This window comes from Peromyscus californicus, unplaced genomic scaffold (genome assembly GCF_007827085.1).
Source record: "Peromyscus californicus insignis strain IS unplaced genomic scaffold, ASM782708v3 Scaffold_19__1_contigs__length_69161282, whole genome shotgun sequence".
Classification (NCBI taxonomy): domain Eukaryota; kingdom Metazoa; phylum Chordata; class Mammalia; order Rodentia; family Cricetidae; genus Peromyscus; species Peromyscus californicus.
In genome coordinates this window covers 63,348,816-63,409,763 of record NW_026294491.1, presented here as the reverse complement: position 1 = coordinate 63,409,763, position 60,948 = coordinate 63,348,816, and the positions used below count along the sequence as shown (strand labels likewise).

Here is a 60,948-nt window from a genome sequence, read left to right as displayed (position 1 = left end):
CTTGCTGTCAAGTAACCTAAAATCACTTACGAGAGCAGCAGCCAGGCCTCTGTCTTCCACCTTGCTCTACCAACCACCAACCAATGTGGCAAGTAGAAATTGAAAGAATTAGCCTCTGTGAGTGTGTGCACGTGCTTATGGGTGCTTGTGCGCATGTGTGTGCATGTTTGTGGAGGCTATCAGTCAATGCAGGTGTCTTCCTCTATCACTGTCCACTTCATTTCTTGAGACAGGCTATCTCACTGACCCTGGAGCTTATTGATTAGTCTAGACTGGCTGGCCACTGAGCTCCAGGCATCCGCCTGCTTCCCTCTGCCGGGGTTACAGGTGTATGCCTCCAGGCCTGGATTTTTACATGGATGCTGGGGATCCAAACTCAGGTCCCCATGATGTCACAGCAGGCACTTGACCCACTAAGCCATCACCCTAGTCTGAACTTTAAAAAAAAAAAAAATTGTTTCCTAATTGACAGGGATGGCTTAAAATGTTATATGGGGTTCCAAGCAGGAAGCTTGGGAGACATTTCTGGGTTTGAAAGACTATAGTGGCCCCGTGAGAGTAGAGTTTGATCTCTCATGGAGGAATGCCAACATCTCATTGGATGTTGGCAGAGTAGGGTGTGACCTCCCTGTGCTGCTCAGCAAGAGAAGCTGGGTACATTGACTCTGAGCACTGTTGCCTGGAGGCCTCAGCAACAGCCACAGATTTATCTGCATGGTTGCTCGGATGCAGAAGTCAGATGAGGGTGAGCAATCCCTGGGCTTTTCTCCGAACCATCAAATGCTAGGGAGAATGATGCCACACTCCTGTTTTGGCTTGGACTTCCAGTTAACTAGACTTAACTAGACACCATTTCTCGTTTGTCTAAGTAGGGTTTCTTGTTCACAGCTCACAAATGGGTTTCCAAGTGTGTGTGTGTGGGGGGGGGGTTTCAAAAGAGCATTTGGGGAAGGCCTTGGCTATACGTGGTGGAGAGCCTGTTAGAAGGAAGGGAATAATGGAAGATGTTCAGTATGACTATATGTATTGTAAATAACCAGGTCAAAAAAGCATAGTTGTCTGCACAGTAAAGGAAAATAATCACCAGAATGAGGAGAAAAATCTTGGTCCAGTGTACATTGGACAAGATTCATATCCAGGAGATAGGAAATAAGGGAGATGGTTCAGCAGGTAAGAGCCTTTGCTGTAAGATCAAAGAGGACCCTAGTTCAAATCCCCAGCACCCACATAAAAGCTGGGAAGGGATAGCTGCTTGTGAAAACAAATGTATCCAAGCTATGTATATCACAACAATTAAACACCAAAAATCTCGAAGCATCCAGTCAATACATGGGCTAATAAAAAGGAGCATTTGGTGAGGGTACTCATAGCTTTCACCAGACTCTCCTGGAGTCCGTGTTCTAAAGGGATTGGCGACACTGACTTAGGAAAAAGGGAAGGAAATAGATTGTTGTGGTGTTAGTGTTCACCATCACCCGCCTACTCGGTGCTTTAGAAAAGCATCCTGATGCCAGACACTGATCATGGCTCTGGGGAACCCAGGAGTGTGTTAGGACATAGGAAAGCACGTATGTGCTAGGTGGCAATGAACATGGAGGATAAAAGTGAAGCAGTAGTAAGGACGTGGGGTTCTGGTCAGTCAGTTTTCATCAAGTGCCTAGAGAACGTCTTGCAGAGGGTTGATGTTAGCACAAATACCGGAAGAAATTAAGACTCTCTGGGGCCGGAGAGGAAGGCACTGATGGAGGGTTGCATGGTCATGCCTTCTGTGTAGAAGGATCGGTGAGGGTAGGAGATGCTCAAAGGAACTGGGGAGGGGCTGGTTGGCAGACAGGGTGGGCCTTCTAAGCCCCTGTAGGGCTGGGCTTTTGCTCTAAAAGGAAATGGGAGCCATTGGTGGCATCTACAAAGAGAGCAGGTTTACTTCTATTTATTGTGTGTGAGAAGGATGCCATGTTGTGCCTGGGAGGTCGAAGAACAGCCCCAGAGTTGGTCCTTGCCGTCCCCTCGTTCGACACAGGGCCTCTTGGTTGTTTGCCCCTGCGTCCCCCAAGCCAGCTGGCCCAGGGACTTCCACAGTGCCCGTTCCAGATGCCCATTTCACTTCAGGAACACTAGAATTACAGGTGTGTGCTCGTTCCAGCCTCTGGCTTCCACGTGGATTCTGGGGCTTGAACTCCGGTTCTCACACTTGCTTACAGAGCAAAAGTCCTTTATTCCTGGAGCCATCACCTCAGTCTGGATTCTTTATTGAGGACAATCTGATCCAAGCAAAGAAGGAAGCAGAGAGAGCAGTCAGGAGGCCAGTCCAGCCAGCCAATGAGTGGCTTAGACCGTGATGCCAACAGAGTGGGAAGGGGACCCTGTTGTCCAGAGAAAGCTAGCAGGACTCTCTTGTGATCCTGTTCTGGAACGTGAGAAGGACAAGAGCCAATGACAATCCAGGATCTGCATCCTGAGTCTCAAGACAGATGGAAAGACTTCTAAGCTGGGCAAGTGTGCAGGAGAAACAGATTTTGTGGAAGACTGAGAGGTGTGTGCCCGGAGATGCCTGTGAGCCAGGCAGAGCTGTGGAGGAGGCAGCTGAGGGAGTGAGTCTGAGATCATAGGAAATGGCACGACTGGAAATACAAATGGAGGGGTCGCCCCTGAGTAAATGTTACTAAAACTCTGAAACCGGGTGGGGACCTGTCCTAGTTGGCTTTTCCTTCCTGTGGCAAACACCACGACAAAAGCAAGCTGAGGACAAGAGGGTCTGTGTGGCTCACTGGCCACAGTCTATCATGGAGGGAAGAAAGGCAGGAACCTGAAGACAGAAACTGAAACAGAGTCCATTGCTGTGGATATCGTTCTGTATAAATAAAACACTGATTGGCCAGTGGCCAGGCAGGAAGTATAGGCAGGACAAGGAGAGAGGAGAATTCTGGGAAGTGGAAGGCTGAGTGGGAGAGACACTGCCAGCCGCCGCCATGACAGCAGCATGTGAAGATGCCGGTATGCCATGAGCCACGTGGCAAGGTATAGATTAATGGAAATGGATTAATTTAAGATATAAGAACAGTTAGCAAGAAGCCTGCCACAGCCATACAGTTTGTAAGCAATATAAATCTCTGTGTTTACTTGGTTGGGTCTGAGTGGCTGTGGGACTGGCGGGTGAGAGAGATTTGTCCTGACTGTGGGCCAGGCAGGAAAACTCCAGCTACAGTCCATGGAGGAACGCTTACTGGTTTGCTTCCTCTCGGTTGCTTAGCTGCCCTTCTTTACAGCCCAGGTCCACTTTCCGAGGAACGGAACCCCCACAGTGGGCTGGGCCCTCCTGCATTAATTAGCAATGGGGGGGGTGTCTCACTGACATGGCCACAGGCCATCCTGATGGGGTCAGCCTCTCAGTTGTGCGTCCCTCTTCCCAGCCATGTCCAGGTCGTGTCACACTGACAGAAAGTGACCTGCGCGGACACTACTGGGATGAGTATAGAAGAATGTTAAAGGTTGGAGTGACAGCGTTGGTTTAGCAAAAGAAACCCAGAATAACTTGTCGGACAAGAGGAACCCGAGAACACGGGGATCCAGATACACGAGGGAGGCGGTGTCACAAAGGAGCGCTGTCAGAGGCTGGTGCTCTTCAGATCTGCATTTCTGAAGACACACTGTTTTCTATCATTGTTCCTGTTTCCTGCATGGGGAGAAGGGCATCCTAGCAGAGACGTCTGGAGTGGAGAGGGAGTTGCCATTCCATTTCCACAGCCAGGCCTGTCTTTCCCCTGACCTCTCTAGGAAGCAGTATCATTTGATTGGCTGGTTATTCATTCATTTATTCATTCATTCATTCAGTTGATCAATCATTCATTCATTTATTCAGTGCATGAGTGTGTGCATGTGTTTAGGCCAGAGGTGGATCCTGAGTGACTTCCGGCATCACGCTCTGCCTTATTTTTTGAGGCAGGGTCTCTCACTTAGACTAGGGCACACTATTTTGGCTAGATTAGCTGGCCAGAGAGGATCCACCTGTCTCTGCCCCCCTCTCTCAGCACGGGGTGGAAGGTGAGGTTACAGACTGAAGCCACCATAGCTCGCTTTCATGTGGGTGATGGGGTTCAAACTCAGGTCCCCATCCTTACCCACAGAGCCATCTCCCCAGACCATTATTTTATTTTTTTAATTAACACAAAGTATCCAGTTTCCTTATGAATTTTCTCACATGCTTAGTTTTGATTGATGCTACCCCACACCATTTTTGTCCCCATCTTCCCCCCAGTGGCGATTTGTATGCTTCTGCCTCAGTATACTCTCTCAGGAAGCAGCATCTTAAGGGCAGGGGATCTGGAGTGAAAACGGACTAGGGCTGATTTGGAGCTTGCTAATACGCTCTTCTGCACTGTCCCCACCCTAACCCACCCCACCCCCACCCACCCCCGCCATGCCGGCTGCTTGCAGGAAAGTAGAAAACAGCCCTGTTCAGATCCCTTGCACTGCCCCAGGCGTTTTCCCACCTTCTTTGCCTGGAGACAGTCCTGATCCTGGGCACAGATGTTCTCTGTATAAATAGAACTGTGAAGAGATCTTGAGGATGTTAGATTGCTTTGAAAGCCTAAGATCCCCCTCTTCTCCTGGACCAGCTTCCTGTCTCCTTGGCTGCTCTGCAGACTTGCTCTGTTCCACATGCAGGAAAGCCAGTGGACACACATCCTCCAAGGTCATGATGTCCTTGGCCTGGTCCACTTCTCCTCTGCTTGCTTAGTTTTGCTGCTTTATAAGGAAGGTAAATCTTAACAAACAAAACTTTTGGAATTTTTTTGTTTTGGGGGGGGATTCTTTTTTTGTGTGGTTGTTTTGTTTGTTTGTTTACTTTGTTTTTGGTTTGTTTGTTTCTTGGTTTGGGGGAGGTTAAGACAGGGTTTCTCTGTGTAGCCCTGGCTGTCCTAGAACTCATTTTGTAGACCAGGCTAGCCTCAAACTCACAGAGATCCTCCTGCCTCTGCTTCTTATGTGCCTCCACTGCCCAGTTTTTGTTTATTTTTTGCTTTTGTTTTTATGAACATGGAATTGTGTGGTGTGGTAGTTTGAATGCAATTGGCCCCTATAAGCTCATAGGGAGTAAAACTATGTGTGGCTTTGTTAGAGCAGATGTGACCTTGTTCAAGGAAGTGTGTCACTGTGGGGGTAGACTTTGATATTTCATATATGCTCAAGCCATGCCAGTGTCTTAGTTCACTTCCTGTTGCCTGTAGATCAAAGATGTAGAACTCTCAGCTCCTTCTCCAGCACCATGTCTGCCATGTGCCACTGAGTCCTTCCATAATGATAACAGACTAAATCTCTGAACTATAAGCCATCCAATTAAATGTTTTCCTTTATAAGAGTTGCAGTGGTCATGGTGTCTCTTCACAGCAATAGAAAACCCTAACTAAGACAGATGAGTAGAGATTCAGGGAGGATCTGGAGGAGTTAAGGGAGGGAAAAACATGATCAAATATATTGTGTGTGTCTTGGGTTTCTGTTGCTGTGAAGAGACACCATGACCTTAGCAGCTCATATAAAGGAAAACATTTAGTTGGTGCTGGCTTACAGTTTGGGTGGGTTAGTCCATTGTCATCATGGCAGGAAGCATGGCAGCATGCAGGCAGACATGGTGCTGGAGAAGGAGCTGAGAGTTCTACATCTTAATACACAGACAACAGGAAGTGAACTGACACACTGGGCATGGCTTGAGCATGTATGATCTCAAAGCCCGCCCCCATAGTGACACACTTCCCCAAATGAGGCCACACCTGCCCCACCAAGGTCACACCTCCTGTAGTGCCACTCCCTATAGGCCAAGCATTTGAACACATGAATCTATGGGGGCCATCAAACCACCACAGTGTGAAAATAATTTTGATAAAAAATAAAAAGGGTAAATCTTGCACAGGGCTCTGCTGTATTCCTGAGGAATCCAGAACTCAGATGGAGCCCGAGGTTTGGAACACAGGTAGTCATGAATGTGTCCCTCAGTTTTCAGGTGCCTTGGGTCTTCTTTGTCCCCCTTTTCCATGTGTACTGCACCCCAGTTCCTACCTTGACAACATATCCTTGCACAGTTGCCTTCTCTGCCCACAGGGTTACTGTACTGGGCCTTTGATGAGTGTCTGCATTCCATTCAACACTGAATGTAGCTGTGTCTTAATTGCTCAGAGGGATGACTAAAACATAGCTTTGTGTGTATAGGATTGAGAAAGTGCCTCCATAAGATCAGGCTGGAGATAAACCTGTAGGACATTTTCTTAATTAGTGATTGATGGGGGAGAGTCCAGCCCACTGTGGGTGGTGCCATTCCTAGGCAGGTGACTGTGGGTTCTGTACAATAACAGACTGAGCAAGCCCTGAGGAGCAAGTCTTTTCCATGGTCTCTGCATCATTCTTGCCTCCAGATTCCTGCCCTGTTTGAGCTCCTGTCCTGACTTCTTAGATGATGAACAGTGCTGTAGAAGTATAAGCCAAATAAATCCTTTCCTCCCTAAATTGCTTTTGGTCATGGTGTTTCATCACAGCAATAGTAACCCTAATTAGGACCCATAAGTGATAATTTTGTTAAAGAGCCAGGATTGGTGCAGTGGTTTGAATGAAAATGCCCTATATCAGCTCATAGGGAGTGACACTTGTGGGATATTTTGATCACACTATGACACTCCTGAGACTGCCAATAAAGTTTACTTTAAATCAGAAGTTGGGGCTAGCTACTAGCTGACCGAAACCAGCCATAAAGGTTTTGGAGGACTGAAGACATATAGAAAGACACAGGAAGTAGTAGGGAAGGGCTTAGAAAGATTCTCAGCTCTTTTGCATCGAGGAAGGAGAGAGGAGGTCACTCATCACTTTTCTGTCATTTCTCTGATCAATCAGGTGTTTGCCCCAATATCTGACTCCCAGGTTTTTATTGATAAAAGAATAATAAGATAAGTGCTTCATCTGGCATCCAACACAGGGCACACGATCACAAAGTAGCTGCTCTTAGCCTTGCAGAGTTGCCACCATAGCTGACTTTCCCCCAGTACCCCAAGGCCCACCACGTAAGTCTGAGATTTTTCCATTACAGTCTCTCTACAGCAGACTCTAGCTGCTGCCCATCCTTGGTCCCAACTGCCACACACAGCTAGGTCCCAAATGCCACCAGAGTTAGCCACCCATCAATGGCCGGCTCTGTCATTTAGGCAGCTCTATGCCCTCACTTTCTGCCACGCAGGCTCCTTCTGCAGCACATCCCCATGTCCACTTCTCAGGCAGCTGGCTCCCTCTCCCCGTGGACCCTCTCCTGGGGCCACTGCCATGTCATGTTGGCCTCCTGACACCGCTCAGGCTTTTATTGCTGCTGCCATCACCACATACTCTCAGCCTCCAGCTACACAGGAGCAGCTGCAGCTGCCCTCAGCCAGGTCGTGCACCACCCACATTCTCTGCCCAGCCATGTGGCACCGAGACAGACAGCCTCACACTTTGCTGTCATCATCAGCAGATCTGGTGAGACACCCACCTGGGAATTCTTCAAGGGGGGGATTTGTTTTTGTTTTTGTTTTTGTTTTAAAGTTTTTCTCCATGTTAAGAATGGAGAACAATATTATGATGCAGGCAGTTAGGTTTCTGTATGCTTTCACAATGAATGGTTTGAAATTGAAAAAATTATATGAAGGATTTATCAACTTAACTGGGAATGACATAATGTTGATTATAATCATTATCAGCTTGGCAATTCATGTTTTATCCTTAAAAAAGTGGTTTGATATTGGTGCCAAATACAAAATAAAAAATTGACTGATAAAATACAATTTTTAGAAAGACCTATTAATGAAACAAAAAAAAATATTCACACACAGACAGAGGATTTTAGAGCAGAACCTACCACACCATGGCATTGTGAAACTGAAGAGGAGTGGCCCAAGGTTATTAGGAAACAAACCTTAATTTATCCAGTTACCATTTAAGAACAACCTCCAGATGATAGGCACCCCCAAGGCTATTCAGAAGTTAACTGGGATCTTTTAGAAATGTAGATATCAGTGGAAAATTTTTTCACAAATGATGTTAAATAGCCTTACTTTGTATCAATATTTTGTAAAACAGCCACTGGGAATATTTCATAAACAGTTTCCTCAATCTATCATTTACCATTATATGGATGATATGTTTCTCACTAGCTGATTCAGACTCAGATACCTTAGGAAAAAATGTTTGAAGAAGTTTACAAGTTGCTCCTGAAAAAAATACAAAGAGGAAATTCTATTAATTACCTAGGATATAAGATAGGTTTACAAAAATTCAGCCACGGAAATTACAATTCAGGAGAGATTAATTGTGAACTCTTAATGATTTTCAAAAATTTCTGGGAGATAATAACTGGTTACAACTCACAATCGATTAACTACTCAAGAGCTAAGTAATTTATTTCAAACCTTACAAGGTGAGGAGGACTTAAATAGTCCAAGAAAATTATCAGCTGAGGCTAAGAGAGATTTGGCTTTGGCAGAAAAGAAATTACAGGATGCACAGGTAATTTGGATCCATAGCTTGCTTGTATTCTGGTTACTTTACCATCTATGCACTCCCCTAATGGAATTCTAAAACGCAGAGAGAAGGCAATATTTTAGAATGGATATTTTTATCACACCAATAGAGTAAAAAATTAAAGGCCTATGTATAAAAGTTTTCTGAATTGATTCTGAAAGGAAAATTAAGACTTTGTCAATTAGCAGGAATAGACCCAGCAGAAATAGTAATGCCTTTTTACTAATGCTGAAATTGCCTCATTATGGTAAGAAAATGAACACTGGCAAAGAGCTTGCAGTAATTTCTTAGGAAAGATTAATAACAAATATCCCCTAAGCAAGAGACATTGTAGCATGAATCTTATAGAGTCTTTATTAATAAAACAAACCCAGAACCAAGTATTGGGGTAAACACTGGAAGATTAGAGAGACAGAACAAGCCACAGCTAACCTCACCTGGCCAATTTCTCAGCTGATCTTGTTTCCTCAGACTGGATGCCTCTGAGTCCTCATCCAGAGTGAATCTCAGCTGAACTGTGCTGCTCGAAAGCCTGAAAGCTTAACCAGCCAAAATGCTCTAGTTTCTGGTCCTCATGCCTTATATACCTTTCTGCTTTCTACCACCATTCCCTGGGATTAAAGGCTCACTTTCTGGGATTAAAGGCATGAGATTTCTGCCTCTGGAATGCTAGGATTAAAGGTGTGTGCTACCACTGCCTATCCTAAGTATCTAGTGGCTTTTCTGTTCTCTGACCCCAGATAAGTTTATTAGGGTACACAATTTTTTGAGGAACACAATACCACCACAAGACTTGAGTTTATAAAATGAACTAATTGGATCCTTCCTCACACTGTATGAGGAACACCAATTTATGGAGCCCCTACATTTTATACTGATGCAAATAAATCAGAAAAGGCAAGTTATAAGTCAAGAAATTTAAGTAAAGTGGCTCAAAGCCCTTATGATTCTGTCCAAAAGTCAGAATTATATGCTATTCTCATGGTATTATTAGATTCCTCAGAACCTCTTAATATAGTTATTGACTCTCAATATGAAGAAAGAATTGTTTTACACATTGAAACTGCTGAACTTATTCTAGATGATGCAGAATTATTTTTGTTATTTATTCCATTACATGAAATAGTCAAAAATAGAAATCATCCCTTGTATATAACATATCTCAGATCCCATTTGGGTCTACCAGGCCCTCTAGCACAAGGTAATGATTAAATTGATCAGCTATTGGTAGGAAATGTGCTAGGAGCCTCAGAATTTCATAAGAAACACCATGTTAATAGCAAAGTTTGAAGAAAGGTTTTTTTATCACTTGGCAACAAATCAAGGAAATTATAAGGAAATGCTGTACTTGTTCTTTGTATAGCCAAACTCCATTACCTGAAGGAAAAAAATCCAAAAGGTACTCAAAGAAATGAAATTTGGCAAATGGATGTGTTTCATTTTACAGAGTTTGGAAAATTAAAATATGTCCATCATACCATAGATACATATTCAGAATTTCAATGGGCAACTGCTTTAAGTTCTGCAAAGGCTGATTCTATAATTATACATTCATTAGATGTTATGGCCATTATGAGAATATCTGTACAAATTAAGAATGACAATGTACCAGCATATGTCTCTAGTAAAATGAAACAATGTTTTACATATTACAACATAAAGCAAAAGCATATTACAGATATACAATACAATCCTATAGAACAAGCAGGTATAGAAGGATCTAATTAAGGTATGCTTAACAAACAGAAAAGGGTAACAAAGACCACCAGAGAGAGATTACATGATGGTTTATTAATTAAATGTTTTAAATGCTAATGAGAAAGGAATGACAGCTGCAGAGAGACATTGGATAGTAGGAAAAAAATGGCTGAATTGAATCATCCTGTGTACTTTAAAGATGTGTTGACCTCAGAATGGAAACCAAGCTATGTGTCATGTTGGGGAAGAGGTTTTGCTTTTGTTTCCACAGAAGAAAAGCTATGGATACCATCAAAATTGATAAAGATTCAACTAGAACAGGAGAGATCTCTGGATTCGGAGAGGCAATAGTTCATCAAACAGTGAGGTCATTCAATCTAAAATGATCAGATATAACCTGCCAAAAAGGGAAAGTCCCCAAAGTTAGAGTTGAGGCAGGCTTTTGTTTTTGTCTTTCCAAGAGAATAAATACATCCAGCTAAGAATCTGGAGACCACTGGACAGATGAGACATGTGAAGAAAAAGAACAAATCATCCAGAGAAAATGTCCCAAGAAAGAGTAAATTGGCCTATTGATATATCACATTTCCAACAGGATAAAATTTCATAAATCTTCCCAAATGTTTGTTTCTGCTGTTTTCTACAGACATATAGAAAAAAGGTCTATATAAAATTCAGTTAAAAATTAAAGCTGGATTTGAAGTTGGAGCATGGCTCTCTTTCTCTAAACCCAAGCATGTTTGTTAAAGGAAAATTCAAAATCTCTGTCTCATGTCAGAAGATCCACCTGGTATGGGACAGAAGAAAAACCAAAACCAAGGGACTATTTTATTGTCACCAATCTCATAATCCTTTGATTTTATTTTGACTCTTTAAAACTCTTCTTAAGGTATAACTATTGTCTCAAATTTTATAAGATTAATATATGTATGTTATTCAAATATATACACATTTAAACTTTTTGTCATGATACTAATGGTCATATAGAGCATGAACTAATTCTAGAAATAGGCTTCATCTAGCTTTCTGTATGAGATTTCAGGCTTGAGTCTAAAACAGGTACCTAGAATTAAGTTTGTATACCCCAGATGTACTTAGCAAATTGTGGTCCTTTAGCCTCTCTGAGATTTGTTGCATATGACATTTAAAATGTTTAAGTTTTCTGCAGTGACCTGTGATCATTCCTGGAAGTGACCTTTGAGGTCTCCAAGACAATGATGGGGCCCCACAATGATAAATCTACCTGGATTGTGGTAATGCCACTAAATTGACAAACACCACCCAAAGATCAGCTTTGGACTACAAACTGTTCAGGACAACTTCAAAGGAGTTAGCTGAGATGGTCCAGCCTCACAGACTATTCCAGCCAGGACTTCTGATAAGCCCTGAACTTTCCCATCACACCAAGATTGGACAACAGCTAGCTCTCTCTGGACTTGACCATTATCTCAGAGTCTCCTAAAGACACTGTTGCCCCCAGACAACGGGAAGTAATTTTAAGAGCATGATGCCCACATTCCCAAGAGGTGGGATGGGTGATTTTGGTGGCTTGTCATTGTTTAGGGGAGTTGGTTGCAAGTTGTTATTGGTCATAGTCAGGGAGGAAACTAAGCAAAGGAGATTAGATTCAAGGATCTCATTCTGAAAAGAAAAGGGATATATGAATGATAGGATAAAAGTGTTGATTATTGAATCTATTTTTAAGCTAAAAAAGCAACTACTAGTCTTAAATATTTTGCATTGGTATAGATTTTTGTATATTAATACAAATTTAAGGTTACTTTTGTTATACTGTATACATGTTTCTAGTCTTGTTTAAGATTTTTTTTTTTTTTTTTTTTTTTTTTTTTTTTTGTTTTTTTTTTGTTTTTCGAGACAGGGTTTCTCTGTGTAGCTTTGCGCCTTTCCTGGAACTCACTTGGTAGTCCAGGCTGGCCTCGAACTCACATAGATCTGCCTGGCTCTGCCTCCCGAGTGCTGGGATTAAAGGCATGCGCCACCACCGCCCGGCCAAGATATTTTTTATATAGATAGAAATTTAAGGTTATTTTTGTTTTAACACACTGTATATATGTTTTGACTCTTGTTTAAAGTATTGTACCTATGCAGTTCATTTTAAAATGTAATGTAAAGTTCTAGTCCTTAAAACATATTATTATCAACTATTGAAGATAATTAAGAAATGTAGGTTAGTTGTTAGTCATCTAAAACAATCACATTTGTGGCCATGTTAGATATGTTTTCACCAGGTAGTGGTGGCACATGCCTTTAATCCCAGCACTTGGGAGGCAGAGGCTGGTGGATCTCTATGAGTTCAAGGCCAGCCTGGTCTCAGAGCTAGTTCCAAGACAGGCTCCAAAGCTACACAACAAAACCCTGTCTTGAAAAACCAAAAAAAATGTTCTCAAGGTCAACTAGAGATATAGTTTAGATAGACAGGTGATCTTCATACGCTTCAGAGATCACAGAATATGACATTTAAGATGTTTTAATAATGTAAGGCTTTCATGACAGTGAGACACATCTGCTCCTGGAAGCACCAGTTTACTTCATAAAAGGATGATAGATACTGAAGAACCTCTATATGGAGTTTGCTTGCAATGTGTCAAATTAGCCACTGGACAAGAAACTGTCCTTGCCTTGACATCTGACAGTATGCTCTCCTAATTGGACAAACAGAACACAAAAGAATATGACTTTGCCAAGACAAGTTAGGACGGTCCTTCAAAATTCCTGCTTCACAGAAAAGTCTGTCAGATATTCTAGGACTGTAGGTTGAAGATGAATGCCCCAGAATTGCAAAGAAAACTTGGGTAACTGTCCAGGCAGCCAGCTGTTTCTGTAATTTCTATAATTTTGGAAGTTGTTTGCTTTGCACTTCCTGTTTATTCAGGTAATATTATATCCTTCTCAGTCTCTAATGGAGTTGAAGATGAGATAGTTATAGTTACAGTTTTCCTTGTTACCAAATTCAGAAAAGAATATCACAGAAGAGGTATTAAGTGTAAAAGGTTGAGAGTCATACGTTTAAATTGTTTATCTAAGGAAATGTTTTGAGGTCTAAAAAGATAGTTTTGGATTGGTAATATAAGTTAGGATAAAAACTAAATTAGGTACAGAACTTTGGAATCACCAAGATAGGATAGATAGTGGAGTATTTTCTCTGAATTTGCCAAATTTAAATGGACTGGACATTGCAAATGTAATTCTTACCTGATAATTGTTCTTATTGTATATAGTTTTAATGTGTTAGAGTTAAAACCTTCCCTTTTTATTTAGACAAAAAGGAGGGAATGTTGTGGGATATTTTGATCACAGTCTGACACTCCTAAGACTGACAATAAAGTTTACTTTGAATCAGAGGGCAGAGCTAGCTACTAGCAGACCAAAATTAGCCATAGAGGTTTTGGAGAACTGAGGATATATAGAGACACAGGAAGTAGTGGGGAGGGGCTTAGAAAGATTCTTAGCTCTTTTGGACCAAGGAAGGAAAGAGAGAGAGGTGGTCACTGGCCACTTCTCCACCATTTCTCTGATTAATCAGGTTTTTCCCCTAATAGCTGACTCCCAGGTTTTTATTAATAAAATAATAATTAAATAAGTGCTTCAGGCACTATTAGGAGATGTGGCCTTGTTGGAAGTGTGTCACTGGGGGTGGGCTTTGATGTTGCAGAAACTCAAGCCAGGCCCAGTGTCTCTCTCCTTCCTATGGCCTGTGGATCCAGATTTAGAACTCTCAGCTACTTCTCCCGCACCATGTCTGTCTGTGTACCACTGTGCTTCCCATCATGATGATAATGGACTAAACCTGTGAAACATAAGCCAGCACCAGTTAAATGGTTTCCTTTAAGAATTGCTATGGTCATGGTGTCTCTTTGCATCAATATAACACTAAGACAGAAACTGATATCAGGAGTAGGGTATTATTGTGATAGGCCTGATCATGTTTTTGTCTAGAAGAATATGGAACATATTGGGACTTTGGACTAGAAAAGCGACTGGACACTTTAAACTGGGGGGAGGGAGGGGAGGCTAAGGAACTAGCCGAGTAGGAACATGGAAACAGTGCTGAGGGTGATTTGAACTGTGGGGGCCAGCTCAAGAGGTTTCAGAGGAAAACAATATCAGTATGTGGCCTAGAGATCATTCTTGTTATATTTTGTTGAAGAACGTGACTGCTTTTTGCCCTTGTCCAAAAAATCTGCTTGAAGGTAAATTGAAGAGTTTTAGATTAACTATGTTGGCTGAGGAGATTTCAAAACCATTGAGTACTGACTGTATTATATGGTTATTAGTGGCCAGTCTTATGCAGATCTAAAATGAAAAGGAGCAAGCTGAGCAAGGAAAAACACAAAATATATAGTTTGAGAGAAAAGGAGGTACCAGGAAGTAAAATGGATATAAGGCCTGTACTCAAATAAATAAATAGATTAAAGAAAAGCCTGATGAGAAATGGAATAAAGGGAGTAATGACCTCAGGGCAAGACACCACCCAGCTCAGCTTCCAACTTGTGAAAAAGAATTAAAAAAAAAAAAAAAAGATTAAGGCCAGGCATGGTGGTGCACGCCTTTAATCCCAGCACTGGGAAGGCAGAAGCAGGCAGATCTCTGAGTTCAAGTCCGTCCTGGTCTACAGAGCAAGTTCCAGGACAGCCAAGCTTAGGCAGTGAAAGAAACCATCTAAAACAGAAAGCTGGTGAAAGTGTATTTGAATGAGGGGCCACGATCCAGCAAGCAGCAGAACTTGGCAGCTTCAGCCACCAAGAACTCACAGTTGGAATGCAGACAGTTCCTGACTGTGGTAGTTCCTCTTGTGATTTTCCAGGGTCACAGGGGTGCAAACATACTCCGCATCCAGTAGAAACTACTTGGTGGGACCAAAACTGTGGAAGCGTACAAAGAGTTTATGTGGCAAGCACAGCCACAGAGTGGTAAGGCCGGGATTCTACTGAGATTTAGTTCTAGGGTTTATGTTCTTGACCACTAGGTTCTATTGGCATTTATAGGACCTAGTGTAGCACAAATTCTAATTGATGTTAATAATAAGAATCTGGAGTCAGATATTGAGAGTGAAAGCTGAAAGATCAGAGAAGCAGAGCAGTCAGACACTAGAGAGACTTCTTTCCTCTAGGAATCCTCAGACTGAAAAGGATCGAGCTCCGGTCTCCACCCCACCTTATCACTTCCTCTCTTGGCCTAGCCATATCACTTCCTGTTTCCTTCTAAGTGCTGGGATTAAAGACATGTGCTTCCCAAGTACTGGGATCAAAGGCATGAGATCCCAAGTGCTGGGATTAAAGGTGTGTGCCACCACTGCCTGGCCTCTATTGAATAGCTCCACACTCTGATCTCTAGGCAAGCTTTATTTGTTAGGGCACAAACAAAATATCACCACAACCTAGCCTGTGGTAAGCTATCCTAGACCCAGCATTCGCCCTTCCTTCTAAATGACTGTGATGAGAACCTCAAGGAAGGGAGGGAGATGTTTGCCTATAACATAACATCTAATCTGCATATCTGCTCATATTGATCTCCCAGCCACTTCCATGTGCCTAGCCACCCTCATTCTTCTCTGTCTCCTCCCCTGCCTCCTCCCATCCCTGCTTTCCTGCCTTCTTCTCACCCACTGCGCCCCATCCTCCCATCCTCCTCCTTCACTCCTTTATGTTTTTAAGTACTGACCAGCAGTCAAGAGCAAGAGACCTGAAGCTAGACAGACCGGGTTCTGTTTGGAACTCTGCAAATCACTAGCCATGTTTGTTGGTGTTCGTGACCTGTCTACTGTGAATAAGGCTGGGATTTTCACAGACAGTTCCTGACTACTGCGGTTTGCCTTGTGGTTTTTCCAAAGTTCTCTGCATCTATTAGGAACTGTGCTGAGAATTCTGAATCCTGGTCCTTGCTCAGGCTAGCAGCACACACAAGGCTCTCGGGATGCTGGGCAGCCCCCAGTCTGCCCCACAGTCACAAAGGAAGCAGCAAGCATACAGTGTACTGTGTTGCCAACATTCTTCTCCCCTTTTCGTGTGTGTGGTGGGGGGCTGTGGTAGTTTGAGTTGTGGTAGTTTGAGCCCCCATAATCTCATAAGAAGTGGTACTATTAGGAGGTGTGGCTTTGTTGGAGTGGGTATGGCCTTGTTGGAGGAAGTGTGTCACTGTGGGGGCGGGCTTTGAGGTTTCCTATGATCAGGGTACTGCCCAGTGTGTTAGTTGACTTCCTGTTGCCTCTGAGTCAAGATGTAGGACTCTCAGCTCCAGCACCACATCTGCCTGCATGACACCATGCTCCCCATCCTGATGATAATGGCCTGAACCTCTGAAACTGTAAGCCACCCTCCTCTATTAAATGTTTTCCTTATAAGAGTTGCCATTATCGTGGTGTCTCTTCACAGCAAATAAAAACCTAACTAAGACAGAAGTACCCATTCATATGTATGTGCCTGCATGTGCATGCATGTAGAGACCTGGGATTAATGTCAGAAATTGCCTTCCATCACTCTTCCACCGTGTTCACTGAAAGTTCTCCCCATCAAACCTAGAGCTCAAGTTTCCATAGCCAGCTTGCTCTGAGGATCCTGTCTCCACCGTCTAAGTCTGGAATTACAAGGGGGTACCACGACCTCCAGCGTTTACATTGTTCTGGGATCCAAACGCTGGTCCTCATGCTTGCATGGCAAATGCTTAAGCACTGAGTCACCTCTCCTGAGATCACAGCTTGAGACATTTGTCAGGAGATGCTCAGGACATTTGCTAGAGCTCCCTCAGGGTAACATCACTGGGCTTACATAGCCTCATGACATTAGCTCTCTTCTGAGGTGCCTAAGTCAAACTTACGTCCCTTTTTATCTGCACCATGTCATTGTCACAGTACTGGGGCCCCAAGCCTTCATTCCTCCCGCCCTTGAATCTCTTGGACCAGTAACAGCAAATCTTTTCCCATCAGTTTCAGAAGAAATTCCTCAGGGACATTAGGCATCCTTCTACCTCTAGCCTGGGCTCCCCTTTCATTTACTCTTGACTGTAGCCACGCCCACTTCCCCCCTCTGCGCCAGCCACGCCCACTTCCTTCAGCGATACCTTCTCTTCACTGGGCTCTTCACTGGGCTCTTCCCAGGCCAAACATAGCTGCCACATGGCTACCTGACTGCAAAAACCAGCTTTGGTGAGACTAAAGTCTGAGAAGCTCTTTCATCCCCAGTGCTTGAAAATGCCGTGCCTCGCCCCCCGAGTGGGAATGTGGTGTGTTTCCATCCCTACCCTTCCTCCTGTTTCTTTGCGGTCTTATCTCCCACGCTGCACCTGTCCTGAGTCTCCTTTATCAGTAACTGCTCCCTACCCCCACCTCTCATACCCGACAGCCCCTCAAATGCCGTTGCTGATCGCAGGTCACTTGCTCACAAGGTACGGAGCAGAAGAGCTTCCTAGACTCAAGTCAATGAATCTGTACCCTCGGGCGTCATGATAGCGGCAGGAAGTAATTTGGAGCAAGTCCTTCTGATCTCACTGTCCTGCGGTGGTCTGACCAGAGGAGAAGCCACTTCCCACCGGCAATGCAAGCTCCGGGCCGGAGTCTTTCTAGTTCATAAACCAGGTGACTAGTGAAGCAGGCTTTGTCTTGTCCACCCAACCATTAGGAGTTCACACACTGGGCCAGTGGAGATGATGGATCCATAAACAAAGCACTTGCTGTGGAAACCTGAGGACCTGAGTTCAGTTCCCCAACATCCGATAAATAGCTGGGTGCCACAGCAGGTGCCAGAAATCCAAGCTCTGAGGAGATGGAAAAAGGAGCATCCTTGGGGCTCTGCAGTCATCTAGCCTATTTATTAGCCCAGGATCAGTGAAACACCTTGTTTCAAAGGTCTTGCCATTGACCTCTGAGTGCACACATACACACACATGCTCTCTCTCTCTCTCTCTTTCTCTCTCTCTCTCTCTCTCTCTCTCACACACACACACACACACACACACACACACACACACACACACAGGAAGAGTTTACACATCTTACACATCATCAGGGTTTATTAGCCTAATATGTAATGACAGCAGAACCAGCACCAATGGCAGGCAGAGTTCCTCCCCAAACACCCCAACCATATCTGAGAACCACTTCCTATGACCACCAAGCCAAGATACTAGACCAGATCCCTAAGTCACACCATTTGCTCACACACTCTGGGCATGTTGGACGGCTGCAGAGGACGCCCCAGGGCTGATCCCCAGAGTATGTTAAGGTGTATTATTTAGCTGGGTGGGGTTTGACTGTTTGGTGGATCTGGAGCAGGCTCACCAGAGGCTCCTTCACTTTTGTCCCCTCCTGGGAAGACAACTGTGGCATATGTCACAGGCTTGGATGACTTCAGAACCTTAGGAGGCAGAGGGGGCTGGAGGGGTGGGGCTGGGGGTTTCCTTGTTGGAGGATCAAGAGCAAAGCCCGTGTAGGTGGTGTCAAAGGAAGGCGGGGAGTCTAGCCTCACATATGGTACATCCGTGGGCAGTCCGGCGGCCAGTCCAGAGTCACTGCTGTGGTGGGCTGCTGAGGAGGGTTCCTGGAATAAAAACAACTAAGTCACGCAAAGGCAGTCTGCCAGAGTTCCCTTTGATGGGAAGCCAGGGGCCATAATGGACCTGCTGTAACAATCCCAGTGTGTCAAAGGGACAAGAGGGTATTCCGCTGGCTAGGGATGGTGGTGCTTACGCACGCACGCGCGCGAGCGCGCACACACACACACACACACACACACACACACACACACACACACACACACATTTAATCCCAGAACTCAAGAGTTCAAGTTCAGCCTGGTCTGTATAGTGAATTCCAGGCTGACCAACAGTACCTAGTAAGATCCTGTCTGAAAAACAAAACAACAAAAAATCTGGGAGTTGGAAATCCCAGCACTCAGGAAGCAGAGGCAGGTGGACCTCTGTGAATTTGAGGCCAGCCTGGCATACATAGTAAGTTATAGGCCAGCCAAGTATAAAGAGACCCTGTCTTATTAAAAGAAAAATAGAGTGGGGGTGCTTTGAAGATATCCTAAGCCCCAAGGTACTCTTCAGATACAGGAAGGCAAGGGTCTGGACCATGGCCGTCTTTCTCCACCTCAGTAGTGTGATGGGTGAGGGGGATCTGCAGGGATCTCTTACCATGCCTGAAACTCCACTGCTCTGGGTCCGGCCACAGACACCAAGCCTGTTCCCTGGTAACAGAGAACAGTAGTCTAGTCACTTGCAGAGCGTCTCCGAGCTCCCAAAGCCTCCAAAGCCCTTGTTAGTGCAGACTGTTTCCCCTCTCCCATCTCCCACCCCTCCACTCCCGCACCCTACAAGCCTGACTCGCTTCCCTGCCCATTTCTGCTTCTCCAGCGGCCTCAACACTAGACCTGCCCCCTGGAACTCTTTCCTTCCCTCCATTCTTTCACTTCCCACTCTTCCCTGTCCCTCAGGCCTGGCCAAGTTCCCTTTCCTGCTCTCCTCATCAGCCACTGGAGTTCCAGCTTATGGGAACTTGGCTAAAGAATGGCAAGATGGCCGGGTGGTGGTGGCGCACGCCTTTAATCCCAGCACTTGGGAGGCAGAGCCAGGCGGATCTCTGTGAGTTCGAGGCCAGCCTGGGCTACCAAGTGAGTCCCAGGAAAGGCGCAAAGCTACACAGAGAAACCCTGTCTCGAAAAACCAAAAAAAAAAAAAAAAAAAAAAAAAAAAAAAAAGAATGGCAAGATGTTTCATGCGGGAAACACACCCCGTCTCCTGCCTCTTCAAAACTGAGCTGCTACGGGTGGATAGCTACATACCTTTCCTTCTGGCTAGCACCGCAAACAGCACCACAGCCACCACCAGCAGGCCCAGCAGAATCACCGCACCCCAGATCAGGGGGATACTGAGAGACAGAAAGGGATAGGCTGGTTTAGCCCTGAGCCCTGAGGGGAGCTGCCGACCAAGAGCCCTGAAATAGTGGGAGAAACTGCTACCCTCATTGGGAACCATGAATGAGAGAAGATGGAATGGGAGGATGGGGAGAGGAGAGACACATTTTCATAGTGTCTTTGTTGGAGATCTACAAAAACGAAGGGACCATTGCTGACATGGATAGAGGTCGGTCTGTCTGCTGATAAGTCAGTTCCCCAGCAATGGAATAAGTATTTGATTTGAGATGATTTTTTAAAATTTATTTGTGTGCGTATGTGAGAGTATATATGCACATGCATGCCAAGGACCACACAGGCCTGAAGAGGGCTTCTGATCTGGAGCTGGAGTCACAGGCTGTTGAGAACTGCTGGGAATGGACTCTCCTCTGCAAGAACAGCGACTCCTCTTAACTGCTGAGCCACCTCTCCAGCCTCCATCTGATTCCACAGCTCCAAGCCAGTTTAGCGCCCGCCCGGTTCCCCTGGCCTCCCACACCGCTCTTTTCAGCACCTGTTCTCAGGCCTTATGAACTCGTGAGGACTAGCACTCCCCTCAGGGTCCAAGGAGGGATCCTTTGGCAGACTTCCAGTTTTATAGCGCTCTTCTTCTTCCTCTACTTCCTCCTCCTCTCCTGGGCCAGGAACTGAGAGAGAAGGAGACATTTCGTGAGCGCATAGCCATTGTGGAGCAGCTGCCATGGGCTGGTAAGATCTGAAGCTGAGGAAAGCGAGGTCCCTGGGGAAGGCAGACAGACTGGGAACACCCTCCCCTCATTCTGTGGGTTAGGGAATGCCTTCCACTCTGCATCTCCGCCTGGTTGTGAACCTAGCTGTTTCCCCTCTGACACCAGCTCCCACCCACAGCCCCCTGCATCTCTCCATCTCTGCCAGCTCCATCCACACCGTCGTCTCTCCAGGGCACTCAGACTAGGCCCCACCATCACTGGATGGATGGTCTGCTTGAGTCTCCTTACCATCCCAGAGTAGACCCTCTCATCAGTCCCAACACCAGCCTTGCTCTTGGCTCTCACGGGTCTCCAGTGAGGACCTCCTCCTACATACCTGTAACTGGCCTCATCTTCAGGCTGATTAGGATCCCATCCTGAGTTCTGCCCCTGGGATTTACAGGGATTCTGGCTCAGCACTAATGGGAGGCAACACTCAGTGACCTTTTGAGAGCCCAGTTAGTACCTGGACTCCAATGTGATAAGGCCTCTGTCATTTCTACAATGTACTTAACTTTGGCTGCAGGACTCAGGAGTGTGTCACTGGCAGTGGGTTTTGAGGTTTCAAAAGTCCATGCCATTCCCACTGTCCCTCTCTCTCTCTCTGCCTTGTGCTTGTGGATCAAGATGTGAGCTCTCAGCTACTGCTCCGGTGCCATGCCTGCCTGCGGCTGCCAAGCTCCCCACCGTGATGGCACGGACTCTAACTGTCTGGAATTGTAAGCCCCCGATAAACTCTCCCTTCTGTGAGTGTGTGCCTCATCACACCAATAGAAAACGAGCTAAGCTGCTCTCTGATACCGAACGCTCGCCTGAGGGACAGGCCATCCCCTCCCTGGACACCATGGCCCCCACCTGCATCCCTTCTGTGCAGCCCCTGCCCCACGGCAATGAGAGGCGTTCCAGGTACCTGCCCTCCTTCCCTCTCCCCACCCTTCCAGCCAGACTGGAGTTAGGTCCTGGAGCCCCCGGCATAGTGGAGCACACCTGGAGTCCCCAGCATAGTGGAGCACACCTGGAGTCCCCGGGCATAGTGGAGCACACCTGGAGCCCCCGGCATAGTGGAGCACACCTGGAGTCCCCAGCATAGTGGAGCACACCTGGAGTCCCCAGCATAGTGGAGCACACCTGGAGTCCCCAGGCATAGTGGAGCACACCTGGAGTCCCCAGGCATAGTGGAGCACACCTGGAGTCCCCAGCATAGTGGAGCACACCTGGAGTCCCCGGGCATAGTGGAGCACACCTGGAGTCCCCAGCATAGTGGAGCACACCTGGAGTCCCCGGGCATAGTGGAGCACACCTGGAGTCCCCGGGCATAGTGGAGCACACCTGGAGTCCCCGGGCATAGTGGAGCACACCTGGAGTCCCCGGGCATAGTGGAGCACACCTGGAGTCCCCGGGCATAGTGGAGCACACCTGGAGTCCCCGGGCATAGTGGAGCACACCTGGAGTCCCCGGGCATAGTGGAGCACACCTGGAGTCCCCGGGCATAGTGGAGCACACCTGGAGTCCCCAGCATAGTGGAGCACACCTGGAGTCCCCGGGCATAGTGGAGCACACCTGGAGTCCCCAGCATAGTGGAGCACACCTGGAGTCCCCAGGCATAGTGGAGCACACCTGGAGTCCCCGGCATAGTGGAGCACACCTGGAGTCCCCGGCATAGTGGAGCACACCTGTAATCCCAGCACTTGGGAGGCAGGGGACCCTCTCAAGTCTGAGACCCTTGTGGTCTGTGTCGTGAGTTTCAGGTTGGCCAGGGTTACACAGATGACATTTCCAAAAAGTGAAAGGGCTGGGGAGGCATCTCAGTGGGTAAAGGGCCTCGTGCGGCCACGGGAAGATCTGTGCTTGGCTCCCAGCACCGTGTGCAAGCCAGGCATAGAGGAGTGTGTAAGCCAGGCATAGTGTGCAAGCCAAACATAGAGTGTGCAAGCCAGGCATAGAGTGTGCAAGCCAGGCACAGAGTGTGCAAGCCGGGCACAGAGTACTCAAGCTGGGCACAGAGTGTGCAAGACAGGCACAGAGTGTGCAAGACAGGCACAGAGTGTGCAAGCCAGGCACAGAGTGTGCAAGCCGGGCACAGAGTACTCAAGCCGGGCATAGAGTGTGCAAGCCAGGCATAGAGTGTGCAAGCCGGGCACAGAGTACTCAAGGTGGGCACAGAGTGTGCAAGCCAGGCATAGAGTACACAAGCCAGGCATAGAGTGTGCAAGCCGGGCATAGTGTGTGCAAGCCGGGCATAGAGGAATGTGTAAGCCAGGCATAGAGTGTGCAAGCCAGGCACAGAGTGTGCAAGCCCAGCATAGAGCGTGCAAGCCAGGCACAGAGTGTGTAAGCCAGGCACAGAGTGCAGGCACGACCCCAGCGCTGGGGTGGGGTATGGACCCCTGTAACTCATGATCAGCCAGCCTAACAAAGTCCCGGGTTCCCCAAGAGACCCTGTCTCCAACAATAAGTGGAGAGTAAGACACCCACATTGACCTTTGTCCTCCACGTGCACACATGTCCACATCCACAAGAACATGTATGCAGACCACAGGTGCACAAAAGGAGGGGGAAAAAAAGTAAAACATGGCCAAACTTGGGGTTACTAGACCTCAGCGTGTCAAGGATGAGGAGTCCTGAGAAGAACTCATGTCAGCCAGCATCTGATCGCTGTGTGAAATGGTAGCCATGGGCCAGCAAGAGGGCTCAGCAAGTAAAGGGGCTTGCTGCCAAGACTGACGACCCAAGTTTGATCCCTAGAACCCACGTGGTGAAGGAGAGAACCAACTCTCACCAATTGTCCTCTTACCTATGTCAAGTAGGCACACACACACAATTAAGAAATAAGTAAGCAAAGTTTCAAATAATAGTTGTGGAGTGGAAATGAAGGGAACCCAGTAACAACCTGACCCACCCCTTACTATCCAGGAAAACCAAAGAAATGAAAGCGACTTTAGTTTCCTGCTCAGGGGATCAGACACAGTTACAGCTCACAAAGGGGGAAGGCATCAGCCAGCTCCGGCGTTCTCCCTGCAGAGCAGGTTTTTGTAGCATCACATGTTTAAATTAACTTTTTATTGTTTATTTTATGTGTGTACACTCTGTGTGGGCCTAGTGCCCACGGAGGCCAGAAAGAGGACATCAGAGCCCCTGGGACTGGAGTTTCAGGAGATTGTGAGCTGGCATGTGGGTGCTGGGAACTGAATCCAGGTCCTCTGCAAGAGCAGCCAGTGCTCTTAACCACCGAGCCAGCTCTTCAGACCTCTAGCACCCTATTTTTAAATTACATTTTTATTTTAATAAATGCCTAGAAAGATGTGAGATGTGAGAATAAAACCTGCAAAAGCAGTGTGCTTTCTTAATTACGATTTCTCAGGGAATTAAACATTAGTGTGTTTAATATTAATGGATAAGTGGCAGGATTAAATAGTTTTAATTTAATTTTTTAGAAATTTCCCCCAAATTTTAAAACTGAATGGAACCAGGCACAGCATTGCACACCTATAATCCCCTATAATTCAGAAAGCTGAGGTAGTAGGATCATGAGTTTGAGGTCAGCCTGGGCTACATAAATGGGTCCTAGACCAGTATGGGCTATAGAGTGAAATTTCTAAAAAAGAAAACAAACCCTGAATAAATTGAAATCCAATCCAGGAACTACAGGATCCTATCTGTAGGTCAGGCCCTTACTAAATGCTCAGGGAAGACTCATAAACTCTGTTAAGATAAACTTCAAATCATCAGAGGAACGTAGGGCTGAGGAAATGGCCCAGTGGGCAAGCATGAGGTCCTGAGTTCAAATCCCTAATACCCAGGTAAAAATGCCAGCTATGAACCCCCAGTGCTGGGGAGTAGAGATAAACAAATCCCTCTCTGGCCAGGCAGTCTATCCAAAATGGTGAGCTTCAGTTTCATAAGGTGGAGAGGGATAGAGTGGACATCCTGTATCATCCTTTGGGGCTAGACATGCGCAATACACCCACACACTCATGTATACATACATACACCCACACACTCATGTATACACCCACACACTCATGTATACACACATACACACACTCATGTACACACATATACCCCCCCCCCACACACACACACACTGGAAAGCACAAAAATTAATTGCCACTAATGTTCTTGCAAGTCACATAAAGTAAAACAAAGGTAGTATCAGGCTTGGGAGAGCTGGAGGAAGACACATGGGCCACGGAGATGCTGAGATGGAAAGCTACTGGGAGGGAGAGGAAGCGGGCTGCCCGCTCAACTACTTATCTCCAGCTTCCCAAGCAGTTCCGCTGCCACTCACTCCGGCAGAGCTGTCAAGAAGATACCTCACCCCAATGCCTTCCCAAAGGGCCCCACACCCCAAAGGCCCCAAGAGTCCCCACCACAGGCCATCCTGAGTACACTCACCGGGTGGAAGCACCAGCAGGGAGACCCTATGCAGGGTCTGGGGCCCGGCGGCTCCCTCCACCACACAGCCATACTCCCCTGTGTCCTCTTCCTGCAGGGTCACCATTTCCACCTGCAGGAGCCCCCCACCCAGGTCAGTGAGGAATGTGCGCCCACTTCCTGGGGCTCTTCGGTCCACAGCGGAGGTCACCAGTGGCTGACAGACTTCTTGCAAGAACCGGCACCACACCTTGTGAGCCCTCAAATCCTGGAGCCGGTAGCGGCAATGCACCTGAATGGACGACCCCACGGGTGCCTGGAGCACTTCGGGGCGGCTGTCAGCTGAGCCCTGACCTGGGGAAGGAAGAGAGGTGGGAGTGAGGACTGAACAGAAGCAGGCGTGGTTCCTAGCCCACCCTCTGGCACAGAGACGTGGGGATCCAGGGGCAGGTACTGCATCTGTGATGCTCCCGGCTGGGGAAGGAGGTGTGGCTCCATCTGCACCTTACCTGCCAGTCCCAGGAGCAGCAGCAGCAGCAGCGGCAGGTAGCAGCCCATGGCTGGGCAGAGTCGGTTCTGAGTTACCTCCCCACGGACACTGCAGGCCCCCAGGGGCAGGAAACATCTGTCATACAGTCACGTGGGCTCTCCAGTAACCATAGGGGCCGATAGAGTTAGGCTGGTGGGAATCTCCAAGGCTGGGGGCAGGGAGCTTCTCCAGGGCTTGCTTGGCTCAAGGCTCAGAAGACCTGAGAGACTTGTAGGGAAGCGTGAGAGAGGTTGGAAGAAGGGGGTCTGACTCCCCACCAAAGGGAATGGTGAGGGGACCCAGCTCCTGAAGGACGGCAGAAATAAGGATAATCTTACTGACAGGTAGAAACAGTTGTGAAGAAGGAAAATAAGGTCCCTCCATGTGGCCTGAGGCCATCTGATTCTCAAGTCTCTTATGAGTGACTCTCCCGTCCTGGCTACACACACACACACACACACACACACACACACACACACACACCACCAGCCCAGTTCCCAGGAGACCTTCACTCCATCACTACAACCTCTTCTCGGGAAACCCACTCAGCCGTTTTTGCCTGTGATCTGCCTAGACTCTAGAGCCTTTCTACCAAACCTACCCTCCCCAGTTCTAGAGAACATGCTTTCCTTCAGTGTGGACACATCACGTTCTTTCCTCCTCTGCTCTCAGTAACCCCGTCATTAGCTGCTTGAATCCTTGCTTTCTTAGGCATTCTTCCTGTTTTCACAATTTTTCTTTCTCGTTGTTTATCTCTTTCTCCATTGTGTTCTGGCTTCTAGGAATCTCTGCATATTCTTCTTCCATTCCCCTCTGTTATCTTTAGTCCCCATTTTCCTTTTGGAGACAAGGTCTCATGTAGCCCAGGCTGACCTCGAGTTTGATATGTAGCCAAGGGTGATCTTGAACTTGAATCCTCTCCACTCCACTTGCTGAAATTTCAGACTTCCTGTCACTACCCGGTGTCTGTGGCGCTGGGGGTGGAACCCAGGACTTCACATATGCTAAGCAAGCCGTCTGTCAGCAGAGCGACATCCCAGCCTTCTGTTTTATGTGTGTGACTGTTTTGCCTTTATGTAAGTGCGCTGAGTGTGTGTGCGCAGTACTCGAAGAAACCAGGAGAGGGTGCCTGATCCCCTGGGACAGACGGCTGTAAACTGCCCTGTGGGTTCTGGAAACTGAGTCTGGGTCCTCTGCAAGAGCAGCCAATGCTCTTAACCATTGTGCCATATCTCCAACCCCATTTTCTTGATATTTTTTTTTAATTTACAAGTTCTCTTTCTTATTTTTCAAGCATTACTATCATTCTTCAAGCCAACTAGTTTGGTTCTAGGAATGCTGTGTTCTCCATGAATATTTCCACTGTCTACATGGTCTGACAGTGTGTGCAAAGAACTCTTATGCTTGAATGTGACTGAGTAGTGAACATTCCTCAGGACTAGAGACTGGGAACAGCCAGAGAGACTTGCATCCTTCACTTTCCTTCCTAAAACATTTCTACTCTAGAATGATGGTGTCTGTTTCTGTCTGTCTCTTCCTCTCTCCAGAGAGGAAGATGAGTCAATGTGCTTATGTATTACTCTTCCTATTGCTCTGACAAAACCACCTCAGGGGAGAAAAGGTTTCCTGGGGTTCACCATTTCAGGGGGTGTTGGTCTGTTATGATAGCAAAGGCATAGCAGCAGAAGCATGAGGTAGCAGGCCACACCGTGGAGGAAGACGGAAAGAAAGATTAGAAGCAGGGCCCACCTGCTGTGACTCCTAAAGATCCATATCCCCAGCATCACCTGGTCTGAACTATGGATTCCATATCCCCAGCACCACCTGGTGTGAACTATGGATTCCATATCCCCAGCACCACCTGGTGTGAACTATGGATTCCATACCCCCAGCACCACCTGGTGTGAACTATGGATTCCATATCCCCAGCACCACCTGGTGTGAACTATGGATTCCATATCCCGCCCTCCCCCCCCAGCACCAATGGTGTGACTCTTAGAGAGTCCCTGCACCCCGCATCGCCTGCTGTGAACCACGTGTTCAAGCACAGGAGTCTGTGGGGGCATTGCAAAACCCTGGCACTCACATGTTTCTTGTACTGCGAGTCTATCTGGGGGTTTTGAGATTCAGGCTCAGTGCCTGCAGAGGAAGCATCTGGTCTCAAAAGTGCCCTGAGGAGTTGGGCTCTGAGGAACCAGACAGAACATGTGACAGAGTCTGTCAGAACTAGAGACACATGTAGGGATGGACATGTTGCCCTGGTGTGGAAGATGAGCTCAGAGAAGGGCAGGAAGACCTTCTTTTCTCCTCCCTCCCTCCTTCCCTCAGTCTCTCTTCTCCCTCCTTCCCCCTCCCCCTTCTCTCCTTCCCTCCCTCCTCTCCCTCCCTCCCTCCCTCCCTCCTCCCCTCAGACCCTCTTCTCCCTCCCTCCCTCCCTCCCTCCCTCCCTCCCTCCCTCCTTCCCTCAGTCTCTCTTCTCCCTCTCTCCTCCTCCCTCCCTCCTCTCCCTCTTCTCCCTCCCTCCTCCCCTCAGTCCCTCTTCTCCCTCCCTCCCTCCCTCCCTCCCTCCCTCCTCCCCTCAGACCCTCTTCTCCCTCCCTCCCTCCCTCCTTCCCTCCCTCCTCCCCTCAGACCCTCTTCTCCCTCCCTCCTCCCCTCAGACCCTCTTCTCCCTCCCTTCTTCCCTCCCTCCTCTCCCCTCCTCTGGTATCAGACTATTGAAACAATGGACTCCCAAAGAATCAGAATTGCCCCTGGAATCTCATGGTGGAGGAAGGAAAAGCCTGAAACCCTGGTGCCAGCTCTCAGAGGGGAATTTGCCTCCCAGAGAGCGACTTCATGCAGTTGTAACAATTGTCAGAATACCTTGCCAGACAGCGATGGTGGGCAGGACGGCCCCTGGCAGGGTACCTTACTCATGCCTCTACCCTCTATTCAAACCCAAGGCTCATGTTAAGACCCCAGGGATGGGTGCTGGGGTCATGGCTCGGCAGATAAAGCAGTTGCCGCCTAAGCATGAAGACAGGAGTTTGGAACCCCAAGAATCCATCTCAATGCCACTACAGGTGTGGCAGCCCCCCTGCAATTCCATCCAGAGATGGGATCCCCAGAGCAAGCTGGCTAGATACGAGCCATGTCATCAGGTTTGGTTAGAGACATTGCCTCAGTGAATAAAGCGGAAGCCCTCAAGGGTGATTTTTTCTTTCTTTTCTTTTTTTTTTTAATTAAGATTTTTTTAAGATTTATTTATTTATTATGTACACAGCATGCATGCCTGCAGGCCAGAAGAGGGCACAAGATCTCATTACAGATGGTTGTGAGCCATCATGTGGTTGCTGGGAATTGAACTCAGGACCTCTGGAAGAGCAGTCAGTGTTCTTAACCTCTGAGCCATCTCTCCAGCCCAATTTTTTTTTTCTTTAAGATAGTCTCATTTTGTAGCTCTGGCTGATTTGGAACTCTATGTAAACCAACTTGAACTCAGAGAACCTTGAATCTCCTGCCTCTGCCTCTCTAGTGCTGGCGCTAAAGGTATACACCACCATGCTCAGCAGTGATGATTACTGACATCAACCTTGGGCCTCCACATGTACACCCACATAAGCACACCCACACCCACACCCACCCACCCCCCCATTTCATGTGTGTCTACACAAGAAAAATGGGGAAAAAACAGATATTGAAGGTGGTCTTGAGAGGTCACCAGACTTATTCCTGTTCCCAGTGTGACCACATTGGGTACACTTCCTTTCTCTGCTTTGCCCCAGTATTTCTCTTTAATTGGCTTAATGTGGGAACCAGGCTCTGACCTCAGCAACTGAGTAAAGTGCCTGCCCTCGCTCCCTCTTCCTCTTCCCTTCTTTTCCCCCAGACACAGTTTGTTGATGCCTAGAAGGACCTGAGATGACCACCTGAGAGCCCCAACACCCTAAACTGAGCCTAGTAGAGGGGTGACAGGGTGACCCACTGTTCCTGTGTGCTGAGGACCAAAGAGCTTCCCAGGATACAAGACCCCGAGCAAACCCGGACTCTCTCCTGCCTCGACAATGCAGGCAGCCCTCGACTTCTTCCACACAGACGTCACAGAGGTGTTGTGTGTCACGTGACTGTGTCATACATCAGACTGAGATCTCATATGAATATGGTTCACTGCTGGACCAGTGGGGCCTGGAGAGACCCTGGCCTCCACGGAAGTATGACGTTATTGGGTTTTATAGTGAGGAAGTCAGCGTTTGTTGAGGACCTACAATGTTCTGGACACCTGGCAAGGATTTCCATAAATGTTATGTCTTTTCACTTCACAAAAACCCAGTGAGGGTTCAAGGTGACTCAGTGGGTGAAGTCGCAGCCAAACCTAACTGCTGTGGGATGGTCTGTATGTCAAGTGTGCTGCTGATTGGTCAATAAATAAATCACTGATTGGCCAGTGGCCAGGCAGGAAGCATAGGTGGGACAAGGAGGAGAATAAAGCTGGGAAGTGGAAGGCTGAGTCAGAGAGACACTGCCAGCCGCCACGATGATAAACAGCATGTGAAGATGCCAGTAAGCCATGAGCCACGTGGCAAGGTATAGATTTATAGAAATGGATTGATTTAAGCTGTAAGAACAGTTAGCAAGAAGCCTGCCACGGCCATAGTTTGTAACCAATATAAGTCTCTGTGTTTACTTGGTCGGGTCTGAGTGGCTGTGGGACTGGCAGGTGAGAGAGATTTGTCCTGTGGGCCAGGCAGGAAAACTCTAGCTACAAATGGCGTCCAACGTGGTGGCAAGAGTTTCCACCAAAAAACTGAGAAAAAAGATTCTAAAACGGAGCTAAAAACAACTTCCTAATTGTCTCACTCAAATGAGCGGCAGCTGCTGGTTTGAGCTACTGGCGCGTTCCTAGCATGCGCGCTCGACCTGCCATATGGCGGGAATGAGGCCTCTGCAAGTAGCACATTAAGCTGCATGGTTGATTTAGCCTTTGCTAGTGCAAAACAAAAAAAAAAAAAGAGGTTTCTGGGCTACACGCTGCTTGGATAAAAGCATAGACCCACGATAGTTCCCAGAGCTGGTGGTAAACTACCACCACCATGTTGGGAAGCTGAGGTGGGCAGAGCCAGCAGCCACAGCTGCTGCAGTTTAAAGCAACAGATTCACAATAAAACAGATTCAGATGTAATAGTTTACAATGTGTGTAAAATATATGTAGGCTTGAAAGAGACAAAAAAGGTGATATATACAGTTATATAAACAAATACATAGTTTTAAAAAACAAAGTCTTTAAAGAGACAGTAAAGTTAATATAAAAAATAAGCCATGTAAAGATGAATATTACACAGAGAATCTGGATTGTGTTGTCTTTGGGATTTTTAGCTGCAGAAAAACATTTGATCATAAAAGATGTTGAGTTAAACCAATATGTATATTTTAAAGATACCTTGACTTCAAAATTTGGATGTAAGGATGTGTTGCTTTGGAAAGGAGACTCTGCTTTTGTTCCCACAGAAAGCCAGAGGCTATGGATTTGTTCCAGATTAAGATACATCAGGTTTGACCAGCCAAGACCCCCTGAAAGGTCTCCGATGACACCATGACCCAGATGATCCAACATCCAGAATGGTTTGAAGGCAACTGGCTCAGACAATACAGCCTTGTGGACTATTTCACAATCCTAAAATTTTCTTTGTGTCCCCATAAGATACAGCGCCCCCCTCCAGCAGGAAGTAGTAAGAGAAGCTACGCCCAAATTCCCAAATTATATGTAATTTTACTTTGTTAAGGTTAAAACCTTCCTTTTTGGAAAAAAAAAAGAAAAGGGGAAGTGCTGTGGGATGTTCTGTATGTCAAATGTGTTGCTGATTGGTCAATAAATAAATCACTGATTGGCCAGTGACCAGGCAGGAAGTATAGGCAGGACAAGGAGGAGAATAAAGCTGGGAAGTGGAAGGCTGAGTCAGAGAGACACTGCCAGCTGCCACCAGGACAAGCAGCATGTGAAGATGCCGATAAGCTACGAGCCACGTGGCAAGGTATAGATTTATAGAAATGGATTAATTTAAGATATAAGAACAGTTAGCAAGAAGCCTGCCACGGCCATACAGTCTGTAAGCAATATAAGTCTCTGTGTGTTTACTTGGTTGGGTCTGAGCTGCTGCGGGACTGGCAGGTTAGAGAGATTTGTCCTGACTGTGGGCCAGGCAGGAAAACTCTAGCTACACCTAACAATCCGAGTTTGATTCCCGGGACCTACCTACATGGTGGAAGAAACTAAGCTGTCTTCAGACCTCATATATGCACAAAGGAGTGTGTGTGTGTGTGTGTGTGTGTGTGTGTGTGTGTGTGTGTGTGTGTGCAGATGTTCACAGGGAGGTCACTGAGAAGGTCAGAAGAGGATGTCAGATGTTCTGGAGCTGGAGTTACAAGCAACTGTAAGCAGCCTAATCTGGGTACTGGGAACTGAACTTGGGTCCTCTATAAGAACACCAAGTGCTCTTAACCACTTCTGTAGTGGTTTGAATGAGAATGACCCCCATAGGCTCTGTGGTAGTTTGAATGTAATTGGCCTCTATAAGCTCATAGGGAGTGGCACTAATAGAAGGAATGGCTTTGTTGGAGTGGGTATGGCCTTGTTAGAGGAAATGTGTCACTATGGAGGCAGGCTTTGAGATTTCCTATGCTCAGGATACTATCTAATGTCTCAGTTGACTTCCTGTTGCCTGCAAGATGTAGGACTCTCAGCTAATTCTCCAGCACCATGTCGACCTACATGCCACCATGCTCCCCACCATGATGACAATGAACTGAACCTCTGAAACTGTAAGCTGCCACCTCAATTAAATGTTTTCTTTATAAGAGTTGCTGTGGTCATGCTGTCTCTTGCCAGCAACAGAAACCCTAATTAAGACAGGCTTGTACATTTGAATGTTTGGTTCCCAGTTGGTGGACTGTTTAGGAAGTTGTCTTAGTCTCTGTTCTGCTGCTGTGAAGAGACACCATGACCAAGACAGCTCTTATAAAAGAAAGCATGCATACAGTTTAGAGGGTTATACAGTCCACGATAATCACTGTGGGAGTCAGACAGGCATGGGGATGAAGAGTAGCTGAGAACTTTATATCCTGATCAGCAAGCAGCATGGAGAGAGGGAGAGAGAGAGACAGAGAGAGAGAGAGAGAGAGAGAGAGAGAGAGAGAGAGAGAGAGAGAGAGAGGGAGAGAGAGAGGAAGAGGGAGAGAGAGACAGAGACAGAAATAGAAAGAGAGACAGAGAGAGAGGAAGAGGGAGAGAGAGAGGAAGAGGGGGAGAGAGAGGAAAGAGGGGGAGAGAGAGGAAGAGGGAGAGGGAGAGAAAGGAAGAGGGAGAGAGAGACAGAGAGGAAGAGGGAGAGAGAGAGAGTCTGGTGTGGGCTTTTGAAACCTCCAAGCCCATCCTCAGTAACACACCACCTTCAGTAAGGCCACAGGTACTCTAATAAAGCCACACCTCTTCCAAAGGCCACATTTTCTAACCCTCCCGAACAGTTCACTCCCTGATGACTACGCATTCAAATCGCTGAGCCTATGTGGGCCATTCTCATTCACAGAAGGTAAGGAGCTGTGGCCTTGTTGGAGAATGTGTATCACTGGGGGTGAGTTTGAAATTTCAAAAGCCCATGCCAGGCCTAGTCTCTCTTTCTCTCTCTCTCTCTCTCTCTCTCTCTTTCTCTCTCTCTCTCTCTCTCTCTCTCTCTCTCTCCTTCCCTCCCTCCCTCGCTCCTCCCCCTCTCTGCCATTTGCTTGTGGATCAGATCTCAGACTAAGTTCTCAGCTCCTGCTCCAGCACCATGCTCCCCACCATGGTGCTCATGGACTCACCCTCTGAAACTGTAGCAAGCCCTAATTAAATCTTCCTTTTTTAAGTTGCCTTGGTCATGGTATCTCTTCACAGCAACAGAACAACAGTAACTAAGACACCATCTCTCCAACCCTCTCAAAACCATTTAAACTCCTGTGAAATAGACCAGGGGAGTGTTGGCTGACTAATTGCTTGCTTGACTGATCTATTTTTATAATCAGCCAACCTGTCGTGGGTTGATGAACCTGCTCACTACAGGTTGTCAGGAGGGAGAGGTGAGACTGAAGCCTAGGATCTATCTACTGTTCAGTCCATGGTGATCCTTAGCCCAAGGCAGGGCATCTCAATGGTCACTGGAACCCAGAGGTAGGCATCGCAGACACGGAAGAGCAGATAAGGAGTGAAGAGCAGACCCCAAGAGGAGAGTAGCCACCATGCTGCCATGCCAGGCATGACTCAGGGAGCCTCTCAGGCCAGCTTCACAGCCTGGTGCTCAGGGTGCAGGCAGCTGAAAAGGGTTTGGCTAGACTGTGGACTCGATCTGTGGGAGTGAGTCAATGTCCTTAAGACACAATGAGGCAGTTGGAGAAGCCCAAAAGCAAACTGACCCGGGATCTCAGAGCTCCAGACCAGGGTCAGTGGAATAGTCTAAGTGGGAATGCACAAGGCAGGGCTGGAACCCAGGGAGGGCCGTGTGGAGTGAGGTTGGAGAGGGCATGCCATGATGGACATTTCCCATAATTCCATGCTCATATTAGATGTTAAAGCATGCTCATGTCACCATGGCCACAGGGATTCCTGGGTGTCTACTTCTCAGGCCTAATAGAAAGCTTGGGTCTGTGGCTAGGTTGATCCTCCTCATCTGAGTCCATCAGAGAGTTTCTACCCCACTCTGCCTTACCCTTGCCCAGGGTGCTAGGTGTGTATTTGTCAAATCGACACAACCTAGAATCATCTGGAAAGGGAGTCCAAAAGGATTATCTAGATGAAGTGGACTGTGGGTGTCTGGAGCATGTCTGGGGCAGTCTGTCTGTGGACATGTCTGGGGGCATTCTGTGGGCATGTCTGTCTGTGGCATGTCTGTGGGTATGTCTGTGGGCATGTCTGTCTGTGGGCATGTCTGTCTGTGGGCATGTCTGGGGCATTCTGTGGGCATGTCTGTCTGTGGGCATGTCTGGGGGCATTCTGTGGGCATGTCTGTCTATGGCATGTCTGTCTGTGGCATGTCTGTGGGTATGTCTGTGGGCATGTCTGTCTGTGGGCATGTCTGTCTGTGGGCATATCTGGGGCATTCTGTGGGCATGTCTGTCTATGGCATGTCTGGGGGGACTGTCATGACTCTTAACAGAGGTGGGAAGGTTCAGCCTGAATTCAGACAGCATTGTTCCTGGACTGGGCCGGGAACTGTACAAGGGAGGAAAGCTAACTGGGCAAGCAGGCAGAAGGGATGCACTTGTTTCTGTCTGCTTTTAACTGAAGATGGAATGTGACTAGTTGCTTGAATTTGCCTCAACTTCCCCAAATCGACGGACTGTGACTTGAAACAATAAGCTAAACAAGCCCTTTCCCCCCTGTGCTGCTTTTGGTCAAGATGTTTTATCACCGCAACAGAAACGAAACAGTGCTAAAGAGATGGACACGGTCCTGACAGATGCGGTCCTGACGGACGCGGTCCTGATGATGGACGCGGTCCTGACGGACGCGGTCCTGATGACGGACGCGGTCCTGACGGACGCGGCCCTGATGGACACGGTCCTGACTGTTCCCTTCGCCTCAAAGTCTTCCTGCTCACGGTGTTCTCACGCATTTCCTAACTTCCTTCAGGCGTCCCCTTTGACCGTCCCGCTCAAAATGACACATTCCATCTCCTCTACACTGGCTTTATTTACAAATTTTCATCCACACTTTGGACAAAAACCCTTTTACTGTGTTTGCCGGCCCCCCGCCAGCTCCTGTCCCTAGAACAAGAACTCTAGTGCAGAATCTGTGTGTGTCTCTGAGGCTTGAATCAGACTCAGAACATGTTGGGATGCACCTGTTCACAAATGCACTGGCAGGGTGGGGCTAGAGGAAAGGTTCCGGGAATGTGGAGGGAAACTTGGATTTCCAGGCTCTGCTAGAGACAGTGAGTGAGCCCCTCCTTCTCGGGGCCTCTATTTCCTCTCAGTATATCCCGGGGTGTGGACTATCCTTTCCCAGCTCAGATGCTGTGGCTCAGTCTTTGCCGTTTCTTCAGAGGGGAAGTTGCAGACGGAAGCACAGCTCTCGGAGATGAGAGGATGAGTCAGGGGGTTGGACAGGCCTGAGTGGCAGAGCGGGGGTGGAGAGGAAGGAGCCTGGGTCTGGGAAGCGGGCAACTGTAGGAGCTGATGGAGAGAATGCCACAAGGGGAGGGCTAGGAAGATGGCCAGCTATCCACAGAAGGACTTGGTGATCAAACTTAGGGAAGGGAAATCAGGATGAAAAGATGGACCTGATTGGAGCCTATGAGACAGAAGACATGGTACCCACGAGAGTTAGTTTTAATTGTCATCTTGACATAATCTAGACCCTCCCAATACTGTCTCAAAGAGGTTTGTCTAGATAAAGTTGGCACACAGGCATGTCTGAGGGGTTGTCTGGATTACATGTTGATCGCCGTGGACTAGACCCAGCCCCCTGAGGGGCTCCTGGACTGCGTAAGTGGTACAGAACAGGGAGGGAGCGGAGCACGAGCTCAGCCAGCTCCATTCCCTCCCTGTTCTTGACCGCACATGTGCTATGACGAGCCGTTTTAAGTTCCTGCTGCCTCGACTTCCCTTCTGGAGTTATGAGCTAAAACCAACCCTTTCTCCCCTACGTTGTTTTTGGTCAGTGTTTCACCACAGCAACAGAAGTGAAATTCAGACAGTGTCTTTGGGCACCAGGCCTCACGTAATGTCGGGGGCCGTGAGAGTATACAGCAGGTGATAACTGGTGTTCATTGTAGATGTAACCAACCGTCTCATTAAATAAGAAACACAGAACCAATGCAAAGAAGAAAGCCAAGAGATCAGAGCTAAGAGCCTTACCTGCCTGCTGCAGCTAGCCTCTTCAGCCAAGAGACCTCTCCGAAAGAGACCTACTTCCTGTCTGTCTTTATATAGACTTTCTGTTCTGCCTTCTCATTGGTTGTAAACCCAACCACATGACTGCCTCGTCACTGCCTGTCTGTACAGACCTCCAGGTCTTCTATGGTTGGTATTGAGATTAAAGGTGTGTGTCTCCAATGCTGGCTGTATCCTTGACCACACAGAGATCTACCTAGCTCTGCCTACCAAGTGTTGAGATTAAAGGCGTGTACCACCACCGCCCAGCTTTCGCTGTGGCTTTAACAGCTCTGGCCCTTGGGCAACTTTATTCATTAACATTCAATTAAAATCACATTTCAGTACAAATAAAATATCACCATAGTTCATATGTCAACCCACCAAATGAATGACTCTTTGATGGGAAGCCCCACCTGGCAAGGCCGTGAGGTTACTGACTATGAATGACCAGTTGCTCCTTGTCTGTGTTTCTCTCATGTGCCACTTCATTTCTTCCCTAAGAACTGCATTTCTTCCCTAAGAACAGCTATGCTGTCTCCCCATTTACCATGCATTTCCACGTAATGTGTACATGTAATCTCTTGATTACATCTTATCTTATGGGCACACATAATTGTGGATGGTCAAGAAAATGGTTTCTTATTTAACTGTACAATTTTTATTAACAGAAACATACTAAAGTATGCTTCATAACTAGGTCTATTGTTCTGTGTGGACTGTAGACACTTAGAGGTCTTACTCTCCATCCTTAGCCACTGAGAAGGCAAACTGGCCAGACAAAGTGACCTCGTGGAACTTTCACAGAGCAGAATTGCAGGTGCCTGGCCTTATTGGATCAAAACCCTTCAGAAGAATTATAGTGAACCAGAAATGATAGTGCAGGTGTCTGGCCTTGGTATATCTTAGTCCTTCAAGAGAGCAATAGCACCTATGTTGCCCTAAGCTTCCTCCACCGGCACCTCCCAACTCTGATTCAAATAACAGTTAACACTTGGTATTTATTTCTACACCAGTTTTTAATGCAAGAATTTAGGCTCAGTAGACTAACTATGTATAGGCCCTGAGATTCAGATAATTAACAGAAAAAGGCTGTTAACTGACTAACCACGTCCAGATATTATTTTTTTAAGATTTATTTATTTATTATTTATACAGTGTTCTGCCTGCATGTATCCCGACAGGCTAGAAGAGGGAACTGGATCTCATTAAAGATGGTTGTGAGTCACCATGTGGTTGCTGGGAATTGAACTCAGGACCTCTGGAAGAATAGCCAGTGCTCTTAACCCCTGAACCATCTCTCCAGTCCCCCGGATATTATTAATCACATAAAATAACACACACATTATTTGCCTCTTCCTTAGATCTCTCATTGGTTCAGTTCCTTCCCTTGTAACCCTTGTAGCTATCCCTTTAAGAGATAGCCAGAACTTTCACAACCTACAGGTGTCAGTCACGAATTAAGCTGACCAAGTCTCTGCCAAGTGTGACTCTTATCAGAATGCTCATCCCTGAAAGTTTGCCTTGTAGTTTTTATGCTTGGGGATTTGTAATGGGTCTCAGAACAGAGATGTAGTAGAGTAGAGATGTAGAATAAAGATGTAGAAAAAAGATGTAGAATACAAATGTAGAGGAGAATAAAGATGGATGACACAAAGAACACAACAATAAAGAGTACACAGAATGAAGAGCATTGGCCCGTGTGTGTGAAGTTATTATAGAGAACTTTCACTTTCCCTTACTCCTGGGAAGCATTTCTCAGAGGACCCTGGGTAGGGGCTAAGGGCAGGTATCTCTTCCCTACAAAGCAAGGTACCCCTTTTCCCTTTTTCTCATCCAGATGCATAATCCTACCCTGGGAATTATCTCAGTGGTAAGCTCATGCCTAGCATGAACAAGGCCATGAATTTAATCCCAGCACTGAGAAACAGAAGACCATTATAGGCACAGAACCATCTAGAAAGAGTGGATAGTCCTGGGTTTGTGTGTGAGAGTGTTTAATGGCCAAAGCCCAGAAGCTGACAGGTGACCTTCCAGCTCTCTTCTGCACTCAACGCACACAAACACAGGAGTATTCCTGCTTCCAGAAGAGACGACGGGCTTTAGCATGAGTATTCCTGCATCCTGAAGAGGTGGGCTTTAGGCAGAAGTGACCTCTGAAGCCAAACCAGAAGAAGCAGAAGTCTTGGTGGCAGAGGGGAGAGTATGCAAGCTGGATGACTCATGGGTGGACTTGAGCTGGGCTTCTCCTCCATCTTGGAGTTCTCTCATGCATCTCTGGGTCCTACAACAGATATGACTCAGTCCCTTCCAACCCTGTCCTGTTCACACCTAATGTCCACCAGCTTGCCCCACTCACCAGTCAGGATCTGAAGCTGGTGCCCGCCATCGTGTCCGCAGTCCAGCCCACTGGCTACAGGTGACCCCAGCTTCTGCTTGCCCCTGGCCACAGCCCAGAGGATGCTGGCTGTAAGAAGCTTGCTGAAGAGGACACAGGCCAGGAGGAGAAGAATGGATGTGGGTGGGAAGGAGGTCTCTTGTGATTGGCTCCTTGGAAAGAGAAGGAAGATAGTAGACTAGAGGTGATCTACTGGATGAAGCCTGCCCTTGGAGAGGGGATAGAGAAGAACAAGGAATTCCTAGGCGGTTGGGTGACACTAACTCTGGGAAGGGGCTTTATGGGGCTCAGAGGAATCTGCAGTCAGTTTTAGGATCTGCTGAGTGTACAAAAACACGTCCCATTTCCCTGCTGAGCTGTTTCCTGTAGTATGGTATGGTGCACGGGTATGCAGCTGCACATGTGCTCAGGACTGTAGAACACACCTGCACACGTGCTCAGGGGTTGTATCATTTCTGTATTAGTACATAGGGATGGACGCACCTGCACACATGCTCAGGGGTTGTATCATTTCTATATTAGTACATGAAGCATCCAGAATGGATTCTGGTTCTTCTGAAGATACAGAGACCCAGGGCTCTTGGCTTTAAGCTAAAATACTAAGACCTCTTGCTGAAGTACAGGGGCCTATGGGTGCTGCCCTTTCAGAATCTTGGAGTGGTGCTTTTGGAAATTGTCACAAAGTGCTCTAGTTTCTTAATATCTAAGCTCAGTAACATCGATGCACTAGTGGGTGGGAGGGAACTTACACAAGACTACACCTGGGCCTTTGCCTGATCTATTGGTCCTGGGACCTTCATCCCCAGTCACAGCCAGAAGTCTGAGGGGGGACCATTACTGTACCTGGAGGTGCTGTGTTCCACTTGGGCACCCTCAAAACTCTCTGATTCCTCAGGGACCCAGAGATCTCCAGCATCTTGGTCGTCAAGAGGGTCTGTGAGAGACAAGCCATGAGATCACTGTTCTTTTAGGCCACTGCCTGTCAGGGAGGGCCCTATAACTCAGGAAGTAAAGAAAACTGCAAGGCTCAAGAATGTCATGAAACTTAACAAGATTTATACACACACCCCAAGCCATTACAGTTGTTGGGGAGAGGAAATTCAAGCGAGGACCAGATGCCTACAAGTTGTTCAAGGAGCACCATGGATGCAGGGAGCTCCATGGATGCAGGGAGCACCAGGGATGCAGGGAGATCCAAGGATGCAGGGAGCTCCAGAGATGCAGGGAGTATCAGGGATGCAGGGAGCACCAGGGATGCAGGGAGCTCCAGAGATGCAGGGAGCTCCAGGGATGCAGGGAGCACCAGGGATGCAGGGAGCACCAGGGATGCAGGGAGCTCCAGGGATGCAGGGAGCACCAGGGATGCAGGGAGCTCCAGGGATGCAGGGAGCTCCAGGGATGCTGGGATGGCCTTTTCGCTGATGCAGCTACTTTGGAGTTGCCCGTTAGCAAACCCTTACCCATGCACCTACAAGCAGCCCTGGTAAACTCATTAGTTCACTGAACTGGACTTGGGTAGAACCTTTTCTTGGATCTGTGGCTAGTGGCTAATCTGGGACAGACATTTGCTTATGCCTCCCAGTGAAAGTCATACAACAATGAGACCCAGTCCAAGGACCAGCAAAGGTGCAACGAGCGCCACTGTACTCACCTGCCAGCACCTCCACCAGGACCTTCTGGAGGACATCAGCCTCTCGGCCTCGGAGGCTCTGACACTGGTAGAGACCCGCGTCATCGGCTTGGAGGTTTCGCAGAGTGACAGTGACAGTTCCAGCCAGGGTGTCATCCGTGATGACTGTACTCCCATTCCGTTTCCTCAGGAAGGCCAGCAGCCACACACTGTGTGTGCTCACCACACGTTGGCACGGGCCCTCCTCAGCCAGCTGGCGACACCAGGCCTTGCGTCTCCCCCAGTGCTTCAAGGAGTCGTAAGTACACGATACCTGCAGGGACTGGCCAGCCACACCCTGCAGCACCGTTGTGTTGAGGGCTTGGGATAACTCTGCAGAGGAGACTGCCACTTGTCACTTCATCCCCACACCAAATTTTCACTGAGCATCTGTCCCCCAGGAGCAGCAGACTATGCCAACAGGATCCTGCCCTTAAAGAGCTTAGGATCTCCAGGGAGAGTGGCACAGCTGGGATCTGGGATCTGGTTTTCTTACGATGCTTCCCAGACACCTTTGGAGTCACCTCCAGGGATGCAGGGAGCACAGTGTGCACGTGGTCGTTAGAATAAGCTCTGGTCCTCAGGCACCTTCCACTTTTGTTTGAAACAGGGTGTCCTACCAGTGTGCAAGATAGTTAACATTCATGGTCAACTTGTCAGGCTCTAGAATCATCGGGAGGGCAAACTTCTGAGTTTGCCTGCAAGGGGCTTTTTAGATCAAGTTAGCCCATGGGAATATTGATGTACCTGGATTCAGTTCACTGGTGTGAGAAGACCCACCCTGAATATGAGCAGCCAAAGTCCCCGACTACCTCAAAAGGAGAGAGAGAGCCCAGCAGCTGCACTCGCCTCCCAGCTTCCTGACAAAGCATGCAATGTGCCAGCTGCCCCCTGCTCCTGCCGCCATGCCCTCCCCTCCAGGATGGGTTGTCTACCCCGGCACTGCGAGCCCAACAAGCCCTCCTTCCACTGAGATGCTTTTGTAAGATAGTTTGCCACAGCCACAAAACAATAACCCGAAATACAGCGCGGAACTTCACAACATAGACCAAGCCTTCCTGAGTGCTTCTAGGGATCTGACTGTGTCTGCCTCCCATGCCTCCATTCCTAGGAGACAGGCACACGCCACCACACCTGCCTTTTCTCATGGTTCTGTGGGTCCAAATGCAGGTCCTCACGCTTGCAAGGCAAGCGCTGTACTGACTAAGCCATGTCTTGTTCTTAAAGCCCCTCTGGTTCTGGTTTAGACACCTTCTCTCCTGTCATATGGGACCAGGTTGTCTCTTTTCCCTTCTTCATCTCAGGAGAGCAGGTTGGCGGATTCTTGGAGCTCAGGCTGGCTCTCTGAGGGTCTGGGATGGCCGCCTCCCCGCCCCTGACTCTCCGTCCTCCCTTCAGTCATCCACACTGGATGGCTCGCCTTTCCTAACCTTTAACTCCCAGCTTCCCTATTTCTGTGGCTCTGTTCCTCTTTTAGGAAGGACTTGTCTCAAAGCTATTTTGGGGGGAGACATGAGGCTGCTATTTTGGGGATCCTCTTGGGGTAAGGTTGGTGGCATTGGAGCACCCGCCAAGTTGTGGCCGGGGCAGGAGGACAAGGGTTCCCCCAAACTTTCTGCCTCTTGTGTCTTGTCTTCAGCTGTTACTGAGATGGAAACGTGAAAGGCGGGATAAAGAAGATGGTGGCCTGCTCCTTTTGGAACTAGAGACCTCCTGTGTGTGTTCTCTCCACATGTCAGCCCCTCCATCCCTCTGCCTCCAGGCAGGCTAAGGTACCTTACAGCTCTCTCCATTTCCAGACGCTGCAGGGACAAGGCACAGGGCAGCCTCCTCTCTCACCTGGGCTTGCCCATTACTCTTCAGCAACAGGAGGCACCCAGCCCACAGTGGGAGGAGCAGTCTGTCACATGTGAGTACTCAGCGGTAGTCTTCAGCATCCCCACCTCCCACTGAGGGCTGAGGTCAAATATGGGCTGGGCTTTAGGAGGCTGCAAGCCCCAAGTCTCCCCTCTTTTTTCCTTCTTTCCCATTCCGCCACCCCACTTATGCTTAAGTGCGTCCACGGGTCCCCCACCTGACGGCCAGTGCCACCCTCACGACTCCTTCAGTGACCAAGTCCAGCAGCCCCTTAACCCTCCCCACACGTGGGGGTTAATCCTAGGGAGGATGGTGTGAAGAACATGGGCCAGTGGGGAGAAAAGCAGCGCTAAGCAGGACACTGAGCATGCCGGGACTCCAGCCTCCTCCGCAGTCCCCTCCATAACATCCGCACCCCCGCCCAGCCATTTGCTCAAGGAAGGTGAGGAAAAGAAAGCATTGTAGAGGGTGGGTCCCACCTGTGATCAGCAGCAGGAGAGACAGGTGGAGAGGCCCCATGGCACCCTTCTCAGCCAGCCGGAGGGGACAGATGTGGGAGTCCCTTGTCCAAGATCTCGTCTTCCCCTTGAAGTGCAGAAAAGAGAGGACCAAGCCAGTCAGGCGCAGCCCACAGGAACTGCGCTCCTGGATTGAGCAACACTCGGGACTAGGGTAGGCGCTATGATTCAAGGAGGGCATGCGGAAGGAAGGAAAGGAAGCCTCCACAGTGCTGGCTGAAGGTCAGCTGCCCTCCTGCCAGGGGGCCCTGCAAGGCTGTCACCAGTCAGGTTTTTAGATGGTTTCATCTCCTTGCAGAACCTCCTCAGGGGTTATTATTCTCACACTGTAGCCAGGGTGTCTGCCATCTCCACGGGTCCCAGCCTCTCCCTGAATGGAGGACAGCTGCTTCTTAGGTTAGCAGGCCGCCAGTTCCTGATCACAACCCTATCGGGTGAGGCAGCAGCTAAGGACGTAGACCAGAGCCAGACTTCCTGTTTGCTGTGCGTATGATCAGGCCTGTAACCTCTCCGTGCCTCATTTCATGCATCTGTAGGATGGGACATTTGGTGATAAGCAAATTTATCAGGGGCTAAAAGTGGCTTCCTGCAATCAAGGGTCCAGATGTCTTTTACCCTAATCAGCCGGGGATGGGGAAATGGGTAATCTCTGAGTGTGTTTCAAGAATCCCTTCCCTAGAGAAACGTAAACAGCATCTATCCCCTCCTCATAAGGTCTCAAGGACAAACCAAAATAGGATTCCATCAAGATTTACCCTGGGGAACTGTGGTGGTGTGCATGAGACTAGCCCCCTGTTTTAGTCAGTGCTCCATTGCTATAAAGAGACACCATGACCAGGCAACTCTTATAAGACAAAACATTTAAATGGGGGCTTGCTTACAGTTTCAGAAGTTTAACCCATTATCATCATGGCAGCATGCAGCCTGCAGGTAGGTGTGGGAGCAACAGCTGAGAGCCTAGAATCCTTCTAATCCTTTCAAATAATGCTTTTCAAATACGCATCTAAACATATGAGCCCATGGAGCCATTCTTATTCCAACTACCATATCCTAATAAGCTCATAATAATCAACATTTGATTACTTAGTCTCCAGCTGGTGGAACTGTTTGGGAAGGATTAGGAGGTGTGGCCTCGTTGGCAGAGGTGTCACTTTGAGGTTCCAAAAACCCATACCGTCCGCAGCGTGGGAGCCCACACTGACTCCAGCTTGTGACTTGATTCCAGCCTGACTCAAGGTCAGAGAGTTCAAGCTTGTCTTTGCTCCTCAAGGCTGAATTACAGGATGATTGGCCAAAGGCATGGTTACCAGATGTTTGGAGAATTAAGCAGGTGTTTATGCTTGTTTGTTCCTTGAACCGTGGTAAGGAAGTCTTTTGAGTCCCTTGCTTTGGGTATAAAAAGACTTTGAGAAATAAATTAGGGGCTGCTGCAGTATTCACTGAGAGCCTTCTCGATTCTATCATCTGTCTCTTATCTCTTCCTTCTTAATCCTCACTCTCCTATTCAGGTACTGGTCGACAGTGAATTCTTTCTGCCTCATGGTGGTGTCTCAAGATGTGAGCTCTCAGTTACTGTTCAAGCTCCATGCCTACCTGCTTCCATGCTCCTCAACATGACAGTCATGGACTCTAGCCCTCTGAAACTGTAAGCCCCAAGTAAACTTTTTTTTCTTTAAGTTGTCTTGCTCATGGTGTCTTATCATAGCAATAGAAAAGTAACTAAGACCAAAGTCAATGAGTTTATTTACTCTTGATTTATTTTTATTTATGTATATGGATGTTTTGTCTTTCTGTATGTGCCCCGTGTGCATGTAGGTGCCCTCCAAGGTCATGGAAGGAGCTGGTGTTCTGAGAGCTTGTGAGCCTCTTATATGGGTGGTGGGAACTGAACCTGGGTCCTCTAGAAGAATAGCAAGTGCTCTTAACCACTGAACCATCTCTTCAGCCCCCAGCTAGTGAGTCTTTAGGCTTACTTACAGAGCATGAGTGACGGGGAGGGTTATAGGTGGGAGCGTGAGTGGCCTTGAATCAGCTGCACTAGGAAGTCTTCATATAGTATGAGGGATGTCTTCCCTGTGGTCATATGGGTGGAACCCCTCCCCAGTTAACTTTCCTCGAGCTGTACACCATACTCCCTCCCCAAGACTCCAAGGCCTCATGCACTCAGGGCAGAATTGCATACAGGTGGCTTGGAGGAGTGGCTGGATGCTCAAGCGGCCTCCAGTGACCCTCTCCACCCCCTCCTTCTATGAAGATATGTCAACAATCCACAAGCCCAGTCGTGATGGACTCCACAAGCAGGCAAAGCTTACTTATCTGATGAAGATGGCAGCTGTTTTGCTCAGAGAATAATTCTCTACAACAGAGGGGAGCCACTTTGGTTGCCCCTGAACTTCCTCCTCTGCAGAGCTGAGTGTCTCCAGTGCACACGTGTCTACACAGCCCAGTCTTGAACTTTGACCACCTAGTGGGACAGATGTGGCATTTCCTGGAGTTCTAGAGAATAGGGATTCCACAGGTAGAGTGTCCATGAAGGATGGTCCAGGCACAGAGTCCTGTGTGAGCCAAGGCACAAAAGTGTCTAGTGAGTCAGGGATGGAGATCTGAAGGCATTCCAGTCTGGAAACAGAGCCATGCCAGAGGTCCTGAGGAAAGAAGCTGGGAGCCTGCAGCTGTGTTACCTGGCTTCAGTTCTGGCATAGTTCTCTGTCTGTTCTCATGGTTGTGGCTGCTCATTCCTCCCGTGATGGGCCATGTGATGGGAAGTGCATCTGGAGATGGGAACTCCTGGGGAGTAGAAGACGGTATCTAAAAGACGGTATTCCACAACAGGACAAACAGTCCAGAGTGGGTCTAATTTATGGAGTGGCCCTGAATCACGGATAGGAGCCCTTCATGGGTCGTGTGTGTGTGTGTGTGTGTGTGTGTGTGTGTGTGTGTGTGTGTGTGTGTAGACCAAAGGTGTCTTTCCTTGAAGAAGAGACTCTCTCCAGCATGAAATTCACCAATTGGGCTACACTGTCTGGTCAGTGAGCCCCAGCGATTCACCCACCCATCCCCCCCCCCCCTGCCCAGAGCTGGGATTATAAATGTACACTGCCGAACCTTGGTCTTTTCCCCCAATGACTGTGTCTAACTTTAATAACTAAAGAGTTACATTACATAATTTTATCTACAATGGATGACAACATGTGTAATGATGTATCCATTCTGACCTAAGAGTATGAGGTCAGAAAATATTTTTAGCCTGTTAGCCCTTTAAAAGCCAGTTATTTTATGAATTTCACAATCAAGACCTATCCACCCCTTACCAAGTATCTTCTTATGAAACAAAAGAAAAACGCGCATGTTCACACCTGGCAGTCTGTGTCGGCTCTGGAGACCGTGTTCAGGGCCTCATTCGCGGCGACAGAGACATCCCCCCCCCCCACAATGCCATATGCATTTTATAGGTTTAGGAAAATAGGGTTACACACTGGTCAGCGCAGTATCTCTGCGCCTGTTTCCGTTTCTAGTTCCCTCTACTCCCCCCCCCCCCTTGCGCTTTATCTGCTAAGGAAACCAGATGGCTTATCCTGCAGGGTTCCCTACAGTGTGGCCTGCTGACTCGCACCCCCAGTGTTGCTCCCCCCCCCCCCCACGCCCACCCCAACACTTCCTTGTGTTGCCGGAACTGTGAAGGCCCTGCAGAGCTGGTTTGGGGAATTCTCCACAGGCGTTCTCTTCTATTGGAGCTCTAGCTGCCGTTGATATCTTTTAATTTTTCCCATGGGTATAAATGAACAATTTAAATAGATTTGATACATTTGGGTTCATTGTTATAGACCAGGCTGGCCTCACACTCACGGAGATCCGCCTGCCTGTCTCTGAAGTGCTGGGATTAAAGGCGTGCACCACCACTCCTGACATTGTAGCAACATGTAGCTGTTGCTTTTGTTGCCATGGGAATCCCTCCGCCTTGGCCCTGGTTAGTTCCTGCGTCCTTCCCTTCCAGCTGATGTAAGCCCACCAACTTCCTTACCATCTAGCGTGACAATGTGTCTCAGGCTTGGCTTGTTCACTTGTTGCTAGACTTGGGCCAGTCCATTTTGGGGAATGTTGTTTCTATTTTTAGTGAAAATTGATATTTTAATGCCAGGGCGGTGTCTTAGTGTCTTTTCCCCGTGGCTGTGATAAAATACTCAGACAAAAATAGCTAAAAGGAGAGAAGATTTACTTGGTTCACAGTTCCAGACAGTGGTGCATCATGGTGGGAAGCCCTGGCAGTTGGGCCTTGAGAGTTGTTACATCACACCGGAGTCAAGGAGCAGAGACAGACAAATCCATGCCTTCCAGTGCTCAGCTCCCTTTCCCTGATTTTGTCTGTTTGTTTTGTTGTTTTTTGTTTTTTTCAGTCCAGGACCCCAAGCCCCAGGAATGGTCCTGCCCACAGTTAAATGTAATTAGGATGATCCCCCACAACGAGACTCCAAGGCCCGCCCCCAGACAGTTCTAAAGTCTATCAAGTTGACAATTAACACTATCACATGTCATAGCAGAGGCCTGTAATCCCAACAGTTGGAAAGCCAAGGCAGGAAGATTGCCAAGTTCAAGGCCAGCCTGAGATACCCAGGGAGGACCTGACCCCAAAGAAAAAAAGGATCAGTATTTCAAGACCTCTGAGGTATATTTAATCATCAACTCGATACAGCCAAGGATCACCCGAGAACACAGTCTCATGGGGGTTGGGAGTTGTCTAGATCAGGCTGGTTTGTGGGCATGCCTGTGGAGGAGGAATGATTGTCTTCACTGTGTTAACTGATGTAGTAAGACCCAGCCCACCGTGGGTGGCACCATTCCCTAGGTAGGGGATCCAGGATTACATGAGTAAAGAGAGGTAGCTGAACACAAGAAGCCTGTACTTATTTATCTTCTCTCTACATTTGACCCTGGATGTGACTGGCTGTTCTAAGTCCTTACCTTGACTTCCCTGCAACAGTGAACTGTAGCCTGGAATTGTAAGCTGAATAAACCCTTTCTACCCTAAAGCTGCTCTTGTCAGGGTATTTTATCACGGCAACAGAAATGGAGCTGTGACCACCACACCCTGGGTGCTAGGGGGCCTCGTTACCGGGTTAGTCACTGACTCCAGGCTTTTTTAGTGGGTGGAAGTAAAAACTCTTATCAATTCTTTTTTTTTCAAGATGGAGGTCTTATATAGCCTCGAACTTGCTTTATAGCGTAGAATAACTGTGATCTCCTGATCCTCCTGCCTCCACATCCCTAGTGCTGGGATTGCAGGACTGCATCCAGCCATTGACTAATGGTTTGTTTGTACAGATATTTTCAATAGCGAACCAGGACGAGGGCCATCGAGGCGGCTCAGCAGCTGAAGGCTCTTGTTGCCCAAGCCTGAGAGCTTGGGTTCAATCCCTGGAATCCCCGGAAGGTGGACAGAGAGAATCGATGCCGCAAAGTTGTTATCTGATCTCTCTTCGAGCATACTGGGTCAAGTGTGGCCCCCTGGATAATAATTAATTCATAAAAAAGAAAATCTGAACCACACACGCAGTTGCTTAACACCCTTCTTCCTCTCACCGAGAACCCCACCCCCAATCAGCAGCGTCAGAGTCTCAACAGCTGATTCGCTGTATCTCCCATCATGACACGAAAGTCACAGAAGAGCGACACCAATGCTCTTGCCCACAGTGTGCTTTTGAAGCTGGTATCACTCTGGGCATTCTTTCATTCTTCGGACTTGCTTATTACACTTTGAGAAGACAGACAAATTACTACGCAAAGTTGGAACTCAGCCAGGTTCACGTGTTTCTTTGCCCCGTCTGCCTGCTTCTTCTCTCTCTCTCTCTCTCTCTCTCTCTCTCTCTCTCTCTCTCTCTCCTTTTTCCTTCCTTCCTCTGCTCCTCACTTTTGCCCCTGAATTCATTCTCCCCCCCCGTGTGTGTGTGGGTGTGTGTGTGTGTGCACACGCGCGTGCGTGCGCGCATGCATGTGCATGCATGTACATGTGCATGTGTCTGTCTGTCTCTACCTTTCTTATGAGGTGCTTTTGTGACTCTATGATATCAGGTCTCTATATCAGTTCTTGAGTCAGAACCCCCAACTGCATAGGGGTTCCCAGGATAGTACTTTGTGCAGCATTTGGGATTTTTCACTCTGGATTCCTGCCTCTGCTCTCCTACAATATTTGTAGTTTTTTGACTGGGGAACAGCTGACAGGAACTCTTAAACTTCTAAGTGGTAGGAGCCCCTTGGCAGGCTCTGAGGTAGCATCAAGATGGGGGCTGGTCACCAGGGGAACCAGCCTCGGGCTAAGAGGGCTGGTAATTTCAGCTCTTCTTCCAAGTTCCAGGAAGGAGACAAAGACTGAAGAACTAGTAGTCCACTCACGGCTAACGGTGTCCTTGATCATGGTGATGATGAAGTCTCTGTGAGGAGACAGAGTTCAGAGACATGTGGAGACACTGCCGGACATGTGGAGGTGGCTGGTGGTGGCATACCCAGAAGGCACAGATGCTCTGCGCACAGAGGTCTGCCGCCTAAAGGCTCTTTCTGTCCTGATGGAGGAATAATGCCTTCATGAGAGAGTTAGCAAAGAATGCCAGCTTTACTGAAGGTAAAGCAGATAGATGTCTTCAAGGGCCAGTTCTCACCGGCAGTCCCAGAGAACCACCACACGGTGGCGCTGTTTCCCCACGACGCCCTGTCACTGTCAGCCCGAGTGGACCGCCCGCACGATGGCGCTGATTCCCAAGGACGCCCAGTCGGTGCCAGCCCGAGTGGACCGCCCGCACGGTGGCGCTGATTCCCCAGGACGCCCAGTCGGTGCTGGGTCACAACCCTCATAGTGGCAAGAGATACTCCTGAGCCAAGGCCATCCTGACCTAGTTTAATCCACAAACCTTCCTAAAGTATTTTTAAAGTTTTTGGACCGTCCACCCTGAAATTATCATTTGATTCTGAATTCAAATAGCAAGCAAAAAGCATCCTTAAATTGGATGCTGAAAAATGAGACTAGAAGACCTTTAAGGGAAGATTTTGAAACAGCAACTTAGAAAAATTAAAATTTAAAAACCCATGTGTATAAATTATAACTCAAGTTATAACCGCACTTGTGAAGTAGCCAACACACAGGACACACATGGGTGTTATCAATAGTTATGGCAAACACTTCTCTTTGGTTTAGTTTTGTGTTTGTTAAGACAGTCTCTTAACATAGCCCAGGCTGTCCTAAAACTCACACAGATGCCCCCTCTTCTGCCTCCGGAGTGCTGGCATTACCAGCATGGGCCACCATACTCAGCTTGGTAAATACTTCTGAGGTAGTCAGAATACCAGATCTGCAACCACAGTCGGTGATCCAGGTCGCCTGCCATGCTTAAGTGGGACACAGTTTTAAGAGGGAATAGATAGATGATATACATAAATTTATATATCTGTGTACATAGAACATATTATATATTTTATAAAGCCTATAAAGATCATACTTAATAACTGTGTAAAAGTACTTTAAAAATCACTCTAAAAAGCAAAACATGGTCCTGAATTCTACCACTTAAAACAGTGGCACTGGTTAAGCACATGTGTTGTGTAGCATTGTGTGTAAGACCTTGTCCCAAACACATGTGCAGGGCCACCAGAAAAGAAGACAGACTCACTGTCTGGACCCTGAGGAGGCTTCCTTAAGAGCTACTATTTTAAAACAAGTCCCAAAAGAGAGGATAGATTTGTTTAGTTTCCTCCTAAGAAATCAGCTAGCCTGCATCTCCTTCTTGTGTAGCCAGAGCTGGCCACACACTGTGTTCTACAAGAAATGAAGTTTGCCAGCTCCAGGCCTGGCCCATAGAACTTCTGGTACAACCCTGCATGTTCCTCTCTCTTCTCATTTGCTGTCCAGATGGAGAGGGTCTCACAGAGACTCCGGAGTTCTGAAGGTGACAGGCACACTTGTGGGAAGGAACTTGGATGCTGTGTGGAGCAGAGTTTGAATGTAATTGACCCCCATAATCTCATAGGGAGTGGCACTATTAGGAGGTGTGGCTTTGTTGAAGTGGGTGTGGCCTTGTTGGAGGAAGTGTGTCACTGTGGGGGCGGGCTTTGAGGTTTCCTATGATCAGGATACCACCCAGTGTGTCAGACCACTTCCTGTTGCCTCAAGATGTAGGACTCTCAGCTCCAGCACTATATGTGCCTGCATGCTGCCATGCTCAACACCATGATGACAATGGACTGAACCTCTGAACTGTGGGCCACCACCTTAATCAAATGTCCTTTAGAAGAGTTGCCGTGGCCATCGTGTTCTTTGCAGCAATAAACCCTGACTAAGACAGAGCCTCCTCAATGACTGACACTGTGACTGGAGTGAGATGCCAACTTGTGTCAGAGTCTTCTGTTACCACAGTAGCTCATCTGCGGCACACCGCTGCTTCTCCTCTGTCCACAGAAGCTTCTGCCTTCTTTGAATTCTCCCCTTTCATTAACTCAACAAAAGCTTCAGAACTTTTCAGATCTGGGGGCACCAAGCTATCCCCATGCTCTCTCTTTGGAGTTCTGCTAGTCCCCAACTCCTTTAGACCTAGTTTCCCCCAGACTGGCCACCAGACTTCTCCTCATCAGAGGCTACATACCTGTGTTGGTTCTTTGTCAGCTTGGCATGAGCTAGGGTCATCTGGGAAGAGGAAGCTTAGCTGAGAAGATGTCTCCTTAAGATTGGCCTGTAGACAGTTCTGTGGGGCATCATCTTGGTTAATGGTTGGTGTGGGAAGGACACAGCTCACTGAGGGTGGTACCACCCCTGGGTAGGTGGTCTCCTAGGATATACAAGAAATCCAGGGGAACAAGTCAGTAAGCAGCCCTCCTCCATGGCCTCTGCTTCAGTTCCTGCCCCTAGGTTCCTGCCTTGAGCTCCTTCCCTGACTTCCCTCAGGGATGGATTGTAACAGGAAAATGTAAGCCAAATACATTTCTTCTTCCCCAGATCGCTTTTGGTCAGGTGTTTATCACAGTAACAGAAAGCAAACTAGAGCAATACTGCAGTGTGGTCTCAAGTCCTCCTTCTCAGCCTCCCTATCACAAAGAGACTGCCATCAGGGCTCGAGAGATGGCTCAGCAGCTAAGAGCACTTCCTGATCTTACAGAGGTCCTGAGTTCAATTCCTGGCAACCACATGGTGGCTCACAACCATCGATAATGAGATCTGATGTCTTCTTCTGTCATGCAGGCATATATGCAAATAAAGTACTCATATACATATATATGTATATACATACATATATACATATATATGTATATGTATATGTATATGTATATGTATATGTATGTATGTATATATATATGAGAGACTGCCATCACTCCTCTTCTGACTCTTCCCAAGCCTTTGTTATCCCTGGGGCTTTGCCTCGGCCGTCCGGCCGGGTGGTGACAGAGTCAGACCCTGTCCTCAGAGCTCCCTCTGCCTCCAAGCACAACTCACACAGCTGAACAAAAGTAAAGACCATCACACAAACTCTTTGGTCAAATTAAGCAGCTTTGTTTTCTGTCAGACAGAAAGTGGAGTTTGAGAAAATAGCATTGAACATGGGGAAAAGTGGGGCTTATATAACCCAAAAAAACTGCAAGACTAGGGTGTCGTCAAGGTTTTGGGGGTTTCCAGAGGAATTTTGATTATGCAGGAACTTGGCTGAACATCTCAAAATTACTTGGCAAAATACCTTATCAGGGTGTGGAAGATGTCAAATTCCAGAAAATTCCAGACCTGGCCAAATCCAAGTTTTACAGAAAACAGGAATGAACTTATTTTGATCTTGTAACAAGATCTTTAATCCTAAAATAGAGTCAGGCTGGTCCATCATCTCCTCCTTGTCTTATGTGTCCCTTTCAAATCCTTGATAGGGAATGGTCATTTGTATTTGTTCTGTGGACTAATAATCCCATTAGAGGGCAAGTATCTTAGCTTTCTCTATTTGGCAAGAGACAAAATTTGTATCATGGCTAGTCTCTCTAATTACATCTGATTGGTTAACATATAAAGAATAATTTTTTTCTTAAAGCTATCCTCTTCATTCTACATAGAGTAGGTCAAGTGCCTTATCATATTGCAGAACTATTTTAGCTAATGAACCTACCTGTTGGTAGTTCTTTGTCTATTTGGTTTTAACAGATACCTTTCCTAATATGCCAATAGGATACACGCACACATACACAACACACACACACACACACACACACACACACACACACACACACACACACACACACACACTTTTTCTCCCTTGCCAGGGAGTTTCCTTTGAATCTAACATTCCAGCTTTTGTTGAGAACAAGGGTTGATGTATTCTCTTAACTACTTCCTGCTGAAATTAAGACTTTATTGTCGGGGCCCAGGAAGGCTGGAATATTAGTCAGCTGCCAGGAGGGGATCAGATAATGGGGCATTCATCAAAAGCATCTGGTTAGCTGACCCAGCTGAAGAGACAGGGAGCCATCACATCAGCTGGATTGATTCACATCAGCTTTTAGCAAGTCCGGGGCTTTCCGGTTTTGTAGGACTTCCTGGGGCTGGCATGGTGTTTATCACCTTTGGAACAGTTTATCATCCACAGCTGATTTCTGGATGGTGTCTGTCAGCTGACTGGTCATCTGCAGAGACAGATGTAGATTAGGGGCAGGAATTAAAGGGGAGGACCTTAAAGGAATATCTTACCTTTGGAGATTTCCCTTTAGGAGCAGGCAGTAGGCAGGGAGACTTGGGTTGTGGATCGACATAACAGAGTACTTATCTGGGGTCCATTTGCCCTGTGACAGGTGGATTCAAGTTTCGACTCCTTGAATCTTTAAGTGTAACAAAAAAGATAAAAGTTGTAGCTACATTAGCATTACCATTGTTTGCGATCTGTACTGAGATCCACATTGCAGAAAAAACAGCTAACAGGTACCTGTAAAAGAGCTGGAGTAGACTCGTGGTTTTGAGTCATAGCAAAAGCTCTGGCTTTGGGTTTAAAAGCACAAACATTCTTTGTGTGTGTGTGTGTGTGTGTGTGTGTGTGTGTGTGTGTGTGTGTGTGTGTCCAGAGGGATGGATATAGATTGGACAGAGATGTTTTTAGCATGATCAAGTCTGTATTCAGAAGACAACCACAGGAAATTTAAAATCTTGAGCTTGTGATTGATAACAATACTCAGTGCTTTACCAGCTTATCAGAATTCCAAAGATAATGTTAATTCTGAACCTTTGAAATTTTAGTGTAATAGTATAGAGTAACTTGTATTTATATATTTTAAATCATTTCCCTAGACCTTTACAGTTTAAGTTTTCATATCCCCAGACTTTTATAACATTTATTTTAGAATACTTTCTTAGACTTTCAGAACTTACATAAATTTAAAAGCGTTTTTTATCCAATCATTTACCATGAGACATAGTTGACTGATTACTGAGAGCAGTCATTGCTAAGCAAGTTCCTTTAAATAAAGGAATAGTAAGAAGTTGTACCTGCAACCTGTTTATCCTTCAGCATGAAGCCTGTCAGCAAGGCAAGCCCGTCTGTGAGTTTACCTTTCTCCTCAGGAGACCTAACGGCTGTAGGAAGGCAAGGCCTGATTCTCTTATACGAACTGTATTGGCCAGGCAGCTGCTGTTAAACCAATAAAGTTACAGTTAGCCGTCAAGACCATCAGAGATCTGAGAAGGATGAACTATGGCAGGAAGTATCATCCAAATGGCCTCTATCAATTAAAACAATGTCTTTGTTTCAAGGTGAGACAGACATTAAGATGCTGTCCTTGCTCTGCTGCTCCCCGCGGGACCAACGGTCTTTAGATCTTCACTCCCTTCTCAGTTTCTTTTATTTCTGTCCTTTATCCACCTTCTTCCTGCTGTTTGCTCTGGAGTCCTTTCCTCCATCTTCATCTAGACCCTTAGTTTAGGAGCCTGCTTCTATGGGGACCTTTTAAAGGTTTCATTGGCTCCTCAGGTGATGAAATCACATGAATATTTGTAAATATCTAGGCTACTAGAAATCATTCATGTAACATTCTGGCAATGTTGGGCAGCAAGATTCCTGTGTGTGTGTGTGTGTGTGTGTGTGTGTGTGTGTGTGTGTGTGTAAAAGTAACAAAGAGGAAGCAACCCGTGGGGCAAAGGGAGATGCTTGCTAGGCACAGTGACAGACTTCAGCTGGGCCTGCATGCTCTACCAAAAAGAAAATATCTTAAGTTTTTTATGCTTACAGTTGTGATTCTAACTCTTTAGCTTTTTTATCTTTTATCAGGAATAATATAGATTTTTGCCATCTTTGTCTCTCAAAAACCCTGGCCAGTCCTTATCTCGTGGCATTAAACCTCTGCTGGCTCTTCTAAGTTGTATTTTAATCGGGAGACCCACCTAGGGATGCTGGTCCCTGCTGGTGACTGTCAGGCTGGCATCAAACTCTGGCCAGAGAGGTGGGCAGCCCTAACCCACGAGGGGCATGGCTGGTGTTTTTCCAGGACACAGTCTCTCTTATCTCCTCTCCTGTTTGGTTTTGCTTTGCCAGCATTTTCGTCTTGACTTTTTAGTGGAATTTTTTTTAGGCTTAGTCTTCTATTTGAAGTGTAAACTAGAATTGTCAAAACATAATAGAAGAATTTTTGCATGTATTAAGTGACAGCATCTCTGGTCTGACTCAATGAATCTGAGGACATTTAAGGATAAATATTTTGATTCAATACATGACATTTGAGATAAAGCTGACATCCAGAAAACCTGTTACGTAGTTTCTTTTTAAGAGCAAATAGTTATTGACCATAGTAAACACAACCTCACTTATGTTACCTTGACTGAGGAATAAAAGTTATTGAAGGGTTTTATTTACATCTTTATTATAGTCTTTTAGTGTTGTTTCCCAATTTTTTTCAAACAAGAGTTAAGTTTAAATCATGTATACAGTATGTTGTAGTAAATTAAAAATTATCCATGAATAGATTTTTAGTTATCAGTGCTTCTTGTTACAAGTTGTAAGTAGCCTTTTGTTATAGACTGTAAATCTTTAACAGTACCTAATAATTTTACAAATATGGAGGTACAGAAAGTTCATATAATAGTTTCATGAATCTTGAGGTAAAGTTTATATTTTAGCAAAAGTCTTAAAAAGTCAAGTGAAACCAACAGTATTTATTTATTTATTTGTTTGTTTGTTTGTTTGTTTGTTTGTTTCTTTGGCTGTTTTGTTTTGCTCTCTTTTTTCCCATCATAAAATTAGGCGGCTCAACTATCATAGGACAAACAGGGAACTTTTAACTAAGCATGCTTTGGTCTAGAGAAGGGGAGCCATAACCCAACACCAGAGCCAGCTTTTCAATAAAGTAGAAGTGTATAGAACAATATTTCAATATTACTCACATCTAAAGACACCTGAATCCCTGATAAATTGAACTCAGTGATGGGGTGGGAGAGTGGGGAGGGAGGAAGTGGGGGGGGTGGGTAGGAAAGTGGGGAGGGGGGAGGGGGGAAGACCAGAGCAACGTGAGAACAGGGAATGCAGCCTAGCCAAAGAGCTGCGTAGTTGGTACACACATGCACGCGCGCGCACACACACACACGCACACGCACACGCACACATCATGGGGTCCGGCCCACAAACTTTGGGTCTCAGGCCCTTGAGTGCTCCCCCACAGCCCGGCGACAGCCTGCCTGCTGCCCTGTTCCTTGGAGCAAGTCATCCCAACCAGCACTTAGTGCAGACCAAGGGCAAACCAAGTGGGCGCTGTGCGGAAGTCTTTGGACAGCTTCATTCCCGTGTTTAACTTGGCTTGACCGAGTCCCATCTCCGTCCCTGGCATCCAAGAACCGGGCAGGCAAAGTGACTTTTCGCTGGTGCCCTGGGCGGGAGGCAAACAAAACACAGGTGACCAAGAATCAGGCACAAAAAATCAGACGGGCAGCGCAACGTGCTTGCTAGTGCCCTGGACCTCCTCAGGTACCTCTCTGCCTCCCAGATGGGACCCCAGCAGAAGCACAGATGTCACAGAGGAGATGCCTTCTATGACTTACAGATGGAAGCCTCCTCAGACAGTGCCTGCTGGTTCTTGTTAGGGCAGCAGTTTGCTCCAACACCCGCCCGTCAGAAGCATGCTTCAGAGCCTTGGAACATCGTCAAGGTGCACACCTCTTCTGGAGGCAGCATTCTGGTCCGGAATTTGGATTGGGGCCTCTGATTGTTAATCCCAGAGAATGAGTATAAAGACCCAAATTCTTTGGTCAAAATAAACAAGCTTTATTTTCTCAGACAGGGCTGAGAAAACCTGAAGTGGGGTTTGAGAAAATAGCACTGAATAGGAAAAGTGGGGCTTATATACCCCACCCAAAAAACCTACAAGACTAGGGGGTCTTCAAGGGTTGGGGGGTTTCCAGAGGAATATTGGTTATGTAGGAACTTGGCTGAACACGTTATCAGGCTGGAGGTTGGACTATAGGGTGGAACATGTCAAATTCCAGAAAATGGGTCAAAACCTGGTTAAATCTAAGTTTTACCAGGAATGAACATCTTGTAACAAGATGGCTTTTAATCTTAAAATGGAGTCAGGCTGGCCCATCAGAGTGTCTTAATCAAGCATTCAGAAACCTACAGAGAATCTGCACCTTACACACACATGCCCCAGCTTAGTCAAACCCTGTATTTGAAAATGGAGAACGCGAAGGAGAGGAGACATGGCTCAGATCCTGGAAACGAAAAACCCGTGTTCTCTCTGACATTGTGTAAGGTCGAATTTACACGACCTTTCTTCCCGCTGAAGTTCATATGTGACGCTACGTTTGAGCTGTTTGATTTTTTTATCCCACGTCCATAGTTAAATGTTGTTTTCTCTGTTGAATAAATATTGGTGTTCTAGAAACCTGATATCCATACAGACTCAAAGTGATTTTACAGGAAAAAGGACCATTTGGGCCTCCACATTTGGGGAAACTATGTATTTTCCAATAGTGATTATTAGGACCCTTCAGAATTCACAAATGTTAAGTCAGAGTTTGGGATATAGCTTAGTGATTGAGCTCCTGACTAACGTGTGTGAGGCCTTGGGTTGGACCCCCAGAGCCACAAGGGAACAGAGATGGGGAGAGGAAGGGAGGGAAGGAGAGAGAAGGGGCAGGAAAGGGAGGGAAGGGAAGGGGGAGGATTGGGAAGATGAGGGAGGGGAGGGGAGAGAAGGGGAGAGGAGAAAAAGGGTGGAGGGGAGAGAATAGGAGGAGAGAGGGTGGAGGGAAGGGGAGAGGAGGGGAGGACAGGGAGAAAGTATGCATTGTTTACATATATCTCTATGGACCTGGCCTCTGTGCATGTGTATACATATATATCATGGTCCTGAGGATTGACTCCAGGACCCTTAACATAACAGACAAGTACCCTGCCACTGGGCCACATCCCAGCCCTGTATCTGAAGGCTCTGGGCAGCCTGGTGGCCATCGGAGTTTCTGGCTGGGATGTGAGTTTTTCCGGTTGCCGTTGCTGGTGAATTTAACTGTATGGTTCCTCGTTCCCTTACGACTGCTTAGCCAGGTTATCCTTCTCTCCATGGCAGCTGAAATGATCTGTCCTTTTTTCAATGAAAAGAAACACGTTATTTTACTTCGAGGAGGGGCATGCTTGTGCATGCCGCAGCACACATGTTGAGGTCAGAAGTCAGAGGAAGGCCTGTGGCAGTCAGTTTTCTCCTTCCACTAGGTGACTCCTTGGCATCCAACTCAAGTTGTCAGGCTCAGTAGCAGATACCTTTATCTCCTGAGACATCTTGCCTGACCCAAAATTATTAGTGAGGAGGCTTGGGGGTGGGCACCCCATGGCACATGTGTGGAGGCCAGAGGACCACTTTGTGGACCCAGTTCTGTCCATCCATCTTTGTATAGGTTCCGGGACAAAACTCAGACAGCCAGGCTTCCCCGCTAAACCATCTCGTCCTTCTTCTGAATGTGAAGGCCATGTCTGTGAATTTGGGCTGGTGATCTCTTCCCAGAGACGTGCTGTGGATCCTGCTCTTCGTCTATAGCTCATCCTGTAGCCATGTTTCTGGAATCTCCTTTGGTATCAAAGATTTCGGTTTTAATAAAGTCAAACATATGATTTATGGTTTGTGCCTTTTCTGACTTACAAGAAATCTTCTACCCTGAAACCACACAAACTCTTTTATTTTCTTGAAACAGGTTCTCACTATGTAGCCCTGGCTGTCCTGGAGCTCTGTGTAGATCAGGCTGGCCTCAAACTCACAGAGGTTCACCTACCTCTGCCTCTCGAGGGCTGGCATTAAAGACATGTGCCACTCCGCCCAGCTCACATAAAGGTTTGTATTTTTTTCTAAAGGTTTTATTGTTCAGCTCTTCACATTTAGCTTCTGCTCCATCTGGCATGTATTTTTATATAAGACATAAGGTAGGAATCTAATTTTAATTTTCCCTCATGTGGGTAGATGATAGCTGTGTCAGCCTTTCCTCTGACTGGGAAAGTCTGCTCCGTCAAATCCCACACCTCCCACACCTCTCTAAGTCAGTTTCTCTCTTCCCAACTCAGCTGCCTCAGCCAGTTTCCCACTCCGAATACAGCGGTAAACATTAACAGCTTTGTAGGGAGTCTTGGCTTCTGGCAGGGTAAGGCCACCCCTTCTCCCATAGGCTGTTCCCCAAATTCATCTTTAGTTATGTTCTTGTTATTGTTGTTTTGAGACAAGGTCTGGCTATGTAGCCCTGGTTGACCTGGTCACAGACCAGGCTGGCCTTGAACTCACAGAGATCCACCTTCCTCTACCTCCTGGTGCTAGGATTAAAGGTGTGTGCCACCATGCCCAGCCTCTGGAGTTTACTTTTACTTTGTTGTTATTGCTGTGGCTGTTGACACAAAACAAAGAATCTCCTGGAAGGTGACTTGAAGCAACCCCTGAGGAGTAAAGGGAGAGATTGATCATGCAATCTTTACCACCACCTGTGACTCCCTGAGGAAGATAGGGAAAGAGAAGGCTGACCCTCGGGGACTGCTGATGGAGGCCTGTGGATGGGCCTAAAGCCTCTTGGGGCTCAAAAGCATCTCTGCTCTGGGATGGTTATCACTGAGGAGACAAGCCTCTTCCAGGCCTGTGAGTGAATATCTGGTTCGGTTAATGGAAGTGGGAAGACCCACCCTGAAAGCAGGTGACCCATTCCCTGAGTTTGGGTCCTGGACTACGAAGAGATGTAGAAAGATATATGTGTGTGTGTGTGTGTGTGTGTGTGTGTGTGTGTGTGTGTGTGTGTGTGTGTGTCTAAAAATTTCAAAGCATGATTTAAAACAAAATTAAAGAGAGGGGCCTGCAGAGATCAGGATGCTCAGAGGTTAAGGGCACCTCTTGCTTTTCTAGCGGGGGGATCAAGCTCAGTTTCCAGCACCCAGGTAGGGAAAGGCTCACAATTGCCTGTAACTCCAGATCCAGGGGATCTAACACCCTCTTCTGGCCTCTGTGGGCACCTGTATTCATGTAGCACCTGTACACACACACACACGCACGCACGCACGCACGCACACGCCCCCCCCAGATAAATTTTTAAAAAATGAATAAATAATACAAAGGAGAAAGCAGGCTGAGCCCCAACAATTATTGCTTTCCGCTTACTGACTGTAGCTGCAACACGGAGAGCTGCCCCGCCCCCACCCCCAACTCCGTTCCTGCTGCCAGAACTTCCCTGCCCTTGTGGAATGGACCCTCCTACTGTGAGTCCAGCTAAACCTCGGCTCATTTACATTCCTTTTGTCAGGGTGCTTTGTCACAGAAAAGTGAAACTAAGACACCTCTTGTGTGTGTGTGTGTGTGTGTGTGTGTGTGCGTGCGTGCTTGTGTGCGGTAAGGAGAGGCGAGTACACC

At 47.3% G+C, this 60,948-nt stretch overlaps 2 protein-coding genes across 3 annotated transcripts; both read right to left on the bottom strand.

Moving 5' to 3' along the window:
- Nucleotides 1-18,274: 18,274 nt before the first annotated feature.
- On the bottom strand, nucleotides 18,275-27,707 carry Treml1 (triggering receptor expressed on myeloid cells like 1). The gene is made up of 6 exons (XM_052745564.1): nucleotides 25,753-27,707; nucleotides 25,265-25,597; nucleotides 20,656-20,788; nucleotides 20,031-20,116; nucleotides 19,384-19,436; nucleotides 18,275-18,785 (listed from the first exon to the last, which is right to left on the bottom strand). The coding sequence occupies exons 1-6, from the start codon at nucleotides 25,799-25,801 to the stop codon at nucleotides 18,480-18,482; spliced, it is 960 nt and encodes a 319-aa protein (XP_052601524.1). The 5' UTR covers nucleotides 25,802-27,707; the 3' UTR covers nucleotides 18,275-18,479.
- Nucleotides 27,708-35,451: 7,744 nt separating this feature from the next.
- On the bottom strand, nucleotides 35,452-43,515 carry Trem2 (triggering receptor expressed on myeloid cells 2). 2 transcript variants are annotated; one of them, XM_052745563.1, is made up of 6 exons: nucleotides 43,418-43,515; nucleotides 43,054-43,159; nucleotides 40,700-41,050; nucleotides 39,892-39,982; nucleotides 39,010-39,200; nucleotides 35,452-38,934 (listed from the first exon to the last, which is right to left on the bottom strand). In XM_052745563.1, exons 2-6 carry the CDS (start codon nucleotides 43,091-43,093, stop codon nucleotides 38,918-38,920), a joined length of 690 nt encoding a protein of 229 aa, XP_052601523.1. In that variant the 5' UTR covers nucleotides 43,094-43,159; nucleotides 43,418-43,515; the 3' UTR covers nucleotides 35,452-38,917. The 2 variants fall into 2 exon arrangements, with proteins under 2 accessions (XP_052601523.1, XP_052601522.1); XM_052745562.1 differs by lacking the exon at nucleotides 43,418-43,515 and having other exon boundaries at nucleotides 43,054-43,239.
- Between the last annotated feature and the right edge of the window lie 17,433 nt (nucleotides 43,516-60,948).

Coding starts and splice junctions, on each gene's coding strand:
- Treml1 (XM_052745564.1), bottom strand. CDS start 25,801: ATGGGCTGCTACCTGCCGCTGCTGCTGCTGCTGCTCCTGGGACTGGCA. Junction 20,789..25,264: donor CCTGCTGGTGCTTCCACCCG/GTGAGTGTACTC, acceptor CTTCTCTCTCAG/TTCCTGGCCCAGGAGAGGAG. Junction 18,786..19,383: donor GCAGTGGAGTTTCAGGCATG/GTAAGAGATCCC, acceptor TTTTTATTCCAG/GAACCCTCCTCAGCAGCCCA.
- Trem2 (XM_052745563.1), bottom strand. CDS start 43,093: ATGGGGCCTCTCCACCTGTCTCTCCTGCTGCTGATCACAG. Junction 39,983..40,699: donor CCTGGTGGAGGTGCTGGCAG/GTGAGTACAGTG, acceptor TGTCTCTCACAG/ACCCTCTTGACGACCAAGAT. Junction 39,201..39,891: donor GTGGAACACAGCACCTCCAG/GTACAGTAATGG, acceptor TCTCTTTCCAAG/GAGCCAATCACAAGAGACCT.